Source organism: Mustela erminea, chromosome 3, assembly GCF_009829155.1.
Source record: "Mustela erminea isolate mMusErm1 chromosome 3, mMusErm1.Pri, whole genome shotgun sequence".
Lineage (NCBI taxonomy): Eukaryota > Metazoa > Chordata > Mammalia > Carnivora > Mustelidae > Mustela > Mustela erminea.
Window position 1 is genome coordinate 145,557,576 of NC_045616.1, and position 72,089 is coordinate 145,629,664.

At 35.0% G+C, this 72,089-nt stretch overlaps 1 long non-coding RNA gene across 1 annotated transcript; it reads right to left on the reverse strand.

The window, feature by feature from the left end:
* Positions 1-6,131: 6,131 nt before the first annotated feature.
* LOC116585664 lies at positions 6,132-16,643 on the reverse strand. Its single transcript, XR_004283754.1, has 3 exons — positions 16,566-16,643; positions 13,059-13,137; positions 6,132-6,164 (listed from the first exon to the last, which is right to left on the reverse strand). It is a non-coding gene; the product is annotated as an uncharacterized LOC116585664 (long non-coding RNA).
* Between the last annotated feature and the right edge of the window lie 55,446 nt (positions 16,644-72,089).

Genomic DNA, 72,089 nt, shown 5'->3' on the forward strand with positions numbered 1-72,089 from the left:
GGCTCCCTGCTGAGCAGAGAGCCCAATGCGGGGCTCGATCCCAGGACCCTGGCATCATGACCCGAGCCGAAGGCAGAGGCTTTAACCTACTGAGCCACCCAGGCGCCCCTCATAAAACATTTTAATTTTAGTTTCTGTTTTGTTTTTGCTCTTAATGTAGCATGAATGCCATTTCCCCAAAGTCAAGGTGAGAAGACTATTACTTCTCAAATAATATATGTAAACCCTTCAGAAGGAATGTATTCTGCTTAAAGTTCTGATCTACAAGTCACTTAGAAACTGTGCTCAGGGAAGCTAAATTTCATCTGTCTGATGCAATAAGAGTGTTATCTGAAACAATAGCACTCCTGAAATGTAAAGAAAATTGAAATTTTACAAGTCTGCATTTCTGACCCCTCTTTACAGGACTTGAAGAAGGGTATTGACTTGTTTTTATATACTTTTTATATTTAATTTTGGTGCTGTGAGAGAGAGGAAGAAAAAACAAAAGGGTAAAAAAAAAAAAAAGAAGAAGAAGAAGAAGAAAGAAACAGGGAGGGAGGGAAGAAGAGACCCATTACTTAATGGCTTAGCAATACACTCAAAATAAAGTAATCCCATAATTACATATAGCAAATAAGGAAATACCCGAGTTGTCCAAAAAGATAATATTGAATAAGGAATAAAGTAGCAAGGAATCTGAGAAGGGGTTTTGAATCTTATTTTCTTTCTCCTTCTGTATATATAAAGCCTTGTTTCAAAACTAGTGGTCCCAGAGAAAAATCTGGTTAGTTACTACAGCATATTAATTTTCAAAACTGTCATTAAAGCTATAGTCATATGCTGAGATAACCTCAATGATGTAGTTTTGAAGCATGAAGTTAGTTGCTATAAGCACATTATTGCACTATTTCCAGGGCATTTGAAGCAATCATCTTCTACTGTTATGTTTCCAGAATACAGCAGGGGGCTCTAGTAGTATTGGTCATAGAATTGAACGCCGTGTTAGTAAGAACGGAATACAGAAACAGACATTTATTAAGCACAATATTGGAAAAATCAAAATAAAATGAAAAGGACAATGGAAGTTGTCATTTGAATTGCTGAGTTTGTTCAATTGCAGTTCAGGATTTTGTTTTGTTTTCAAGAATTGCATTAAACCTGCTCGTTTTGTTTTGTTTTTAAGAATTGCATTAAACCTGCTTCTTTGCCAGTATTATTATATGAACATTATAGATCTTCAAAATAATGATGAGAAAGGCTACTGCTTCTTCATAAATCGTTTTAGCAATAAGACCATTACAACATCATTATTATCATAAAAATAATAAACAATCTTGCTTTTAAAGCAGATGGGATTATAGCTCATAAATAAAACACAATTATTGAAAAATTGATATGTATAAGGCACTGCACTGACCACTGAAGTGAGACAATTGTGAATAAAATACAGTGTCTTCTCTCACTGAGCTATAAATGATATAAAAAGATAAATAATTATGTAAGACAGGATCAAGCGAACATCACGAAAGAGGTAAAGCGAAGAAGGTGCTGACGTAGTTAAGTGAGAAGAGTCATGTCAGTCGCTCAGTATGTGGATGACGGGGAGAATGAGGGCAAGGAGTCTTGCAGGCAGAACACTGAGCTCTACCAGGCACAGCATTAGGGCAAACAGGGAGAATATCTGAGTCACAGATGTTCAGTTTGGTAGAAGAGTAGGGTTCACAAAGCTGGTAAGAAAGAGATAGACTCTGTGAGTTACAATGGACTGATTTCATCAAGAACGCTTAAATGCCTTCATGAGTAGTTTTACTTAAAATCAGGTAGGTTTCACTGTGGCCCCAACTAGAACTAGAAGAAGACTCAAAATTGTACAGAAGCCAACTATGTTAAAGGTGGATTCATAGATTCAAATACCCACATAATCTAATTAAATTCAATAAATAGAGAAAATTAATGTGTAAGAATCTCCACTGGAATAAACAGAAATTAGTTGTATTAGATTTTATAAAAGTTGACAATTTAAAAATATTTTTGCTTTGCTAGAGTTTCATAGTTTTATATAATAAACTTCACGTACATTCAAGAAGTTTCTATTATGCTTTTCCCTAAAACACATGATAGATTCCTGGTAGAGAAAGTAAAACAAATAACCTTCTATATATATAGTATTGGATATGTTTTGACAAGACAATCCCATGGGATCTTTACTCCATTTAAATTTATTATGATTACACATATATTTTATAAAATTAATTGCACTATAAAAGCATACAAAAACAAAACAAAACAAAAACAAACAAAAACTTAATTTCACTGTGCTTTCAGTCAATCAAGTTCATTACCTATCACTTGAAATGGGCTTTTCAAACTAGTGTCCCCAAATACCCATGGGACAGAATATCTTATATATTTTAAAGCCACACTTCTCAACCAATGTGTGTGTGTTTATTGTTTGTTTGTTTGTTTTGTAGCTTAGGGTTACTGTAGGGTTCTTATAAATGAACTACTGCCCCTATCCCAAATTGGGTCTCTAGGACTTCTGCCCAGTTTCTAAGATTCCAAAATGATTTGAATCTTTAATACTCCTTCCTGAGTGATAATAAAGGTCTCCTCCAGAGCTGATGTTAGTAACTGCGGTGTCCTTTTAAGGTATGAAGCAAGTCCCAGCCACTGAAGAGTCTTGGCATAATCTTTTATAAACTCTTAGAAAAGAAGATCCCTCTAGTGACCCTATTTGGTCTTTCTTATCCAGGAACAGCACTTTGGGTTGATTTAAGCCAAATATAGCTCCTAAATCTGGGAACAAACTTTGGGGCCAGTGTTGATTAAACCTTACTGTGTCCCCCATTATTGAATACAGCCTATTTACACAGTAAGCACTCCAGTTTTGGTGTTTTCTATGAACATTAATGTTTAGTGCTCCATGAAACTTTTTTTTTTTTTAAAGATTTTATTTATTTATTTGACAGAGAGAGATCACAAGTAGGCATAGAGGCAGGCAGAGAGAGAGAGAGAGGTGGAAGCAGGCTCCCTGCTGAGCAGAGAGCCCGATGCGGGACTCGATCCCAGGACCCCGAGATCATGACCTGAGCCGAAGGCAGCGGCTTAACCCACTGAGCCACCCAGGCGCCCCAATGCTCCATGAAACTTTTAATAGGGCACATTCTCTGATAAAAGCGGCTCATTCTGGACATTCTATAGGACTCCCCATTAGTGGCCTATATGAAATAGCGAGGATAATCGCCAATGATACTTGTCTGGTTTATTGTCGATATGCTCAGTCTCTTCAAGGTGATACAGGTCCCGTTATCTCTTTTCTTAAATGCATTATGTCCACATTCAGATTTAGTAGAGGTGGAAGACTGGGGCTGTCTCAAACTAGGCGGGTGGCTAAATCTGCTTCTCATCACTCAAAGTCATCTTGGCAATGTGTCATTTAATTCAGAGAGACAGAGTGGGCAGGTGCTCTGCTCTCCAACAAACTTTGCCTTGCATGGTTCAAAGGTAATGACAAGTCATGGAGTGGTGCTTAACACCTTAAATCCACACTATCCAGGTGGTGTCTTTAGGCAGACAATGCGAGTAAGCAGTGGTCCAATTTTCCTTTTCTGGGAAAAGGAATTTAGGCAGATTTTTTTTGTTGGTTGGGTGGTTAGTTTGTTGGCTGGTTGGTTTTGCTGTTGTTGTCGTTTTGTTTTTGGTTTTTTTGGCTTTGTTTTGTTTGTTTGTTTGTTTTTTGTTTTTCTTAGCATCAGCCATTTATCAGCACCAGACTTGAAAAAAAGTCATTTAGAAAGTTGTTCTCTTTCTCCATGAATGTCTTGTGCATGTTCTCATTTGCCACATTTCCATCATGTTCGATTTATTAAATTATTTGACCTATCCTAAGAGACCCACCTCGTTTGGCAGTACTGCTTACCCACAGAGAAGGGGAATAACACACCGACATGGTTTCTCTTTCACCTCCTCCCCTGGAAGATGTCACGAGATTTTACAAGTAAAGGATTGCACAACTGTCCTTCCACTTGCTAATATAGTCACAAGTAACTCCATTTTAACTACACAAGAGGACATTATGATCCACCCCAAGTTTTTGTTCAGGGTATACAAGCCAAATTTAATGGTACGGATTCATGTCTTCACTCATTCATGCGTGACATCTTCTCCAGCTGGCCCACTATAGTTGCTACCCATAGACAACCTAGATGTCCATCAACAGATGAATGGATCAAGAAGATGTGGTATATATACACAATGGAATACTATGCAGCCATCAAAAGAAATGAAATCTTGCCATTTGCGACAACATGGATGGAACTAGAGCGTATCATGCTTAGCGAAATAAGTCAAGCAGAGAAAGACAACTATCATATGATCTCCCTGATATGAGGAAGTGGTGATGCAACATGGGGGCTTAAGTGGGTAGGAGAAGAATCAATGAAACAAGATGGGATTGGGAGGGAGACAAACCATAAGTGACTTTTAATTTCACAAAACAAACTGAGGGTTGCTGGGGGGAGGGGTTTTGGGAGAAGGGGGTGGGATTATGGACATTGGGGAGGGTATGTGCTTTGGTGAGTGCTGTGAAGTGTGTAAACCTGGTGATTCACAGACCTGTACCCCTGGGGATAGAGTATTATGCCTCCATCAGAAAGGATGAATACCCAACTTTTGTAGCAACATGGACGGGACTGGAAGAGATTAAACAAAATAAAATTTTCTTGAGAAATTTTAAAAACAACAAAATTGACTAATTACATCATTCCCTAATTATTTCTACACTCTGATCCTTGAAATCTTTTCAATACTCTCTCCCTCTCTGTCTTCCCATATTCACTGGGAAAACATTTGCATTGTCTCATTCAAGACTTTCTCCCCTTCTGAATCAGACAATCTATGTTTTAATTGCTTGAGACCACTACATTCAGGGTGATAAGGAATACTGTGCCATGTAGTATGTTCCTTAGGCTATTTCTGTAAGTTGGTAGTAGATACATTTGTAGCCTGAGAGAAAAAATACATTTAGGTTGGCCAAACTGATAGATTATTCTCTGTTTTGGCAGTTTGTTCTCCTATAGGATAAGCAAAGCCTAGAATAGATAATTGTTAACTCCAACATACTCATGGGTACTGTCCTAGAACTTCTGATACTCCCTTAGAACTATAGGATGAGCAAAGCCTAGAATAGAATAATCGTTAATTTCAGCATACCCCTGGAAAATCCCCTAGAACTGTTTTTTCAACTGTATTCTACCGGCAAGCTCTTCAGATTCATGGTACTATTGAAATCGTTAAGTTAATAAAAATACTAGTTATATTGATCATGCCCAACTGATTTTTTATGTTTTACTGAGATATGATTGGCATATAGCATAATATTAGTTTTCGGTGTATAGCATAATGAATGAATATTTGTATGTATTGTGAAATGATCACCACAAGAAGTTTAGTTATAGTCTACCTATTTTAAAATATCATTCACTGCTAGGGGCACCTGGGTGGCTCAGTGGGTGAAGCTTTTGCTTTCAGCTCAGGTCATGATCTCAAGGTCTTGGGATTGTGCTCTGCATTGGGTTCTCTGCTCAGCAGGGGCCTGCTTCCCCGCCACCGCCCCCCCCCCCCGCCTGCCTCTCTGCCTACTTGTGATCCCTCCGTCAAATAAATAAATAATGTCTTTAAAAAATATATCATTCACTGCAATAAGCTTTCCTGGAATAAGAGATGGACTGCCATTCTAATGAGCCACATGGGCAAAATGATAATATTATTGAGTTGTTGTTCCATGAGGTTAATCATTCATAGCTGTGTGATCGAAGTATATTGTTTTAAATCAACTGTTAAACTATTTTTTGTATAAACTAGTAACAAGTAAGTGACAAGGCTTCTGACAGCATGTCGTACAGGCTGCTTGGTCTTTCCAATCACCTCTGAGCTATCTCATACTACTCCACCCATTTTGAAAATGAGAAAACATTTTGAAAATGAGAGAGGCATCTCACTCATGGTCACTATATTGGAAATTTGAAGAGTTGACATCTAAATGTAGGTAGCCTCGCTCGATTACCTGCTGGAATTGTATAGTATGCCATTTTAGTTTTACTCATGTAGAACAAGGAAGCAGCAATTTCAGTCATGGGTGGGATATTTTGCCAATACTCCCATTTTCATCCTTCTCACATCACCTACAATTTTTAAATACAAATATTTTGATTAATATTCTTCAAATTATTATTTATACCTTATAATGGTGCTATTGACAAGGAAAACAACTACCGTGTAAGATACTGGTTAACAACATAAGATTTTTGATACTACCTTCTGAAGAAAAATAATATAAGACAAGAATAACCCAAACTGCATTTAAGATGAGATGTGATTTACTAAATATGAAGTTTTCCTAATGACTGCTTAAGTTTCAAGATCAGAGTCATAGTGATAAACTCACTAACGTTTTCAATAATTTGATTGAATTATATTTCTCAACCCAAAATATTTAAGATGTGCAGAGGAAAAGAAAGGGAGATAAACAGCTAGCCTTGGAATTTTCCACGCTTATTTCTTTGTTCCACTTTTAAAATGATTTAGAAACAACTGTGCAAGGATTTGTGGTCTGTGAATATACTTTATGACAGATGAATAAGCATAGATTTTGTAGTTGGCATGACTGCTACTTTAATAAGCTTTCTCAGTGACAGGGTTTTATAACCTTGGGTGAGGTAAAACATTGCAAGGTTCGGTCTCACGCAGTGCATTAAAACCTATAATAAGGTTCTATCATTAGGGGAGGTGATACTGACTGATGAAATATAGTAAGATCAATTTGTAGTGGCCATGAAAATTTGCCACTTACATCTTCACATAACTGACTGATGGCCCTACCTGTGGGCTATGTAGGTCCCCACTATGCTCTGCACACTCTCCTGAAGATGCTACTCTGGTCGGGGGGGAAATACATATTCTTCCTGGGACTCTGGCAATCAAGAGATACAAACAGTAGAACAGAGTTACATGATAGCAATAAAGTTAGAAAATTATTAAGAAGAGGAAGCAGATTCTTAAAAGTTAATGCATACTTATAGGAAGTATATACCTTTCTTGGATTCAAATTTTTTTAAAAAAAATTACAGGAGACTACACATTTGTGTGTTTTTTTTATAATTAATTTTACTAACATATAATGTGTTATTTGCTTCAGGGGTACAGGTCTGTGAATCATCATATTACACAATTCACAGCACTTACCATAGCCCATACCTTCCCCAATGTCCATAACCCAACCACCCTATCCCTACCCCCAATCCCCAGCAACCCTCAGTTTATTCTGTGCAATTAAGAATCTCTTACTGTTTGTCTCCATTCCTATTGGTGGGAATGCAAGTTGGTGCAGCCACTCTGGAAAACAGCATGGAGGTTCCTCAAAAATAGAGCTGCCCTACAATCCAACAATCACACTACTGGATATTTACCCTAAAGATACAAATGTAGGGGGCGCCTGGGTGGCTCAGTGGGTTAAGCCGCTGCCTTCGGCTCAGGTCATGATCTCAGGGTCCTGGGATCGAGTCCCGCATCGGGCTCTCTGCTCAGCAGGGAGCCTGCTTCCTTCTCTCTCTCTCTCTGCCTGCCTCTCTGCCTACTTGTGATCTCTCTGTGTCAAATGAATAAATAAAATCTTTAAAAAAAAAAAAAAAAAAAAAAGATACAAATGTAGGGATCCAAAGGGGCACGTGCACCTGAATATTTATAGCAGCAATGTCCACAATAGTCAAACTATGGAAAGAGCCCAGATGTCTATCAACACATGAATGGATAAAGAAGATGTGATACACACACACACACACACACACACACACACACACACACACACAATGGAATACTATGCAGCCATCAAAAGAAGTGAAATCTTGCCATTTGCAATGAGGTGGATGGAACTAGGAGGTATTAAGCTGAGGGAAATAAGTCAGTCAGAGAAAGACAATTATCATATGATCTCTCTGATATAAGGAAATGATACACATTTGTTCTTCTAAAATTCAGTGATGATTAAGACAAAATAACAAAACATCTTGAATTTGTAAAGAGTTCTAAATAAAATGAAAAAAAAAGTTATTCTGTATACAGAAGTTTTCAAAGATTACTAATGAATAGAGGTAAACAGAATCATTACAAATTAACACTTTTCATTATCAGCTACAAAATAAACACCACCAAGAAACTTGTTTTTCTAAATCAAATATGTACCATATGATGTCAAGATGACTAAAACTGGATACATTTCCTAGATAGATCACATACATGGGGCTTGAGTCTCCTAAGCATAGACAGAAGGGATCAGCAGGTCCCAGAATAGTCACCAATGAACACCACCTGCTTTGCTCTCATCACATATGTCACTGGAGGAGGCTTCAGCCTCCTACCAGCCCTCCTGCCTGGAAGAGGACCATACAGACCACTGCCTCCCACAAAGTCTAGAGAATAAGTTTTCTATGTATGTTTTCCCAGAGGTTTCCCTGAGCCCTGATGAATTATGCATCCATTTTGACAGAATTGAGAGGAAGTCAAAAATAGAAAAATATCAATACCTTTCTCTTTTCATATATTTTTGCACTTAAATTATCCCATCTTTGGCCTCCTTTTTGTCCTGGGATCATATTAAAGTCTCTGGTGATAAAGTGAGGAGAGAGGCCTCAATCTCCCAAAATATTAGAGCATGAAAAGAAAGAAACATAATCTATGATAATTACAGATAAATTTAGTACACTAATCCTAGTTTCATTCTTTGGGACAAAACAGCAACAACAAAAAAGTTTGCCTTTAGAATTTAAACATCCTAATGCCATTAATAAGTATGTTTACTTTTATTTGGTTTGTTCTGAATATGTAACTCTTTTATACATTTTAAACAACTAAACAATTACAATGTATACATTGAAAGTTTCTCATCTATTTGTTTCAACCCTCTCCACTGTCTAATATTGCTTTACAGACAACCACTGCCTTTAGTCTTAACTTTTTTTTTAATTTTAGATATAATCAGGCATACATACATAAAATTATGTGTCTATGTAATTTTGTACATTTTGATTATGAAAGGTAATAAAAATATAACAGAGTATATGGTGTCCTGGCTGATAATCCCTAGAGAACATGCTGCCACCGTGTGATTAAAAGTTTAACATAGGGAGTGTTTTAGAGGACTGTTAGTTGGGTTCTACAGAGAAACAGAACCGATAGCTATATAGAAATTGTGTGTAAGAGAAAATTTATTGTAGGAATTGACTTCCAAGGTTATGGAGGCCGAGGAGTCCCATGGTCCATGGTCTGAAGGCAGGAGAAGTGAACCAGGAAAGTACATTATGTAATTCAGCCCAATCTGGAAGGCCTAAGAGGGGGGATGGGGATGCCAATGGTGTTAGCCTTGACCTTAGTTCAAGAACCCGGAGTATCAATATCTGAGGGCAGGAGAAAAGGGATGTCTCAGTTCAAGCGGGAGGTTGGGGGATGGGAGAGAAAGAAAGAGAGAGAGAAAGAGAGAAAATTTGCCCTCCCTCTGCTTTTTGTTCTATCTAGGCCCTTTATGGATTAGATGAAGCCTTTCTGTATTAATGAGGGTAGATCTTCATTCAGCACACTGTTTCAAATGCTATTTCTTCCCAAAACCCTCACAGGCATAACCAGAAATAATACAGCACCAGCTATCTGGCATCCATTATCCTGGTCAGACGGACATAAAATTAATCACCACACAGGTATTGACAGGATTAAGAGGAACCATAGGGAAGGAGAAATACCTAAAGCAAGAAATACTAGCAAATTGTTACCACTGTTCAGTCTCAGGGGCTAAGAGGAGAAAATAGTTTCTAGAACCCAAGTGTAGAAACCCTAGAGTTTGGTAGGAACCCAGGCACTGGGAAATATGGACCCAGAAAAGAGGGTTTCAGGATAGTATGTTTTTCTACTTCCCTTTCCTGCCACTGCTCAATAGTCTTCATGTACTTCCAATGAGACAAACAGAGAGAGAAGTTAAAGGACAAAAGACCAAATTTAGAATCTGTTCATCTGAAAACAAACTTGTAAGATTGTATCATTGACTAACCTTTCATAGCATGAATTTCAGTAGCTGTAGACTGGCACAGGTGGTCAATTTTGGAGACAGAAAAATCTTCAAATCTCAGCTCTCTCACTTATAAATTATGTGATTTGGAACAGGTTATTTAATCTCTGTAATATTTGACATTCTCTAATGAAAATAAGATGTATCTACTTTCCGGTTGTTTTAGTGAAAATGTTAGATGAAGTTCAGATATTAGTCTGGAATATGTAAGTTGCAAGAAACATCTAGATGATTATAAAAATGACTCTCTGGGTGCCTGGGTGACTCAGCTGTTAAGCGTCTGTCTTTGGCTCGAGTCATGATCCCGGGGTTCTGGGATCAAGCCCTGCATTGGGGTCTGGGAGGGAACCTGCTTCTCCCTCTTCCTCTGCCTGCTACTCCCCCCGCGCTTGTGCTCTTTCTCTCTCTTTCTCTCTGTTGAATAAAGAAACATTTTTTGAAAAGTGACTCTCTCTATGGGTGTGTACATATACCTATAGTATTTACATATACATGTCTTCACATAATACGGGAAGTTAAGAGGTACAATCTGCTCATTTGCTGATATGGGTTTTGTAACTTGACCATAGGGCCTATTTAATATCTCTGTGATTCCCTTGACCTTTCCCTCATGGTCTCAAGGTGGCTGACACAACTCTTGCTGTCACAAATACACTCAATTCAGGAAAAGAATGCAGGAGAAAAGGGGTGGCTACAGCAGATTCTGGCTTTCTCCCACTGTCTGGAACTGCATCATAAGGACTATTCTGCTATCTAGGAGTTCTTGGAAAAAGCAGCATTCCAGCTACTTTCGGGTCTATAGTAGGGGCAAAGAAGGTAGTACAAAGTCACAAATGGAAGTTGGGTGAGCAAAACTCAGTGTATATATATGTATATTTAAAGATTTTATTTATTTATTTGACAGAGAGAGATCACAAGAAGGCAGAGAAGCAGACAGAGAGAGGAGGAAGCAGGCTCCCCACCTAGCAGAGAGCCCCATGCGGAACTCGATCCCAGGACCCTGAGATCGTGACCTGAGCCGAAGGCAGCAGCTTAACCCACTGAGCCACCCAGGCGCCCCAGTGTATATTTAAGTATAAAATCGATTAACTCACTGTATAATGTATAGCTGGGCATGGTATTTACCAGCTAATACTATTATCATTATTATCTTACACGAATACCTCATAATTAATAAATTTTAGTAACATTCTACTATTTTTAATTCTAAAAATACCTCACAGATTAAAAAATGTACATTGTAAGTACTTAGGTTTAATTCATTAGAACAAATCCTTAGAAGTAAAAAGTAAAACAATCTGGGATCTATGTATAGATATCTAGATATCTACATCTCTTTATATACAGGTAGATATCTATCTATGTATTTTTATATATCTGTTTATATGTGTGTACACATACATACACACACACACAAAAACAGTTGTAGGAAGCATAGCATTTGGTAGGAACCCAGGCATTGGGAAACATGAATGCAGAAGAGAAGGAATCAAGAATATATATTTTGGGGCGCCTGGGTGGCTCAGTGGGTTAAGCCACTGCCTTCGGCTCAGGTCATGGTCCCAGGGTCCTGGGATCGAGTCCCGCATCGGGCTCTCTGCTCAGCAGGGAGCCTGCTTCCCTCTCTCTCTCTGCCTGCCTCTCTGCCTACTTGTGATTTCTGTCAAATAAATAAATAAAATCTTTAAAAAAAAAAAGAATATATATTTTAACTGTACACCTACTGCTGAATTTATATACATAAATATTTATCTCTTGGAAATATTATCCATAATATAAATATATATGTGTCAATAAATATATTATTTTCTCTCATTAAATAAAATTTATCTCTGCAATCTGATTTTGTTTTATTCCAAGTTATTCCAACTTCTATTTATTTCTTCAGACTGTTTTTATTTTCTTTTGTGTTATTTGAACTTCTATTTTAATTCTGTGCAAGTCTTCCTACTCTATCCAATTGCTGAGAATAAGTGCATGTATTTGATGTAAGATTAAAACATCTTAAACAGAGGCTTACAGTAATCCAAATGTATGTAATAATTCCTCACCTCTTTCTACCTGTCTCTAAGGATAAGGAAAACTTAAATAGGTTCCATCTAATGTTATAAGTATATGCAAAGTCATCAACCTGGTTGGATTAATGTTCAAAAACTAATGCCTATGTCACCCCAAATGAAACACATGAAAATTCAATTTTTAATTAGATTCAAGAGAAGTTCCAGTTTGAAGCAAAGTTTTCTACTGGTGAACCTAAATTCCTCTTGAGAATAATTTCATCTTTGGATTGAGAGAAAGTTTCGATTTCTTTTTAGTATCTCAGCATTGGCTAAGGAAACTAATTTTACATATCCAATTTTTTTGGTCAGAAATTGGTGTCTAAGTTCTGAGAGACTACTTTTCTACCTTTTTTGGCCCCAGAATGTATAGAAAATTGTAACACATTACAGCATGTTTTGGAAATAATCTGGGTGGTGTAGGAGAAACCAAAAGGAGTTTGGTAAAATTTACTTTTTTGTATTATCTATTATGGAAACAAAAGTAAAATACAGTATTAACAGATATACTAAATATTGAATGTGAATAGGATTTGAATTAGTAATAGTTTTAAAATAGCTTGCTTCCACTGAAACACATTTTTCATATTTTTATGCTGAAAATAGCTAGATGTAATTTATTGACATGAATTTTAGTAACGGTCTCTTCAAATTTTAGATAGACACAATTCTATCATTTTACATAAATAAATTAAAAATGTTAAGTCTGTTCTTTAACCATATTTTCAAAATTGATAATAGATGTAATTAAAAGATTTAATACTTCACTTTTTCTATGAACCACAGAATTTTAATTTACTTGAACATCAAAAAGAATTTGAATCCATTCAATGCATTCATTAAATTAATTTGAATGTATTAATGTAAAATAATGTCAAAATAACTAGAAGCCCCAATTCTCAGTATACCTGTCTTGGCAGAGTAGTAACACTGGAAGTTTGAAGACAATTAAAAGTCGCTTCAGTTACAAAAAGACAGGAGGGCTGCCTGAAATTGAACCAGAGAGGAGACCCCACCAGCGGCCACATTTCTTGGACAAGGAGTTATTCTCCCTGGCCCTTGGAAGATAAACCCATCTGTTAACTCCAGGGGCCATTTGTTTAAAATATTCTTGAAATAAATGGTCTGGGGGTGGAAGTGTCTTTGGCTATAATCAGTATATATTGACAAAGTCTTGAGTGCCAAATCTAGCTCACATGCTTTCTAGTTTCTGGGTTAATGAGACACATCGTCAGACCATACTCTGATGGCGCGAAGATCAAGGATTCTCCACAAGATTGCTTGTATCCGAAAGCATCATACCTAGAAAATACCTGTTACCCCAAAGCCTGCCAGGCTTTCTGAGACAGCATGGATGTAATCTATGTAACATATTGTCATATTAGTAAAATATTTTTATCGAATAATTGTTGCTATCTTGAAGAGACAAAATAACATTTTTACAAGTATACCTCTTGCTTGGAATTATGATGTTATATTTTAATAAAATTTTATTTAATGTCCTCATAAATTACTATAGATTGGGTATTTGTATTAGCTCTGCTTTACAAAGTGTGAAATTGAGGCACAGAAAACGTGAGAAACTTGCCCAAAACAACAGAGTTAGGAAATATCTCACAGACTCATGGAGTCTTAATTCTACTTCCTCTTTATTTTAACCAAAAAGCAAAGGGAGAAAATCTGTTTAAGAAGAGCTGAAGGAATCCAGATACCCCACAATGACAGGAAGGGAAATATATACCACACATTTCTGGCACTAAACACAGCCCAATCCCACCCTGAGTTTCATAAGCAGTATACATAGTAGGAAATATTCACAATTTGCCTTATTTCCTTAAAAATACTTATCATCATTCTCTCATCTCGCCTTGCCCAAATCTTTGTTATCCTACTGCCAAACCAGGTTTGCTCCTTTCCCAACGTCAGCTGGCAGTACAGTTATGGCACTTTTAATCTAATTATGTCTGCAAGCTTTGATCAACCTCTTTGAGTTCTTACACTACGCATCACCCACAGAGTCATACTGAACAGAGACTGAATGAACCATTAGCAAGGAGTTCTTTACCTTTCCCGTACGACATAACAAAGAAGTGCAGGTCTACAACTGATTATCCACAGCCATATGTTAATAACTCACTGCATGATCCATCTGTAGTTTCTTCCCCATTTTTCATTATTACCAGGAGTTTAGTGATTTAGTTCAAAAAGTTTTAAAGTTGACAAGTTAAGTAAATGACATATTAAAGGAAACTTTCTTATAGCTCAAATGATCTGCTAAATGTGCAAACACACAGTGTTTCCTAGACTAGGTATTAATCCTACTTAATCTCTCAAAATTACATGTTTAGCATTCTGTTCTGATTTACTGTCTCTTTTCTAACAAGGAGATTAAAGATTCTTCTTATGCTGTCTATTGAATAATGTCATAGTTATAAATGGGAAGAACATCCCTGCCTTCTGGATTCTTATTTCACTTGCAAGATAACATCAGAAAGATATATTGATTATCTAAGAAACTTCCCTCAAAAATGTAAGCAGATTACATGAGTGGATGTAATTATTCCTTAATTTTAATCTCAAAATTTAAAAAAAAAGGCTCCCCACTTAGTGAGATGTATATGTTACCATGTCAGGAATGAAACAAAAATTTAAATTTAAATTTCAGAGATATAGTGTAAAATGAGATTATGAGATATTACCAAATACCCAATACCTAATACATATGTATTGCTTAAATATCAGTTTCTTGAATACATTATAGAAAACAGTTAAAAAAATCAAACTACTGATGAAAAAAATAGTTATTCTCATCTTCATTAACATGAAATAGTAATCACTATGAATGGAAACTAAATTTATCATTCTAATGATAAGTCAACAATCTAGAAAATATAAAGTGAGCAGATACATTATGTAAGAGTCAAGTACTTTTTTTTTTTTAAAGATTTTATTTATTTATTTGACAGAGAGAAATCACAAGCAGGCAGAGAGGCAGACAGAGAGAGAGAGGGAAGCAGGCTCCCCGCTGAGCAGAGAGCACAATGCGGGACTTGATCCCAGGACCCTGAGATCATGACCTGAGCCGAAGGCAGTGGCTTAACCCACTGAGGCACCCAGGTGCCCCAAGTACTTTTTTTATTAATTGTGGTAAGAATACATAACATGAGATTTGCCTTCTAACAATTTTTCAGGGCACAATATAGTATTGTTAACTATAGGCATAAGGTCACATAGCAGATCCCTAGAACTTTTCATCTTGCACTACTGAAACATTACACACTTTGAAGGGCAGCTCCCCATTTCCCCTCACGTTGTTCCCTGGCAACCACCATTCTTGTCTTTGCTTCTATGAGTCTGACTCTCTCAAATGTCTTGAAAAAGTGGAATCATGTAGTATTATTTGTCTTGCAACTAATTTTTTAAATTTAATCTAATGTCCTCCAGGTTCATCCAAGTTGCCACACATGTAACAGGATTTCCTTTGCTTTTTTTTTTTTTTTAAGTCGTCTGAATAATATTCCATTGAATATATGTTTTTTTAAGACTTTATTTATTTGTCAGAGAGAGGGAGAAAGAGAACTAGTACCAGCAGGGGGAACAGCAGGCAGGAGAAGAAGTAGGCTCCCTGCTGAGCAAGGAGCCGGATGTGGGACTTGATCCCAGAACTCTGGGATCATGACCTGATCCCAAAGCAGATGTGTAACCAACTGAGCCACCCGGGCATTCCCCCAAAGCGTATTTTAAAGGAGGCTTACAGAATTGAGATATAATGGAATGTAGAAGCACTGATATAGAAATATTTCCTATTTTGTTTTTATCATTAGTATTTTGTTTTGGATGCAGTTGGATACATATGACGTATCTTCAAATAAATGGATTTGAAATCTGGTGTCTGCACTAAGCAGAATTACGAGCCCTCTTGTGACCATGGTCATGTATTCACATTAGATCAGTCAGCCCTTCTGTGTTTGTGTGTGTGTGTGTGTGTGTGTGTGTGTGCGCGCACGCACGTGTGCTTGCACACACATGCAGGTGTGTCTTGTGTGTTTCCTCTAGCCACTTTCAGCTGAAGGGGTGCTAGAAAAAGAGTTGGATTTAATTAGTGTTAAGGCCTTTCTGAGAAATAGTAATAAAAACAAGTAATGGGAAGAGTTGACAGAATATTAAAGGGAGAGATCCTATAGTTTCCATGATATTTGATCTCAAAAGAATAGAAGTCAATACGTAAGGGAAAGATTATAAAAAGGAGTTGAAAGCAGAGAGGAGAAAGAGTGCAACCTGCTCACAAATCAAATGTGAAGCCTTCCCTGGGCAACCAATAGGAAATTGAAATCCATTCCCAGAAATCTTTATTCTGCCCCCTGATTTATTTTTCTCCATAGCATTTGCCAGTTTAATAGAGTAATAATACCTACTTGTCATGAACTCTATACAGATGGATATATCCCCTCACTCTCAAGAAATAGAAGAAAGAGAAGTGAGATTTTCATCCCCTAGTAAAAATTTTATCCATGAGTTCCAAGAATATAATACTGTACTATAATCACTGTACCTGTCACAATATTAGCCCAGAGATGCAATAGTTACATTGTGTTCTAGAACCTAAAGATAAGCAACAAGCAGAGAAGTTATGATTTGGATTGTTCAGGGTATTAAACTGAAAATAGAATGTGAATTCCTTCTCCTCTCTAACTCTGGAGAGGCAGGCATTTCTTCAGAGTTATGGCGAAGGGTGAGGTTAAAAGCACAAAGGGGACAATTGACACCCGCTGTCAAGATGGTTAAATTCCTTTGGAAATCAGGACATGAACATTTTTGTCACTGGAGACATATCCTAATTATATTTAAAAATAATGTATGTACCCTTTTTCAAAGCTCCTTCCAGAGGAGAAAAATCCCTGAATAAGAACAGCAAAATAGACATAATTATTTTCCTGAGCATTTATTCTTAGCTTTATTATCTTGCCTTTATTTTCATTTAGTTGGAATCAAATTATTACCTCATAAAAGAGGACAATGATACTATTACTGCTCCTATTTTATGGTTTGCAGCATAGTCTATGTTATCAGACTCTGAATTTCAGGCTATAAAGTCAGGAACACATATTTTTAAATTGAGGGGTGGAGTAGAAGAACAAATGTTAAGTAATACAGACAACGCTTTGACATCACCTCCACTTCATTATATTTTAATAGAAAAATAAACACCTCAAACTTGGATTGCTATGATTAGTTCTGGATGTTCAAAAGGGTGTAAATATAATTCAATAACCGGATTCATATTACACTATCAGAATAGTTACGGGAATCTCCTGGCATTCAGTTTTCCATTACCTTAAATCTAGAAAGTGAATATCATTAGTAACAAAACTAATTTTTTCTTGCACTGCCCTATTGGTAGGCATTAGAAGCTGAGTCACACACATCTGGCTATTATGTGATTATTTCAAAGCAAATCTGGATTAAAATTCATTAAATTCGTGACACAGATGAAGTTTCCTAAAGTATTATTTCACATTTCTGGAATTTGAAAATGACTATACATTCAACAATGTTGATGTGTAACCAGTAAGTTCCTAGAGTTTTTGTATCATATTGTAGATGTATTGGCAAAGGAATTTAATGAAATATGCATAGCCACACTCAAATTATCTTAAGCGTGAGCAAATGTTATCTTCAAACCTTTCTCATAAGTGTTTTATGTACATATGCAAATAGTGTAGAAAACTATTTTAATATGTGAATTATTTACTAGAATAGCAATCTTTTGGGTATTTAAAGAGTATATATTAGCAGCTTCTATGGATTTATTGTGATTTACAGTGGAAGCTTGCAGACAGCATATGAAAGATGTTTTTATGTGTGTTTTTTTTTTCCCACCACATTTCAATTTAAGAACTTCAATAATGTTTGCATAATTTTGTACTGTTTCTTCATGTATCTGATTGTTCATGCTGTTATCACTAGCCTAAACGATATACTTAAGACACAGAATAACATAAATGCCTGCCTTAGTCATTTTGGGTTGTCATAACAAAATATCACAGTCGGGGTGGCTTAAACAACAAAAAAGTATTTTTTCACAATTCTTGAGGGTGAAAACCTGAGATCAGGGTGCCAGGATGGTCATTTTCTGTTGAGGGCTCTCTTCCTGGTGTGCAGATGGCCACATTCTTGCTGTGTCCTTACATGGCCTTTCCTTGGAGAGCCTAAGCTCCCTGGTATCTCTTACTATGAGGACCCTAATCCTATCACATCAGGCCCCTTCTTATGTCCTAATTAACTCTTTGTTACTTCCATAGACATGCCACCACAAACACAGCCAAACTGATGATTAGGACTTCAACATATGAATTTGTGAGGAGTAAAGGGACATAAACATTCAGTCCATAACAATGCTAGAGCATATCATTTTAATTATGATATTAAGTGCACAAGAGAAAAACTCTGGTCATATGTGAACTTATAGAGTAGATATTATACCAGGGATTTTTTTGACAATTTCAGGGAAATTTTAACTACGATGATGGACTGTCATTATATATTATATCTGATATCTAATATGACTGACTCCATTTTCTATTTGGATTACTGCCACAGTCACCTAAAATATATTTACTACATTTAAATAATTTTGCTCTATAATAATCTTCTAGCATTAAAAATCATCAAAATTATATTTATCTTTGTATAAGTATAATTAGCTCCAAAATTAAAACATTTTTACATAAAAATTTAAAATTATTTCAAAGCTTGCCAGCTTTTACATATCTCTATAATTTATATTTGCTTGCCTTTGTTTTATTACTGAACAGTGTTAATTAGGTATTTAATACCAATCCCCTGTTTCTGCATAATTACTTTCAAATCACAATGCTTTCCAAATTTCTAGCTCTCTTTCTACTCCTGATTTCTGTCTGCAGGCAATTAATGTCTGTCTGTCTTCTTTTCACTTCTTCATTCCAGAAGTCTCAATACTGTTTTCTAGAAATTTGGTAACTACCTATAAATTTTTTAGTAGATGTTTTTGGTGGTTTTACTTTGGTACATTTCTGCTTGCTAAAAATTTGCACATTAAACATATTGGATGGTGAAGATATAGATATTCTGTAGTCATGATGGAGAAGTATTTTAAAAAGAAATCCCTGTGTAGGAAAGAAGGACTCCCTGTCTGAGGGATTATTCATGAATGGATAGCTTAAGAAGTAGGTGAAGATGATTAACAAAGACCTATAGCAGTCAGTCAGTCATTCATTTCTTTCAATGTCCACTACTTTCCAATGGACTATGGAGAAAAAAACTTTACCTCCTTTCAAAAAAGAACAGGAACTTGTAGATTTCAGTAAATTTAGGTAAAAAGAAAATAATTGTAAATTTTCATTTTGGATAGGTGGCTAAACACTGTTCCTAGGAAGCATAGGAAGTAATATAGTTCTTATCACCTGAAAAAAGACAAATTGGCTAAAGAAAAGTTAAACCATTTCCTTAGTAAAAACATAAGAAATATTATCTTAAGGGAAAGTAGTTTTATTTAAATTTTTAGCAAATTCTAGCTGTCTTCTGTGTCTTGTTATTTTCAATAAAAACCTTACTGTGGAAAATAACTGATTTTTAAAGTAATTTTGCATTTTATTTCTAAGTGAACTTTCCATTCTCACAGATTTTCCTTGACTGCTTCTTTTATTAACAAAAATATTTCCTGAATATATAATTAATGACAGAAAATTTGACAAATACATACAAATAGAAATGAAACATATGAGGAAATACACAGGAGTTCTGTGTCTTCATGCAAGAAATAGTAAACTGGAGGGAATATAAAGATTTGAATGTAGAGATAGAAATGTAGATTTTTTTTAATTTATTTTTTATTTATTTTTTAAAGATTTTATTTATTTATTTGACAGAGAGAGATCACAAGTAGGCAGAGAGGCAGGCAGAGAGAAGGAGGAAGCAGGCTCCCTGCTGAGCAGAGAGCCCGATGCGGGGCTCGATCCCAGGGCCCTGAGATCGTGACCTGAGCCGAAGGCAGCGGCTTAACCCACTGAGCCACCCAGGTGCCCCGAAATGTAGATATTTTAAATGAAAAATCATGTCAGAGGGCACCCAATATGTATTAATCATCATATTTGTTGTAAAACAGCAGATCCAACTAATTTAATCCGGAAAATAATTCATTGGAAGAATATATTTAAAGACAATCCGTGCTCTCTAAGAAAATGACAGAAAACAGGACTGATCAACAATGGCAGAGACATAGGGAGGGGACCTGACACAGACACCAGGAAGCCACTGAGGAGGTGGTAAGACCACCGCCCTGGTCCCCCACCCTCGGGGCACCATGCATCTTCTGCTCTCTCAACCTCACTTCTGCCCTTTGTCTATATCCCCCTGCTTCATTCCCACAGAACAATAATAATAATTTCCAGTATTAAGGCTGCCCTTCTTCAGCTTCAGGGATGCAGAGAAAGAATTTTTTTCTAATACTGGGTAGCAAAACATAATATAAGTACATGTTTTCTTCAGTATGTAAATGGAATTAGTGCTACAAAAAAATCTGATACTATGCAGGGGTTATCTTGAGTAATGTTTGTTGGTTCGTTTGTTTTTTAGGAACATAGAAGAAAAAGAAGGGTATGTTAAAAAGTGATATAGATATGCAAAGATAGATGCAGAGGGTTAAATCCAAATCAGATAACAGAAGATTTTAGAAGTTGAAATTTTAAAAAGAGCAAAAGAAGCAATAATTAAAAAAAAAGTGGAATACTTTCTCAATTGCCCAATGACTTGACTCAGTTATATTTTAAAAATAAACATTTTACTTGAAAAAAATATCAAATATAATAAAGGGAAAAATGGTTTTTGCCCAGGGAACAAAAAGTAGTTTGACCTTGATCTTTATTACAAATCTCATTGCCTACCAGAAAATAAATGAAATATTTAAACATATTAAAAATAACTTAAAAACTTAGAATAAAACTCAAGGTAAAATTATCTTGTGTCAAAATGGGAAAAAGCAACAGAAATGTTATCATATGTTATTTTTTAATAGTTGCATTAGCCTTACTACATTAAGGTGTCCTAAATCTTAAGACTTTCTACTTTGACCTTGTATGCATATTTTAATCAGAAAAACACTGGGTGCCTGGGTGGCTCAGTTGGTTAAGCATCAACGTTAGGCTCAAAACCCACACTGGGCTCCCTGCTCAGCCTGCATTCCTCTCTCCCTCTTCCACTCCCATTGTTTGTGCTCCCTCTCTTTCTCTCTCCAATTAATAGTTAAAATCTTTTAAAAAAGAAAAAAATAATTAGGAAAAGTATTAAATTAAAAGTTTATAAAGGTATAAAATTAAATAATAAAGGTAGGTATTTCCATGGAAAATTTGATATTATTTTATAAGAAAATAAATCCAGATCAATCTTGGGGCATTCTTTTTTTTTCTTTTTTTTTTAAGATTTTATTTATTTGACAGAGAAAGAGAGATCACAGGTAGGCCACGAGGCAGGCAGAGAGGGAGGGGGATGCAGGCTCGCTGCTGAGCAGAGAGCCGGATGCAGGGCTCAATCCCAGGACCCTGAGATCATCACCTGAGCTGAAGGCAGCGGCTTAACCCACTGAGCCACCCAGGTGCCCCGGGACATTCTTCATCTATTTTTACTGAGGGATGAGTATTATAGAACATATGACATAGAATTTAAAAACATAAACAAATAGAGGTCATATCAATAAAAAAAGGAAATTGACATTTTGGAAAGAAGTGATTAATATAATAAACCCAATCACTGTTCTCAAAGCATTGCTTCACAAAACACAAAACAGTGGGTTTTCACAAAAATGTGGGTTACTTATTTTTGCCACTTAGACATTTTTCATAAGAACATGTTATGTTTATTATTCAGATTATTAATCAAATCAAGTTCTTATAAGTATTTTTATATTTGTATTCACCAAACTCTATCAAATGCTTGGACATTCGCTATGCTGTAAAACTTCCTACAGTGATGGAAAAGACGTCCATCTGTACAGTCCAATGTAGTAACCACCAGCACTTTGCAGCTTCTTGAATTGTGGCTGCAATGACTGAGAACTATGTTACTTTTCTTTCACTTTAATTCATTTAAATTTAAATTTATAATAATCACATATGGGTAATGGCTACTGTTTCACCCAATACAAGTCCAGACACTGGTATTCAGGAAAATCAGGTGTAAATGTTTCACGTATGATTTTCATATATAATATCATAACCAGCAGCCAACAGTGCTGGTTATACATTAAGATACATTCTAAAAGTCTTGTTTCATCGTCGTTTCCTGAATTAATTCCTGAACTAGTGTTCAAAATCAGTTTTATCATCTATAAAATGGTCAACTGAATATAACTATTCACTAAGGCAATATCTCTAAAAATCTATAATTGCATGATAGATCAGTGAATATGTAATAATAAAAAAGTTTATAGTTCTGGAATCCAAAAATGGGTATAATGATCTGGACATTGCACCTGTAACACTGGCTGATATACTCATTTCATAAACAGAGAAAATAATAAGTTTCTCATAGGTAGTAGATATTAATCTAACATAGTTCCTGGCACATAGTAAAACGTTAGTGATTTTAGGGTGTCTGGGTGGTTCACGTTGGTTAACAGCCTCCCTTTGGCTCAGGTCATGATCCTGAAGTCCTAGGGTTGAGTCGGTTGAGTCCCGCACTGAGCTCCCTGCTCAGCGGGGATCCTTTTTCTCCCTCTGCCTGCTACTCCCTCTGCTTGTGCTCTCTGTCTCTCTAACAAATAAATAAATAAAATCTTTTAAAAAAAGTGATTTTTTGATATGTGCTATTATTTTTCAATATATGCTAATTTTCCATGGAAGTTCTTCATTATAACTGCTGAGTTCTAGCAAGCACATTTCTTAGCTTGATTTGTAAATAGGCATGGCTTTATGACTAATTATGGCCAATGGGCAGGGTAAAGAAATGATATTCATAGATTATAGGTCACATCCTTAGAAAGAAGATTGCCTTTTATATTCTATCCTACAAGCTGGAAGGTAGAAATAGTGAGCCCATTGGCAATGCAAACTAGGGTAACATCTTAGGGATTGTCTTACAAAATAGGACTCCCCAAGAACTTCAATGTTCTTGTGGAGCAGAACTTCCTACCAACTCTGAACCATCAAATATTCTTTACACTATTACATAAGAAAGATGAAATATTCGTCTTGAGTTGGATTCTGTTAGGCTTAACTTACACTTCATGGATAAGTAAAATTGATACTTGGAAATATAATGCCGTCATTAAAAAAAATCTAAAATACATGACTTTGGCTTAGTAGCCGGCATGCAGACAGACTATATAATACAGGAGAGAAAGTTTATCTTCAGGGGTGCCCGGGTGGCTCAGTCAGTTAAGTCTGCCTTCAGCTCAGGTCATGGTCCTGGGGTCCTGGAATTGAACCCCACATTGGGCTCCCTGTTCAGCAGAGAGCCTGCTTTTCCCTCTCCCTGCTTGTGCTCTCTCACTCTGGCCCTTTCTCAAGTAAATAAATAAATAAAAACTAAATAAATAAATACAAAGTTTATCTTTGCCTTGGCAATACAGGTGGTCATATGATCACAAACGATTGTTTAGAAGACATAACATGTGCTTATAGAACTTGCAGATCTATAAAAGTGATTGGAAACACTAAAATTATTGGTACTTCTTTTTGTTTCTGGAAGATACTAAGAAGTGAGATTCAGGCAAAAATCAGTTAATTTGCAAGTAGAAATGGAAGGGAATTCAGTTCTGCCATAGAAAAATTTCTATGCATATGGCCTACAATTTAAATTGATTGAAATTTTGGTAATTTTGGTCCTCAGAGTTGGAAAAGCCAAAGGCTTCTGAAGGCCAAGCAGCAGGAGAGAGGGTTGTCATTCAGTCTCTTTTTCAAGAGCCTCTAGTAAAATGCCAGACAGTGGAAGCCAGCTCAGCTGCAAAGAAGAGATTAATGGCACTGCTCGCCCAGCTCACTCCAAGCCTGCTGTTTCAGCTGGCCTCTCAAGAATTGTGACCAGATGTGATCTGCGACTGTTGAAATCATGGGAAGCAAATAAACCAAAAGCCTCTGAGGGGATCTATGTCCCCAAAGATAACATAAACCTGCAATCACTCGGTTTAAAAAAAGGCTGTTCATGCTATAGACATCAATGCCCACTTCAAATGGGGCCAAAGAGAATAATGAACTAGAGAGATCCTTCTACAGGGGAAAGCCAGGGTCCATGCAGGATAATGAAAAAGAGGATTCCTAAAGGACAGAGCTAAAGTTGCCAGACGGGTAATCATGAGAATTTCTCCATGCAGAGCGGGGAGTTTTCACAATTTCTGCCAACTGAGGTTGAAAACTTCTATAATTTACTGACTGAATATGCTTTCCACTCTTCTCTTCCAACCTACATTTATTTTTCCAGTATCTTGCTCCTCCTCCACCAATTTACGCTGTTGGAGTAGATAATTTGTCTTTTTATGTATCAATCACCAGGAAAAGAAGAGCCATATCTTGATTGGCTACAAAGTACAGTGCCTCGCCAAGAACGTGAATGATGAGCTACACTCAGTAACTAGTCAGTTCTTTGGAAAGTCATTGACACGGACATATATAGAAGCTTGAGTACACTGAAGCAGTTTTTTTAAGTAACAGAATCCCTAAATCACAATCTCAAACGAGCACATGGCCACACAGTACTGGTCCAATTCTGGTCTTCTTTGTATCTAGCAACTGTATAGCAATATCATGGTCACTAGGATACAGAAATGAGATATGCAATTTCTGTGAGTCATATCCATCAGAGAGAGCGGCTAGCCTTCTATTTTCTTTCCCTCCTCTAGTAAGTTGCAACAGTAACACATTATCAATGATTCAGTTTTGACTATGTAAATGATTAAAACACCTTTAAGGCATGACAGAGCAACAAAATTAAAGAAACCCAAATTCCAGGGACGCCTGGGTGGTTAAGCAGCTGCCTTCGGCTCAGGTCATGATCCCAGCGTCCTGGGATTGAGTCCCACATCGGGCTCCTTGCTCAGCAGGGAGTCTGCTTCTCCCTCTGCCTCTGCCTGCCATTCTGTCTGCCTGTGTTCACGCTCTCTCTCTCTCTGACAAATAAATTAAAAAAAAAAAGAAAAAAGAAAAGAAACCCAAATTCCAGGACAACCTCAAGGAATAGAACTAGCTATTCACTCTGGTCTGTCCATATGTCTACCAGGTTCATTTCTAGATTTTTTTAAATATTTTTTTTTTTAACCAATGACTGTTTAGTTTGGAAAATTCTAACACGATTTTCTTGTTTTAATAGTGACATACCATTTCAACTACATACATAACAAATTATTTCCTTATTTTGAAGTGTAAGAAATTTATAAAGTCATGCTTAGAGGTTAATTTTTCTGTATTAGATTTTCCTGCAGCGTCATATGGAATTTCAATCAACAGAAACAAAGTTTTTTTTTTCTTGAATTTCTAAATGTATTACTATAGTACTATGCAAGTATGTGCTCACCAGTCAAGATTCTAATTTCAATCAACAGAAACAAAGTTTTTTTTTTCTTGAATTTCTAAATGTATTACTATAGTACTATGTAAGTATGTGCTCACCAGTCAAGATTCTAATATTCTTGTGAGTGTGTTGTTTTTTCATGGTATGTTGGTTTTCTGTTGTTTTCAGATAAATTTACCTGAATTTCCTGGGTTAAAACAACACAGAAGTATTACCTTATAGATAATGAATTATGTCAGAAGTCCACCACAAATCACACGGGGCTAAAATCATTGTGTTGGCAAGGTCGCAGTGCTTTCAGGAATCTCTAAACTTTTACAGATTCTAGAAGATCCCTGAATCTTCACGACTCAGGACTTCTTCTTCCATCTTCAAAGCAAGAGATTCTCTTAACTCTGATCTCTCCTCTGTCCTCACATTTCTCTCTCTAGCCATAGCCTGGAAAGACCCTCTGCATTTAAGGATTCTAGGCCCAATTGGTAACTGAGGAGATTTTTCCATCGCAAGATCCACCCTTAATCACATCTACAAAGTCCCTTTGCCATGTAACATGTCTATCCACAAACTCTGAGGATTGGGACATGAATAACTTTGCAGGGCTACTGTTGTGTCTAACACACAGGGTTTATTATTTCCTATTACTTGTTTCAAACATTTAAGGAGGAAATAAAAATGATTCTACCCAAACTCTTTCTGGAAATAGCAGAAACATAAACACTTCAAATTAATTTTATCCTTCCAGAACCTGAATAACAAAAGCAGACAAAAAATAGCAAATTACCACAATCCAGTATCCCTCACACACAGATGTGGAGTTCCTGGGGATACTTATGTTCCTTTGTATGGTCCAATAGTGTCTACTGAAAGAAGGCCTGAGCCAGGTTTGGTTGGATCAGGTTTTAACTGAACCAGGTTTTAATGTCTCCATATTTAGTATGTGAAAGCACTACTGGGAACTATATTCAGCTAGTGTGGACAGTGACTCTTGATTTCTGCTCGGGTCATGATTTGGGGTTGTGAGATCGAGCCCTGTGTCAGGCTCCATGCTGAGTGTGGAGATTGCTTAAGATTCTCTCTCTCCCTCTCTCCCTCTCCCTCTGCCCTCACTCTATTTTAAAAAGAAAAAGAGAGAGAGAGTTTTAAACATCTGGATGATAATCAGTGGCCGAGCAATAAAAAGCAAGAAAAAATAATAAATCATAAAAGACCAACATAATTGCCTCTTTTATATAATTCTAAAATTAGATGTTGATTTTAATACACTCATTAACTATACTATTGAATTTTCCCTTGTATACTTTAATTTGAATATGCATGATCACTTCCATATGGAATAAACAATTTTAGCTGTTAAAAATAATTAATTGCTATCAATGAACTATAGTTATATATGTTAGGATACAACTAAATTATCTAATACTGAGCGCAGGAATGAATGTTATGTGACAAGTTAGGATTTTTCCATAGCACTAGAAAACAATTCTAACTAATGGAGCTTAATTTATTGATAGATGCCTCTGTTCAGGTTAAAAATTCTGATAAAATAGCTCATCTTAGAACATATACCCACTGATATTCTGTGGAAGGTAAAATTTATTGGTAAAGAAAATAATGGTGGAAACAAAATTGTCAAACAAAAGTTATAATCATTACATTATGCTCTGAAATTTAAAGGATGATAAAAGCCCACAAGTAAAAAAAAAAAAAAAAAAGAAAGAAAGAAAGAAAGAAAGAAAGAAATAGAAATGCAAATCCTAATTAAAAAAAAAAAAACAGTATCTTTAAAAGCAAAAAATGGTAACTGTGGAGTCATTCAAAACTATGCAAAATTTTGACCACAGCCTGCTTGAATAACTCTTTGTATGGTTCCCATCACAATAGTTCACCCGGTTTTCATCCTACTTCAGGAAGTTCATCTGAATAACTTAACGTCTCATCTTCCTCCTCCTTATTTGGAAGAGAGGAGGTCTTTTTACCTCAATTCTAGGCTCTCAATGGCTTCTCTTAAGTCACTTGTCTTGATGCTTCTAAGTTCATATAACCAATGCAAACCTTTCCTATAAAGTATATTTCCATATACCTAATACAATATCTACTTGAATAGTTTAAAATCATCCCCTATACAAAGGTTTTGATTGATTGATTTTTTTTTTTTTTTTTTTTTTTTGCTTAAGGGATAGAATATTTCTGTCATCCAAGAAGTTTGGATCTTATTTAAAAAATGATGGATGCTTTTCCCAGAAGAAGAATGACAGGAAATTATTTTCCATATGGAAACAATATGTACATTCTGTGACAATATCAAGTGTTAAATTTTATAATTAACACTTTTATATATGAATCTTCTATATAATGCCATCTATATATCTATCTATCTATCCTTTAAGTAGACTCCATGCCCAGCATGGTGCTCAAAGCAGGGCTTAAACTCACAACCTGAGCTGAGATCAAGAGTGGGACGCTTAACCAATTGACATACAGGTGCCCCTCTACTAAATTCTTGTACACAAACATGTTTACTTTTCCGCTATCTATTAACATTGTTTCCTAATTGTGTGTGTGTGTGTGTGTGTGTGTTATGATTCCATGTCAGACATTATGTGTAAAAGAAAAGTAGATGCTAAGATAAACAATATTTGCTTCCAGAAGTAGGCATGTCCCTTCTCACACCATTCTGTTCATGATGGGATTGAGTTAATCTGATTTGTAGTTGTGCTGGATCTAGGTTTTGATTTTTCATCCCCTGTCAAATACTGAAGCCTTCATATTTCTCTGTTAGTTGATTTAACTGTCATTTTTTAAATTTGAGATGTAGAGTACTAGAGGATTTCTCCCTACTTTCAGATTTTACATTAACAGGTGTTGCACACCAGTCCGGCATAAACCGTTTCATTCTACACTGTTCTTTCCACAACAGTTGACTGTCTAGTCTCAAGCTGGGACAGTCCTAGTATTCTTGTTCTTTCAAATAAGTGATACCTTCTTTCTTCCTCTTATTCAGTGCAATGTCCAGAGCACAGGCATGCTTCAGCCCTACTCCCAGTAACTGAAGTTCTCCGCTTTGTATCAGAAGCTTGTGGTACAGCAGCTGATGGACTCTTCCTTCTATTAGTGGAGGATGAAGGCTAGTTTTTTCGCTGCCCCTCCTCCAGTGAGGTCCAACCGGTGTCGAATATCAGCGCAGAGTTTGTTTTCTTTTGTTTTAGTATAAATCTACATTAAAAGTATCCAACACTCACTGTCACTTTGTCGATGTTCCTTCAATTTTTGTTTGAATAAAACTTATCTTCAATGTTAGTGATTTTCAAACGTTAGCATGCATTAAAATAACCTGGAGGTTTTGTGCCACATATTACTAAATACTTCCTCTAAAGTTTCAGATTAGGTAGGTTTGAGAGAGAATGTGAGAGCTTTGTATTTCTGTTAAGTTTGTATGCATTATAGATGATTGTTGATCTGAGGATCACACACTGAAAATCACTGTTTTAGATCAAAATAGCAAACTATATATCCAAATCCCATAGGTCTTCTGTTTTAGGAAATAAAGGTTTATTGTAACAGAGCCATGATGATGCATTGACCAATTTTCTATGGCTGCTTTCATGTTTTAACAGAAGAACTGAGTAAAGGAGACAAAGGTCATATGATCTGCAAAACCTAAAATATGTACTATCTGCCCTCCACCAAACAAAAACGAGAAGACTCCAAAACATTTGTTCTAGATGGTACCTCAGAATTTCAGAAGGAAATTTTCCCTGAGTTGCTGAAGTTGTAATTTATTTTCCTACTACTTAAATATTTAAGGAAAATAATTTCAGATAAAATTCTTTTTTTTTTTAAGATTTTACTTATTTATTTGACAGACAGAGATCACAAGTAGGCAGAGAGGCAGGCAGAGAGGGAGGGGAGGAAGCAGGTCCCCTGCTGAGCAGAGAGCCCGATACAGGACTCGATCCCAGGACCCTGGGATCATGATCTGAGCCGAAGGCAGTGGCCTAACCCACTGAGCCACCCAGGCGCCCCAGATAAAATTCTTTGACTGAGACTGCCTTTGCTGATCTCTTAATACCATTAGTGTTATTTTGCATTATTTTATTAGACTGATTTTCTATCTTTAATAAGTAACTTGGTATTTTGACCTTGAAGTTCAGGATTTTTTTTTTTTACTTTAAAATCTAATAAATTTTCCAGAGTACTCATCAGAGTTAAACATTGAGGATAAGAATTCTCAAACCTATCTGTAGATTCCAAACAAACCAATAAATATCCAACAAGATAGTTTGTGTTATTTGTGGAAATTAACAGGCTGATTCTAATAGCTATATAAAAGTGGATATGATTTAAAATAGTAAGAAAAGTTTTAATGGGGGAAAAATGTTACTCTAAAGCTACAGTAACCAAGAGTATGGTCATAAGTGACGCTTAATCTCACAAAACAAACTGAGGGTTGCTGGGGGGAGGGGGGTCAGGAGTGGGGGTTGGGGATATGGACATTGGGGAGGGTATGTGCTATGGTGAGTGCTGTGAAGTGTGTAAACCTGGCAATTCACAGACCTGTACCTCTGGGGATAAAAATACATTACATGTTTAAAAAAATTAAAAAAAGAATATGGTATTGTCAAATGAATGCCCTTAAACTACTGAATACAAAGTAAAATATCTACCATTTGCATCAACATGGATAGAACTGGAGGATATTATGCTAATTAAAATAAGTCAGAGAAACACAACTATCATATGGTTTCCCTTATATGCAGAACATAAGGAGTAGTGCAGAGGACAATATCCGTGGAGGGGGTAACTGAATGAGAAGAAATCAGAGCGGGAAACAAACCACAAGACTCTTGACTCTGGGAAACAAAGTTAGGGGTGCTAGAGGGGAGGCAAGTGGGGAGATGGGCATTAAGGGGTCACGTGATGTGATGAGCACTGGGTGCTATACAGAACTGATGAATTACTGAACATTAAATCAAAAACCAATGATGTACTATACCTTGGCTAATTGAATTTAAATAAAAAATAAATAAAATATTTTCTGCTTTAAAAAAAAAGAAAAAAAGAAATCTGTTGCATGTCTATACACCAATAATGAAGCAGCAGAAAATCAAATCAAAGAATTGATCCCATTTGCAATCACACCAAAACCAATAAGATACTTAGGAATAAATAGAAATAAAGAGGGAAAAGATCTGAAAACTATAGAACACTTATGAAAGAAAAGAACGAATATTGTTAAAATGTCTACACTACCAAAAGTAATCTACATATTTAATGCAATTCCTTTCAAAATACCACCAGCATTTTTCACAGAACTAGAACAACCAATCCTGAAATTTGTATAGAACTACATAAGATTTCAAATATCCAAAACATTTTGAAAAAGAAAAAAACGGGGCATCACGGTTCCAGATTTCAAGTTATATTACAAAGTTGTAATATTCAAATATCCATCAAATGTAGAATGGATAAAGAAAATATATATATATATAAATAATGGAATATTACTCAACCACCAAAAAGAATGAAAGCTTGACATTTGCAATAACATGCACAGAGCCAGAATGTATTATGCTTAAGCATAATAAGTAAATCAGAGGAAGAAAAATGCCATATGATTTCTCTCATATGTGGAATTTAAGAAACAAAACAGATGAACGCATGGGAAGGGGATAAAAAGAAAGAGAGAAACAAGCAGTAAGAGAATCTTAACAGTACAGAACAAACTGAGTGGTGATGGAGGGAGGTGAATGAGGGATGGACTAGATGGGTGATGGGCATTAAGGAGGGTCCTTGTTTGGTTAGCACTGGGTGTTGTGTATAAGTGATGAATTACTGAATTATATTCCTAAAAATAATATTGCACTGTATATTAACTCACTAGAATTTATATAAAAAATTAAAAAAATAAGAATAAATAAAATACAGAAATAGATCACTTACATAGTCAGATTTTTTTTGGCAATAATGATGGAGCAAGTTTATGCGGAAAGGATATTCTTTTAATTAAATAGTAATAGGACAACTGAATATTTATATTAAAAATAAAAGAACATCAATCATTTTCTCATAGCATAGACTAGACTTTATTTGAATTTGGACAAGAGATTTTAAGACAAAAACTAAAATCGTAAAATTCCTAGTTGAATATATTAGTGGTTTTGGAGTTGGCATGGTTTTCTTAGATAAGACATCAACAGCTAAGTGATAAAAGTCATATATACTATATGATTCAATGTATATGAAATTCTACAAAAGAAAAAATTATAGTGACAGAAAGCAGAAGTCTTGTCAGGGTCCAGGGGTAGAAGGTAAGACTACAGATGGACATGAGGAAACATTTAAAAATAAGGAATTTTTCATATCTTGTTTATGGTAAAGGTAATATGACTGTAAAAAAGAACAAAAGTTATTAAATAGTACATCTAAAGTGAGTGAATTTAAGGTATGAATATTATACCTCAATAAAGCTGGTGAGGGAGAGGTATATATTCCGTGAAAGCATAAGTAGAACTTCATTTATTAGATGATTTGATAGAATGTGTATAAAGTTAAATACACACACACACACACACACACACACACAGTCTATGACCTAGAAATGTCAATCCTAGATATACACCAAAGAGAAATGAAAATACATGAGTACAAGTAGATTTTCAAAGATGCTGGTAGTATTTTTAGTCATGAATGACAAAAACTAGAAAAAAAAGAATCTCTAAAAAAAGGTAAAGCAATACACACATTGTGATACACTCCTACAACAGAGTATCACTCAGCTGTAAAAAAGTACAGAGAACTGATATATGTAACATCATGGACATCTCAAAAGTATGTTGTTCAGCAAAAGAATCAAGGCTTTAAGTAGTATACAGTATCTTCCTAACTACATGAATTTCTAAATCTGTAAGTTAGGAACAACTAGCCTATAAAGACAAACCAGAATACTATCCTCCCTTAGGAAGATGGACTGGGAAGGCACAAAGGGTATTTCTCGAGTGAGAAATACTCTATAGTTTGATAGTTTTGTGTCAACCATACACATTGTCAAAGGTCATAGGACTGTGCAATTAAGATTTATACTTTTTACTATATGTAAGTTATATCTCAATAAAATATTTGCAAGTTATCCCTAAATAAAAATATATTTGGTGATATAAACAGTATTAGCTTGTATTTTAAATATTTGTATGAGTATTTTGTTTTTTTAACTATTTTCTTTATCTGGAGGCACATATAGACTATCTCTTCACATTACAATTAATAAAGCATATGAAATTCTTTCTAAACATTGCATTTAAAATATGCTACTAAGTATGATATCTGCTTGTAGAAAAAATAATATTCCATTTTCTTTCTGTAGTCTAATGTCTCACCTACCTTTTTATATCTCACTTGTTTTGTTTGAACTTATGACCATATGTGAATCTTAACACCTTAATTTGGATTTTAACATCAGTATTTTATATTCAGTAGCCAATTCTTAAGACTTCTGAGAGTGTTTTTTACGACAAGAAAAAGATGCATTGTTGATTGAGTACTCAAAAGATTTTAAAAAAAGGATGCATTAACTTTCTTCTTGAATAAAAATTTTTGTGTAAAATATATGTGTGTGTATAATTTATTTCACTAATTACTTTTACTCATCAATTTATCTTTATAATTGTTAGTATAATTTCAAAAAAAAATATAGAGAAGATTAAAGCAGATGTTTGTCACCAGACCCTCAATAATTCAACAATCCATGTAAGAGATTCTAAACAATGGAAAGTCTATTAAAAAGTCTGTATGGCTCTAGCAAGCTGGGATGCAAGGTTAATGACCTACAAAAACATTTTCTGTGTCTTCCTTAAGCATAGATTATAAGCAGATTTTGATGGACATTCTGGAAGCCAAATTACTGATTTTAAAAAGTAATGGATAGCACAAAAAAGTGAAACTACTCACTCAATGAATCCTTTTACTTGATTAATTCAAAGCTATTTTGTTAAAAAAAATTGCATTCATATGATTTCAGTATGAACTATCATGTTTTCTGAGAAATCAGTGATTGATGGAAAGTCTCAAGCAAATACTTCTTCATTCTGCACTACTTTATTCAGTAACAAAAAAGGAAGAAAATAATACTATGAAATAATATCCATTTGACTGTCTAATTGCAAATAATAAGTAAAACCACTTTTACTATTATAACTGCATATAAATACTGTCTCTGATATGTGTTTACACTATAACATCCTCAAATCAGTTTAAGTTCTGAAAAAGAAAATAGAATTATCTATTAAAAATGAAAATGTTCATGTTCATTCTTGCTTTAAAAAAAATACAAGCGTGAAAATAAAATTGAACTGTCAGTTTCACTGAAAATCTATTCCAAGCCACGTGATCTCTCTTTTGACATGTTTTCTACAGAAACGTGGACTCATTCAGTCATCATTTTAGAGTATTGAGTTTACCTTTATATCTATTTGAAAGTTATCAAGTAAAGTGTAAATTATATTTTCATTAACAAAACTACATTTAAAGTATCAGAGAAAAAATTGGTGCCAGAGTAATTTTATTTTAATGAACAACAGTAGAGCATTAATTATTTTACATAGTATTTAAAAACATTCTTAAGCATTTTGCAAGGTAATAAATTGGCTGATTGAATAGGAATGTGCAGTATTTTAATGAACTATATCCAATTTTAAGCATTTTTTATCTGCCTTCAGAGTAGCATATCTCCATTTCCCAAAAGTAGGCTCTGATACTCACCCTGTCAATTGGTGCTGTTCATGTCAGGAACTTTCCCTGTGATATATCACCATACTGGATTTGGACACAACAATGAAAGTATTAAGTAATCACAGAGTAGATATTCTTCCCTAGAATAATTAAATGTGATCAATGTCTTAAAAACACACAAAGGGAAAAAGTGATTTGTATAAACTACATTTATATTTTAAAATGTGTGGCAAAAATAACTTACTTATCAATCACTTTAAATATTCAGGACATGCCCACACTTGTAGCACAGTACCATTTTCTTTTATTTTCTAGAGTCTGGTACCTGAATACCAGAAGAGAATAATTATATTTGTTTTCTGCTGCTGTCACAGCTAAAAACCACAAATTCAGTGGCTGAAAATACCACAAGTTCAGTGTCTCATAGTTTTGCAGGTCAGAAGTTCTGGTTGGCTCTGCTGATTTCTCTGCTCTGGATTTCACAAAGCCAAAGTCAAGGTATCAGCCAACTGGACTCTTCTCAGGAGACTCTGGGAAAAATTTGCTTCCAAGTTCATTCAAGCTGTTGGCAGAATTCAGGTCCTTATAGTCCTAGGACTGAGATTCCATTTCCTGCTGCCTGTCAGCTGGCAGATGCCCCTAGCTCTTGGAGGTTTTTCTCTGGTTTCTGCACATGGGATTCGATATCCCAAAGCCAGCAATGAATCCTGCTCATGCTTGCAGTTTCTGACTCACCTTCTGCCACATCTCTTTTGCCAGAGAAAATTCTGTAGGTTTAAGGGTTCATGTCATTATTGGATATACTCATCCAGATAATCTAGGATAATCTTCTTATTTTAAGGTCCATGAGTTTAATTTCATGTGAAAACTCATTTATGCCACATAATATAATACATTCACACCTTCTGGGAATTTGGGCAATGACATCTTAGGTGGGGGGATTTATTCTGTTTACCACAATAACAAACCACTTCAATATCATAAAGGTGAGAAGCTCTAGAATCAGAATTTAAGTGTGAGGTTATTTTAAATACACCCTCATCGAATGCCTCATGGACATGAATGTCAGCCCTCAGGTAGTACAACAAAGCTTGTGTATTTCAAATAGACACGAAGACATTCAACTACACGATCTAGTGTGATAGGAAAATTAGAATTCTAATTCATATTTGAAAAAATATTTTCAAAAATTATATGAATAACTTTTAATATGTTAATATTAAATTATCTTTATATTGTTATTATATTATGTTATATTATATATAATATATAATAATATGTTATATTATATTACACTAAAATAGGTCGATATGTTAATAACTTTTAATCATGTCTCCCTTTGTGTATATACAGATATGGTCGTATATATGAGCAGGATTTGGGAGAAAGGTGGATAGTGATGTGAAGATTTATATCATCTACAGTGTGTGTATGTCTGTGTGTGAGAGAGAGAGAGTGTGTGTGTGTCAGTGCTTATTGGATTACATCTGAGAAAACAGTAAAGGTTTGAGGAGGTTAACCTGAGAGGTAGATTCTGTGAAAAATACAAGGCAGTCTGATTAGCAAGGTAAGTCTTCTTTCCTCGCTCTTCTTGCTCTTTTGGTAAGTCACGAGGTAGTTGCAATTCTTTTTTATAGCTCTGCGACAGGGCACATGCTATATATCTTTTCCTGAAGGCCAAAATGTAGTAAGGATATGGAATATATGAAAAACACGATTACAGTTTTGATCTATCCCCACTATTAAGGAAACCACATTTGTCATGAGAACAAAGGGACTGGATTACATGCAGAAAATGATTTAAGTACACGACAAAAGCACATCTCCATGACAGGCTGTGGACACTGAGAAACAATCTGAGGGTTGGGGAGGGGAGGGGAGTGGAGGGTAGGGTGAGCCTGGTGGTGGGTATTGTGGAGGGCATGTACTGCATGGAGCACTGGGTGTGGTGCACAAACAATGAATGCTGAAACACTGAAAATAAATAAAATTGAAAAAATTGAAAAAAAAAACACATCTCCATGTATCTCCCTTATGGTAGCAGATCAGGTTTATTTTTAACACAACTCCATTATTTGTTAATTAAACTTTGAAAACATTACGCTAAGTGAAATAAGCCAGACATAATAAGACAAACATCGCATGATTCCACTTATATGAGGTACCTAGACTAGCAAATTCATAGAGACAGAAGGTAAAACAGACATTGCCAGGGGGTGGGGTGGGGAATGGAGAGTTATTTACTAGCCACAGACATCTGGTAGGGTTGATGAAAAAGTTCTGGAAATAGTAATAATGGTGAGATAGCATATTTAATGTACTTAGTACCACTGAATTTTTCACTTAAAATGGTTAAAATTATAACTTTTATATTATACACATTTTACCATGATAAAAAATGCTTGAAAAATTACACCAACCCTTGGAAATCACACACACACACACACACACACACACACACACACACACACACACACACACACACACACACACACACACACGCTTTCATTATTTTATGGTTCAAAGAGAAATTAAACAAGCATTTGACCTAATAACAGTAAAAGGACCACTTTTGAAAATGTTTATACACCATCAATCTGTACGTACGGGTGAATTTTCACACAACTGTTTTATAAATTAAAAAAAAAAAAAAAAAAACACCAAACAAACAAAAAACAAGAATAATAGGTTATATAGTTTTTTGGGGAAAACAACAAAATTTAACCAAATAAAGTAGAAAGAAAGAGAAATATACATGAACATAAATATATGAAACAGAGTGTGTTAGCAAACATAAATATTGATCAGTTGAAAGGGTAATAACAGATAATTCCTGGGGCCTCTGGGTGGATCAACTGGTTAAGCATCTGCCTTTGGCTCAGGTCATGATCTCAGGGTGCTGGAATGGAGCCCCACACTGGGCTCCCTGCTCAGCACGGAGTCTGCTTCTCCCGTCTCTCTGCCCTTTCCCCCACTCATGCTTGCTCTCTCTCTCTCTCTCTCTCTCTCAAATAAATAAAATGTTAAAAAATAATAATAGAAATAATTCCTTGGTAAAAGTACAAAGAAAGGACTGAAGTTACAAATAAGTAGTAAAAGTAATAAAGGGACAAATTATGTGCCTAATTTTTTTCTGCCTTTCTCATTAAAACATACTTTCCTGAAAGTAAATAGTTTCCTTATTTTATGTACTGTTTATGATTGGCAAAATAATGGTCTCCCAAAATGCCCATATCCTAGTCTGAGGAACTCTATTGTCCCTTATTTGCAAAAGGATTTGCAAATGTGATTAAGGATCTTGAGATATAGAGAGCATCCAGGTTGACCCAAGTGAGTCTAGTGAAATCATGTCTGCCCTTCTAAGTGAAAGATGAGAGAATAAAGGTCAGCCTCAGTAAAAGATTTGAAGACATTATGCTTCTGGCTTTGAAAATGGAGAAAGGGACATCAAGACAAGGTGTGTAGGTGGCCTTTAGAAGCTGGAAAAGGTAAAGGAATAGAGGCTCCACTAGAGGTCCCAAGAAGGCTCTCTGATTTGGGACCAGTGAAACTCATTTTGGACTTCTAACATTCAGCACTATAAGGCAAATCTGTCTTGTTCTAAACCATTACATTATAGACAGTTTGCTATCGCAACAATAGGTAACCAAAGCACTGCTGTATTCTGAGCAGGCAGAATAGTCTCTGGCTCAAATCAGCCAATGAATAAGTATTCGTTGTTCTTCTTCTTTTTTTTTTTTTTAGATTTTATTTATTTGTTTGAGAGAAAGACAGTGAGAGAGAGCATGAGCGAGGAGAAGGTCAGAGGGAGAAGCAGACTCTCCATGGAGCTGGGAGCCCGATGCGGGACTCGATCCCAGGACTCCAGCCACCCAGGTGTCCCAGTATTTGTTGTTCTTAAACAAATGAATGGGAACAGAAAATATTAAACCTGGAGATACACAGACATTTATATACAGTATTTACATATGTATTCCCCATGAAATGGATCATAGTTATATGGATTTCTGGTATTAACCTTTAAATTTTTTTGTCCACTAAACATTTTAATTACAGAAAACAATGTTATGTACTTCAATATTTATTTTGGTCATGTGAATTCTATCCTTATACAACTCAATCTAGGAGTTGCAGAATTGTCCAGTTTAATACACAATAAAATTAAAATTAAATTAAATCTCAAATTTTTGACTTGGGAGGAACCCTAAGTAAAAAGTAGTTTTCAACCTCACTAGTTTCCACTTAATATCAGGAATATCCACACAAACATACCACGGAGGCTACATGAGGATTTACATAATCTATAGAGATCACAAATGAGTCTTTAAAATATTACTGATCACATTCAATGTTTAACAAACCTGAATCAGAATCAGTTTTACATATCCTTACCCTGAAGATTTCATTCACTGCAATCTAATTTGGGAAAGAGCAGAGAATAACACTAATTAAAATAAGATATTATTACAAAATAGTATAATGGACAATATGATAAACCTACAGCAGTAAGATTATGTTCCTTTTCATAAAATCCCCTTGACCAAGAAATTGAATGAGCATTTTAATGATCAATAAAGCTTTGAACCATTGTGATGCATGTAAAAATCCAACTGTCCTTTATAAAGGATAGGGGATGATTTTATATCACAGACATGTAAGTTGTTTTAAAGAGCTAAGTAATGAAATTAGTTAATCTCATTTTAAAATCCAGAACCACGGAGGTACTGCAAATCTAAGTGTGTGGCCCATACTCCAGGAAGAGAAAGGTATGCAAACAAGATTTTGGGCAATAGAGAAAGCTGAAACTTTGAAATGAAGTACTACTTTTCTGATATAAGGAAAAATATTGTTTCTTTATTATTTTACTTATTAAAATATGGGGGGGATTCGCTGTACTATGTGTTTTTGTCCTTATGTGTGAAAACCTTAAATTTGCTACAAAGATCTTTGCAAAGAGCTTACTGAATTGTAGATTGAACGTCCACATATCACAGGCTAATTGATATTTCATAACTGGTTATAACAAAGGTTTAAATCTACTATATTAATGTTAGTGTATTAACAGCAACTCTGTCTCAAATGAGCACTGGATACTGAAATGCACATCTAAACAAAGGAGAGGAACTCAGAAGTGGAAATATTAGATGGCTCAGATCACAGATTTCACAGAAATATAATAGGATTGGGTTGGGTAATTTCTAAATTCCTTTTCAAGCATGACATTACTGTAACAAAAGGTCGAGAAAAAATTAATTTGTCATACATGGCATTTTCAGCATTATTACCTGTTTCACAAGAGAAGTTACTCAAATTAAAACTTATAAATCCATATAAGAAATAATTCCCAGTGTCTGAAGATAATTAGCAATAGAAGATTTTCAGGAATGAAGCAAAACAAAGCAAAAACTGGCTTTTATTTTAAGACTAAATATTTTACAAGGGTCTTTTTTTTTTTGCAACAGCTATGTAGTTTCAGCATTTTAAAACTTCATGGGGTGCTATACACTATGTCACTCATTCATCCATTGATTAAACAATTAATTCATTAACCTATCAAAAATTAATTGAATGCCTAAAATAGGTCTAGTGTTTGAGTTCTATAGAAAAATAAAAGATAATTCTTGAGATGGCAGAGGCCATCAGTGCTGAGATCATTAGAATGGACCTCACCTATGAAGATATAAGTCCATCACAATTTCATTCGATTGACTAAATCCTGGCAAAGTCAGCAGATAATCTAGAAGAACTATGTCCGTTCAACTTCAGTTGGTCACAAAAAGGTTATCACTATGATAACAGCCACTAAATCTTTTGGAACATTCTAAGATTAAAAAAAATAATAATATGAAGTAAGAAAAATTTATCAAAATGTTTTTTTTTTCTAATAGAGGGTACATTTAAAGATTTTATAATGACAAGGCACTTATACTGAATTTGATTTACTCCTTCTATTAAAAGTTATTGAAAGGTAAGGCAAACCCTCATCACTCCACAAACAGGCAGTTAATTCTACATTTCTTATTTCCTGATATTTCCTTAAGAATTTAAGACAGTTCCACATCATAGCATAAACTACCAAATAATCTTGAAAAAAAAAAAAAAATCAGCTTGAAATAGAAACTTGTTTTCCGAGAAACATTTGAAACATTTAAATCTTTAGACCTCAACCAATGCAAAATGAAAAGTGACTTGACATAATTCCTTGCTGTGAAAGTTATTCTATGATCCCATCAAAAGATTAGCTATAAAGGTACAAAGATACGTTTCATGTGAAAATCTCAGTTATAAGAAAGGACAGAAGATGATATGTAAGCATATTTTTATAAAATATAATAATGTTCAAAGTTTCTGATTAGATGTCAACATTTCTTCAAAAAGAAAGTAGATTAGTATTTCTAAACTAAACTTTAATTCAGCTCTTTGCTTCCTTTTATTAGGTGAACATTCTAAACTACAATTTCTGCTTATGCCTGCAGTTGACCTCATTGTATTAAAAAGATGATTGTTCATACATATTTTCTTATAAAGTTTTCTGGTTAAATTTTATCTCAAGTTTTAAGTCCTATTTCCCTGTACATCACCCAAACCCAGACTGAACACTGTGTTGTATCAGGAGTAAAAATGTGCAGACGGTAGAGGAACCATTGGATGAAGCCATACAGTTACAGTCTAGTGGGAAGATTAATGTTCTGATTCATTGCAGAATTATTTTTAAATGTCAAAAAATATTGTTATAAATTTCCTGTTTTGAACTCACCTTTTAGTACTATGTCAGTTTAGATACTCTGGAACTACTTTCCTAGGAATTCCCTTCTCTGCCTGGTTCCCATTTACAGTTTAAAAAAATGAAAGAAAGTCGAATGAACTTTGGAGGGCAGAAGTAAAGCAGCATACACTAGTTTCTGAAGGTCACTGTGATTAGATGAGCCAAGAGAAAAATTCGGACATACTGATGGTTTTCCATTTATCTTTGCTCTACTTCTTGTTAGAACTAATAAGTAATACCAACAGGCTCCTATTTGCTGTTCTCACCCACTCTGAATCCAGTTCTTTCTCCCAACTGCTGGCTGGGTGGATTATCAATTACCTCAGGCCTACTACCAAGCACAGAAACAAAGTCATTGTACCATCCTGTTCAACCCTGACTGAAACAGTTATTGATGCCAGAAATAATTCTAGAGGAACTAAAAATTAAATATGAGAATCTCTCCGTGGTACTCTTAACTGATTTGACTTAAAGGTCTTAATACTGTACTCTGTTAAAGGAGACATCAGAAGGTCACGTGAGTGGGGAATTACTTAAATTATCACCTGTAGACACCTGTATTCAGGTGCATACTGAAAGTATAGTTTTAATTTATCAAGTAGGTTCTAGCATATTTGAATATCTCACTGAGAATAAGGAGTATAAGGGAGTTGGGAGAGGGGTGCTTCTAAGTACACCAAGAAACTTGGAGAAAGAAATTTATCAAATCCAGGCACATTCCCAAGTTAAGGCCCACATTAGAAGCCAGAAAGCTACTATGACTGCCTTGAAAGAGACCTTCATTTTTTATAGCCACATCACTGAAATTTCTAAAACCAAACCGAAACATTAAAATGTGGCCTGAATACAATGTAAATTGAATTTATTACCATGAGTATCTATAATGTTAAGTTTAAGCATGATTAGGAGGTTGTGGAACCTTGAAAATTGGGAAGGGTTCTTCTGAGCAGGTTATGGTGGCCCTTTGGATCTTGAAATACATCTTCCTTTTAAATGATATGCATATATACTGCCACTATAATTTATCAACCTTTTAGACTGGTTTCATACAAATACTTATAAGACAAAGTGGAGTAGGGTATTATCTGGTTCTGGTATAAAACAAGGGAACCCACAGTTAAAATTAAGGTACACTTAAAATCCCATGTTCCATGAAAACAACTATTAATTGAATCCTAACAGCTTCCCCTAGAGCTTATTAAAATGCCTCATAGTCATCTAGCATTCTACAACATTCCTTCTGCTGTCCATATAAAATTTTTGAAGAGGGAATTGCAGAGTTAATGCCAAGAAATGTGTCTTGTCTTTGCTTATTTGGGGGTAGAATTCAAAGAATCACTCACAGAAATTAAAATGCTTACAGTGGGACTGAAATCCCATCTTCCAGTTGGGTATCAAATTGGGCAACAGACTGGTTGATATATATTCATACCTCACTCAGCAAAGAAGCAGGGGACTCTAAGATTTGTCAAAGTCAAGAGGGGATTAAAAAAAGCGTAGCTGGCTGGGGCTGTATTTGCGTCCATTGGTCAACAGCACATGGGTTTCCTAGTGGTCAAGGGAAGAATGTGGAAGGCTGGAATGAAGCCAACTGTCAGAAACCAGATTCAAAAGGGCTAAAAGCGATTGTTTGGGGAGCAACATGCATCATTCTTAATGGTATCAAGAATTAACAGAAACTGGGGGGATAAAAAGGTCAAGCCTGGGCCACAAAGCTATAAAGAGAGGCGGTCCCAAGGGGTCCTCAGAAAATTCAGTGATTTGACATTGGAGGTCTGCTATACAGAGGTAACAAGTAAAGGGAGGTGAACAGGACATTGTAGAACAATCTTGGTGGAGAAAGAGTGGAGGAAAGCTGCATCAAATACACGTTTTGTCTGGAATTTGAAAACCATGGAGATAGAGTGGGCTGGACTTGACTTAATTTGGACCCCCAATAAGTCATGCCAGTTTATAATCCCCCTGCCTTGAGTGTGAATGGATATTGTGACCTGCTTCTAGGAAACAGAATGTGGAAAAGGTAAAGGGATGTTACAGATGTAATTTAAATGCCAACACATTTGATTTAAGGTTAATACAAAAAGAAATTATCTAGAGTGGGTTTAACTTAATCAAATGAAAATGCTTAAAAGAGGGACATCAGTGTTCAGAGACTTTCTCTCCTACTGGCCCTGAAGAAGCAGGTTATAGATCATCAAGGAGATTAATTCTACAACAACCAAGGGAAGTGGGAAGAGGACCCAGGGCCTCAAGTGAAACCCTGGCTGACACCTTGATTACAGGCTAGTGAGGTACTGAGCAGAGGCCCCAGTGCAGTTATGCCTGAACTCCTGACCCAAGAAAACTGCGAGATTATAAATAGGTTTTGTATTGGCTTCTTGTAGTAATGGGTTACGCATCAGTCGAGAACTAACTCAGTGTGTTTTCTTCAATCACATAGGGTCATTTCATAAAACTAGGCAAAACATCTAGGAAGGCAACAGAACAAACCTCTGAATTTTGTCATCAAAAAAAATTCCTGACAGGGAGGAGTCACAGCTTCACATTCTGTAAACAGCAAAAATGTTGTAGGTTCCATAGCAGGTTTACAGGACTGACAGGAAGGTGGAAGAGAGCTAGAAGGAAAATCTAGCAGGTTGGCAACTTAGAAGTCCTCAATATAGGCATTCCCATTATCTCCATTAACCTCCACTCTAATCAGCAATACAGAAATTACCAAAAAAAAAAAAAAAAAAAAAAAAAAAAAAGCAGAAGCCAAAAAAAGTATTCATCTTCTTTCTCTATACCTATTCCCACTTTTTTTTAAATTTATTTTTTATTTATTTTCGGCATAACAGTATTCATTATTTTTTCACCACACCCAGTGCTCCATGCAATCCGTGCCCTCTATAATACCCACCACCTGGTACCCCAACCTCCCTCCCACCCACCAATTCAAACCCCTCAGATTGTTTTTTAGAGTCCATACTTCCTGAGGAAAGTATGGACTCCAAAAAGAGAAGAATTAAGAACATTTAATATTGGGAAAAATCCTCACAGGATCTCATTTGTAGGTGAATGCATGGATAAAATAAGTTTTTAAGAAAAGAAAACAAAAATCGTGGAGAGATTCATTAACAAAGTATGGGAGAATCAAAGAGGGTTGAGAACAAAAATTATTTGGAAATTGAAAAATCACAACCACATCACACAGAATAGACAAGAATATATTCCAGAGGTATCAGACATGTGAATGTAAAAAAAAAAAAATGAAACTATATAAGTACTGAGGAAAATGTGAACAAACTGCACTGTAGATTAGCAATGTAAGATAATCATTTCATAGACATGATACAAAATATAGAAACAATAGAAGTATGTTAAATTAGACTACATGAGAATGTTTTTTATGCCAAACAACACCACAAAGAAAAAAAAAGTACTTACATAATGAGCAAATATAGTTCAACATCAATTCAACACTATAAAGATAAATGATGCAATTTAAAAACGGGCAAATTTTTGAATAAACAGTTTATGAAAAAGATACACAAATGGCCAATAAGCACATGAAAAGATGTTCAACATCATTAGTCACTAGAGAGATACAATTCAAAACCGCAGGGATGCATGAAATCAAGTCACTAAGATGGAAAAAAAAAATAAAAAGACAGATAACAAGTATAATGATGCAGAGAAATTAGAATTTCATCTATTTCTGGTGGCAGTATAAAATATATGTATCAAATAATTCTATTATAGTGTTTAGCGATCTTTTTTCAAAGTTGATTTTTTATAACATGGTTATATATTATTTTACAACATCATAAACATAGGTGAAGATTTATAGAATCTTAGCGACAAGACACCTTTTTCTTAGAGTAACCCATAATCAAGAATCTTTAAAGAAAATATTACTGAATTTTGTTACCTAAAAATTAAAGTCTTAAAAGAGGAATTTGAGAGGCAAAGTGGGGCGTTTGAGGGGTAGGGAAGGAAAAAGTGAAACAAGTTGTAATCAGGAGGGAGACAAACCACAAGAGACTCTTAATCTCACAAAAACAAACTAAGGGTTGCCGGTGTGGGGCGGGGGTAGGGAGAGGGTGGCTGGGTTATGGACATTGGGAAGGGTATGTGCTATCGTGGGTGCTGTGAAGTGTGTAAGCCTGATGATTCACAGACCTGTACCCTGGGACAAATAATACATTATGTGTTAATTAAAAAATTAAAATAAAGTCTTCCATACAGGAACAAAAAGAAATCATCAGCTGTCAAATACAAGCAAAAATTCAAATTGGGAACACATAGAAAATAAAGAAAGAAGAAGTACATTCTCAAAGAACAAATATTAACATTGCACAGCTTTTGAAAATAAATATAATGTCAAAATTTTTATAACAAAATCAGATAGTATAGAATCCAGATTATGAAACTCCATATACTATGTACATAACCATCAAAAGAAAAAATAACTAACTTTAGTCTCACAAAAATTAACTACACAATGAGATTAAAACAAAGATAAGTAATTTCACCTAACATATTGGCTGAGATTAACAGTGCTTATAGGGGCACCTGGGTGGCTCAGTGGGTTAAGTCTCTGCCTTCGGCTCAGGTCATGATCATAGGATCCTGGGATTGAGCCCCACATTGGGCCCCCTGCTCAGTGGGGAGTCTGTTTTCCCCCCCTCTCTGTCTGCCTCTCTGCCTACTTGTGATCTCTCTCTCTATCTGTCAAATAAATAAATAAAATATTACAAAACAATGACAACAACAAAAATAATATTTGTAGTTTGTGTCAGTCTGTAGAGTTATCATTGATGGAAGTGTAAATTGGAATAACCTTTCTGGATATCACTTTTGTGATCACTTATTAAAATCCTTAAAATTGGGTGCCTGGGTGGCTCAGTGGGTTAAGCCGCTGCCTTCGGCTCAGGTCATGATCTCGATCCTGGGATCGAGTCCCGCACTGGGCTCTCTGCTCGGCAGGGAGCCTGCTTCCTCCTCTCTCTCTCTGCCTGCCTCTCTGCCTACTTGTGATCTCTGTCAAGTAAATAAATAAAATCTTAAAAAAAAAAAAAAGCCTTAAATACATGTTCCTATAATTTTGAGATTCTACTTTTGGGGGTTATGTCAAATAATGAGGCAAATATGTAGTAATATGAAATACTGCTAATGTCTGACGTATAGTAGTGACAATGAACCTAAAATAGAGGCTTGTTTAATTGGATTAAACAAAATTATAAACGTTATTAATGTTGAAAAAGGTGGAAACTTGTTTGGAAACTCATTTATTTTACAGTAAATTTTCAATAAAAAGTATAACACAGCCTATTTTAGTGCACACAGAGATATGGCTTTTACTGCCCAAAATCAGAAGAGCAACTAGATACCAGCTAGCATTGATCGTCACACTTCCCACGTGTTTCATTCTCATCCCCTTGGTTATTTTCTTCCCTCACTGCTGCTTTGGATCTACATTGTTAGTAGTGATACCTGTTTTCTAAGCAGGATACTCCCATGACATTCTCTCACCCTTGACAATCACTAAAGATGGGATCAATTCTTCAGACATTAAAAAAAAAAAAAAAAAAAAAAAAAGGACCAGTCATACCAAAACTAAGGGACTGCTGGGATTCTCGGTTATGTAAGAGTATCCCAACAGATTATACAATATATGAAACATGTTTCAAACTCAACAAAAATACAGAAGTTAATTTGTTGTCTTTGTTGAATTTTCCAAATATATGATTAAATGCCAGCGCAGAGCCTTTTTTAGATTAATTTGCACCAAAACAAAGCCAAAAGAGTTGTTTTTGTTTAACTGCAGACAGTATTTCTCTGGACAACATTCTGATCAGTGAAACGGTGTAGGTCAAGATTATCTGGTTCACAAAAGAAAAAAGGCATATTCCTTCTCTTTAAGGTAAAAATTAACTGGAAGGGAAGTGCCAATAAACTGAAAAATGGTCATTCTAGAGTTAGTGTAACCTATGAAATGCTACTGAGATTTAAAACCAGACCTTTCCAAATCTGCACAAAAATGATACATTGTACCCAACTAAACAATGATGCACTTGAACTGTTTTCACACCATACAATCTAAACTAAGATCAAACCAAACAATAATTTCATAAGGATTTAAATGTTTGAAGAAGACTACTAAAATTTCCAGTAACTCCCGTTTACAAATTCTGACCAATCTCTACCAAGACCTTCATATGACTAATTCCAGTCTCTGAAAACTTAAAGGAGCTTCTCTAATTCCTACTTTTGGAGATAATCCATATGTGCCTTGGTGTTTTCTCACTTGCTGAAGCAAGTCAAGAGACCTCAGCTTGTTTGAACACAATGTGTTCTTGGTGGTATTTTGGCACTGATATTGAGCTAAGTAAATAAAAGGGGGTTTCTGTTAAGCAATTGCATTCAATTATTTGAAAAATTTCCCAAATATATTCCAAAAATCAATAAGGATTTGTCATCAAAAATATATTTACATGTTCTTTCTACTGACAACATATTTAGATTCCTTTTACTTTTAGCATAAAATAACTAGAAACCAATAGGTATTTTTTAATCTAACCACTTACTTTTTCAATTCAGGTGGCAAAAGTTTTTATTCAGGGATATGTACGGGATTTGTGTCAGATAAATTAAGAGATTTCTTTGTGAAGATAGAAAAAAGGTCCTTAACATATGGTAAGCATGTAGAATCTGCCTGTTTTTCTGGGAACAGGCATGTTTTTAGGCTGTGTATGGATGGAAGTTGTGAAGTGAAAATAAATTTGTTTGAATCTCTCTTTGCACCTGTAACAGAATTACACATAATATGAAGAAGATTCCCCAGCCCTAGACGACCAGAATTGGATAATAACTATAATGCTAAAACTCCTAAACTGAATCCAAATTCAGTAGTGAGGTATATATGGAATTTGGGGATAAATTTTAATACAGTCTAAGTTATTGTTAATCATATATTTTCCTTTGCCCCTTTTTAAGATAAGATTCTCTAGTTTGTGTTAATGTACCTATTAGAATTTTTAAAACCCAGAATTCAAATCATCCTTTGATGTGCCCTGGGTGTTATGTACAACTGATGGATTATCGAACACTACATCAAAAACTAATGATTTACTATATGTTGGCTAATTGAAAAGAAAAAAAAATAATCCTCAGACATCTTCATAAATACTAATTTTTAAGCAATGACAATGGTGAAGAAATCTGGAAAAGAAATAAGAACGTTTACCAAAAAATCTACAAAAAGATAAAGATTTTCAATAAAATAATGAAGAAAACAATGAATTAAAATTATGGTTTAAGGATAATAACTAAAACCTTACTTCATTTCTCCAGGTCCAGGGACAAAGAAAAAAGATTATTGGTAGAAAATAAAACTACCAATGATAATGAGACTAGAGTGACTTGAGATGGAAGGAACATAAAAGAAATGGAGAGATGATGGCATAATTAAGCCTCCTAGCTAAAGCTCAATGAAACACACATGACACAATCTGAGGCTAGCTGTGATAATTATTTTATATGTGTCTTAGAAACATATGGCACCCTGAAAAGAAGTGTCCACATATGTTGTTGTGTAATGAGTTTTCTTACTGTGCCTATGCAGATTAGTTATTCAAGTGTAGCACAGAGCATGATACCACCTGTCATTTTTCTAGCTGTGACACAGACTGTAAAATTAGTGTACTGCACATTTAACGCAGGGAAGGTGGTGATTACTAACACTGAACATTTTACACTGGGAATGGCATCCTATTAACTCATGCATAATCAACTCTCACTTGTTGGTAGTTCTAGAAGAGCATACAAAACCCAAAAATAGAAAATATGGTTTTGTGTGTGTGTGTGTGAGTGTGTTTGAGATGAGGGTGAGGAGAAGGCACTTAGCTTCTGAATAGAACACTGATACAAGAAGATCTGGAAGAATGGTTTGTGATCGCTTCCTTTATTTCTTAATAACTTGATGCACCAAAATGCCACCACCTATTGACCTGTAACAATCTGAATTTTTCTCTATCATAATATTCTTGGGAAAGAAAATTTCAATGTTTGCTCTAGAGTATGCAGCAATTATTAAAATCTAAAGACTTATGTATAATAAATGACCTTTGTAACAATGAATGGCTGAAAAAAACAAAGCATGGTTGTATTTGAATCACTATATTTATATTAATATTTTTAAATGAAATTCTAGAGGAGAATTAATTGACTATTCTCTATGAGGAATGGGATAATCTCGCTTTATTTTCTACTTTATACCTACAACAGACATAATATTAAGGGCAATTGTATATTACACATGAACTTTAAGGCAGAAGGAAAGCTTTTCTTGATGAAGGACAGATTACTACTTCAAAAAGTATAAATTACTGGTTCTTACTTCTTTCTAAAAAGTTAAAAACACATTGTCATGTTTTAAAAATCAAACAAATCAGAAAGTCTGATACTCTTAATAGTGGAATTAAAAAAAAACAAGTCTACTCTGTCTTTCAAAATGATTAATGTGTAATATATTAAGGGTTTGTATGTATCGTGATAATTTTCTAAGGCTTTGTATCTCATACACACACACACACACAAATGACTTCATAATTCATTTCATTTTACTTAATTGGGATCAGCCTGATTATATAATTTTCAGAAAAGCTCTCTTTCTTAATCCTTATTCATATTGTTACTATTATTCTTTTTTTTTAAAGATTTCTGGGGCACCTGGGTGGCTCAGTGGGTTAAGGCCTCTGCCTTCAGCTCAGGTCATGATCCCAGGGTCCTGGGATAGAGCCCCCTCTCTCACTGCCTGCCTCTCTGCCTACTTATGATCTCTGTCTGTCACATAAATAGATAAAATCTTAAAAAAAAAAAAGATTTTATTTATTTATTTGAAAGAAAGAGCATACGAGAGAGCACAAGTGAGGGGGGAGGGGCTGAGGAGAGGGAGAAGCAGACTCCTCGCTGAGCAGAGAACCAGATGTTGAGCTCCATCCCAGGAATCTGGGATTATGACCTGAGCTGAAGACAGACACTTAATGGATTGAGTCATCCAGGCACCTCTGTTACTATTATTCTTATAAAACTGTCTTATTTTATCAGATGTCTTCTTAGTGTGGTACTATAAATCAACGTTAAACTTCCATGGAAAACAGAGTATGAGCTCTACCTGCAGGATATATATTGTGGTGCTTTGACAGGAATATCTTGGAAATGTTGGAAAAGTGGGATTGAGAATAGAAAGAAGTTGAATGGTGATGCTATCACAATAGAGGTCTCAGTCTTTCCAGTTTGATGCAACCGAGGAACGGCCTTCCACATCAAACATTTCCCAGCCACAGCATCCAGGCTGTTCCTGGGGATGAGTTCTGCTCTTGAGTGAAGCGGCTCTTGTTAGCTAAAAGCAATTCTCAGAGATAAACTTAGCTGAGACTCTTTATTCCCAGAAGCCAGGGGAATGAGAGACTCAGCCCTCGGGGAGGTCTGAACACCACACTACAGAATTCACTACAATCCATTATATTTTATTCATTGCGCTGCTTGGAACCACCTATTTTTTAAGATATACATAGTTAAGGTAGATAATCCCCTTAAATTTTGTTCTCTTTTCTGGGAGAAACAGATATGAATAAGGCACTGGGACAAACGATTTCCAGTCTATAACTGATGCTGTATTTGTCAGGGTTTTCCAGAGAAAAAGAACTGGGAGGATATTTTATATTGATATTGATATTATTTATATTTATATTTGTATTTATATTTGTAAACATATTTATATGTAGAATTTATATACCTATCCTATTTATATCTATCTCATTCATATGTGTCATATAAAAATCTGTATTCCCATATCAACTATTATCCTCATAATATAGTACATATATATGAAACTATTTATAATGAAGAATTAGCTCATGTGTTCTTGGAGTCTGAGAAGTTCCACAGTCTACCTTCCACAAGCTGGAGACCCAGGATAGCCAGTGATATAATTCAGTCTGAGTCCAAAGGCTTGAGAACCAGGGAGCTGACGGTGTAATTTTCCAGTCCAAGGGCGGAAGAAGATGACTAGATGTCCCAGCTCAATTGGTGAGACAGAAAAGGGGGATAAAGTTAGCCTTCCTGCACCTTTAGTTCAATTCATGCCCTCATTGAATTGGATGATACCCAGTCATGTCACATGGGAGAAAGCAATTTATTTTACTAAATCCAACAATTCAAATGCTAATCTCATCTGGAAATGCTCTCACAGACACATTCAGAAGTGATGCCTAATCAGGGTACCCTGCGTCCAGTCAAACTGACACACAAGAATCATCATCACCGATATCCAGCACAGTCCTTTTCTAACAGTCCTTTCTTTCCCATCCACCTCTGCTCATCTCTATGACTTATCGAACAGGATCAATACCCCCTCATCTAAGAGGCCTCTAAGGCATCATGACTTAATGTCTCAGGCCTTGCTTCTGCATTTGTCTCAGGACCAGGTGGAGGATTTGGGAGCAACGCTTCAGTGAATCATCTGGATACAAAAAGCATTTGCCTCTGACCCTACTGTGTAACATCAGCCCGATCTGATGCTAGTGATCAGTTTTAATCACATGTCCCCAACATCCAGGACAGTGGCACAGCTCTTACTTAAAAAAAATAGACACCGCTGTCTATAGAGCACCCACATGCTCTTTCTGAAATTTGACAAATTCCCATCATGAAGTGAAGTCTACTACATTTCCAGTTGAGCTTGCAGGCTTATGACCATTTCACCCAAGAGGATAGGGTAGAAAAGATGATGTGTGATTGCTGATGTTAGGTTTTCCTCTTTGTGGGATGCTTGAAGCTCTGGAAAAAACAGTCACCATGTTTTGATGACATCTTAACTAACCTGGTACATACATGGAAAAGTCAACATAGAGAAAACCCGAGAAACCCCAGCTTTAAGCCAGTATCAATCACCAGACATGAAAACAAATAGTCCCTCAAATATTTCTAATCTAAAACTTGAGTCTTCCTGCTGAGAATTCTCGTATCCTGGAGGAGCCACTCCCACTATGTTCTGTCTAAATTTCTGACCTACAAAATCCAATATTTGTTTCATGCTTTGAAGTTGTGGGGTAAATAGTTACACAGCAACAACTACAGCAACAAAACAAACAAAGAAAACAGAAAGATAACTCCTTTGAAGCTAATCTCTTGGCACAAGGGGCCCAAGGTGATGGGGCAAATATAAAGTATAACGGAACTCTCCTTGTGGCTCCTGAGGTAAGCATTTCCATTCTGGAAACCACCACCAGTAGATGCACTGAGCCTTGATTTGTGGGGAAAGAAAGTCTGTATTTCTAAGTGGGTTACTCAGTGAAACCACTCTTGCCTCCATCCTTTCTTTCCCACATCACACATTCTGCCTATGTTGGACAAAGTCTCATAAAATAATTTACACTATATCCTAGGGGATGGAGCCCAATTCTCAAGAGAGCATCACCTCCAAGCTGTTGTGTCAACCGTGCTTTCAAAAGTCACTCTATCATTCTGAGATGAGTAGTTTCTGAGTGGTATGACCTATGATGTGGTCAGTGGCTATCATGGTTATATGCATCCTGCTAAAATTGCTTTCTGTAAGCTAAGTTATTTGATTGAATGTGATGTTATGCAAAATCCTATGTCAATATATCAAACATTATGGAAGTCTCCAGATAATGGACCTGGCTAAGTTTCTTTGGTCAGAAAGTCAAACTCGTACACAGAATATATGTCAATTACAGGGAAAGCAATCATTCCCCTTCCTTACTGGAAAACATTATAATATAATTCGCTTGTTACTGAGTGGCCAGTTAGACTTCTCAAGTGATCTTGACATCTTAGTATTTGTCTCAGTTGCTAGTAGGATATATATTAGACATTCTTTGTAGCTAACAGAGCACTGGTGAGTTAAGAGATCATCCTGGTGGGTCCATCCATAAAGCGATACTTGCCACCATATGTACAACATTCATAAGTCTGTTGTGCAGATATTTAGGTGGTCAGTAATAGGGACTAACTGATAATTCACTGGCTGACAGCAGTTGGCCCAGCTGGCTGGGTCATTTTGTCCAATTAGTTGTTTAGTTATTCTTCCATGGTGAATAGTCTCTAAAGAATGTTAACATGTGATACAAATAATCTCGTTATTTCATGAACACTTTCATAGGTCTGTCCATATGTTCCTCTTCCTAAACATACTTCCCAATAATCCTTCATTCTTTCTTTTATCAGACCTGACCAAATGGCCAAGGCATTTGCAACCGCCCATCTAACATATATATTCTAATCACAGGTCACATCTCTTGACACAGTTTATCAGCAAATGCACTTGAATATCTTTATTTGGGAGGATAGTTCCTTGCCTCTGTCATTCAGGACCATCCCTAAATAGAGCTATACTACAGTCATGCATCATTTCCATCTTGAATTCATATTCTATGTCGACCTATTCATGGCCATGCACCAAGCTTGGCCTTTTTAAATCTCCATCAGATTGTTGCAGGAAACTTCTTTGCAGTCATAGTTGAGAGTTAACAGAGAGACATGGTCCAATAATGGTGGGTTTCATAGACTGAGGCACTTTCTTGTGTGTCTTTTATATTATCTGAAAAAACTATGGTGTACAGTCCATGTACAATTTATGATATATTAATGCTATATTTGAATAGATTTCTAATGGTTCTGACCTATCTTCTGATTCTATAAGCCTAATAGCAGCAAGCTCTGGACACATGGTCACTTCATCTAAACCTTCTTCATAATTGGGTCCAGGGGCACACTAGAAACCATCTTTTCAAATAGTCCACAGTTCTTTTGGCAGAAACATGGCCTTTTCCAGAAGCCACTTAAGACTTCATTTTTTCCCTTTTAATGAAGCTTGCCATATGCTTTTCTTAAATTCATGAATTGTCTTCTACTAGAGAGATTTCTAAGTCTATAGAGTCTTTTTAATCATGTAGCTTAAAGGATAGATAGGACTCTTTATTTTTTTAAATATTTACTTGATTAACTGATTTGAGAGAGGGAGAGCACTTGTGCACAAGTGGGGAGAAGGCCAAAGAAGGGAGTGGGAGAGAACCTCAAGCAGATTCCACATAGACTGGAAAGCCCAGTGGAGGGCTCCATATCATGGCCCTGAGGGCTCCATTTCACTGCTCCATTTCATGACCTGAGCTGAAACCAACAGTTGGTCACTCAACTGACTGAGCCATCCAGGTGCCCCTAGATAAGACTGTTTTATACATAATATGTACTTGTTTCAGAACCTGTTCTTACACTAGACCCTACTCAAACCTGGTAGACTTCTCATTTTGTAAATGTGTTGGTCATTTCAAAGTACTGAATATGATGTTTCCGTAATTTAAAAAGACTTATTAGGTATGTGTTCTTAGTGGTGGTCGGTGCAAAATGCAATGATAATGCATGTGTGTGTGTGTTTCTTTTTTTCTTTAAAGGGCTTTTTTATTTCACAGTCAATTCCTGTGGACTACTAATCATTTCAGTGATGTGTTGGGCCCCTTGGTCATTGCTGCATTCTTTCCAACTACTGGTATTCTTTAAAGTAAGATTTTCAATGTACTACTTACCTGGGTTTCTTTTCCAATGTGGCCAATAGTGGTGTAGATGATTGTTAGAAGAGAGATCAGGAACACCTTCTTAGATTTACACACTGGATTACAGAAGTCTGAGACATAATTATGTCTAGATACAAATAAACCAAATATTTAACAGAACTCATTATTGAGAGGCAACATTATAAGTGGATTTTATTTAATATTTTCCATTAGTTTCCTATGCTTTTCAAGTTATATTCTAAAGTATATATTTTGCAATAAGAAAAGTATCTAATGCTACAAAAAACAATAAAAGGTTATGTGTAAAATTAAATACATTTTTATGACCTCTAATTATACACAGAAACACTAGGGGTAACTCTCCTCCCGATTAACATAAAGTAACATAATCATTGTTACAATATGATCCTCTACATCTTATGTGATTCCAGAATTATAAGCCCTAGAAGGCATTGCAAATATAGTACTATCTACCTTACAAGTAGTAAAATGTTCATTTTCTCATTCAGAAGGGTGAAAAGGCATGTAAGTGAGATACTATTCTCTTAAAACATCATTTTTTGTTGTTTAGGTTTAGTTAGAAAAAAACATTAAGTGGAATTCACTTGACTTGAGCAAATAAAATGGCTTTTCAAAAATTATTCAAGTGAAGTGCTCTCCGGGGTTGGTAATCATAATATGGAGTGGCACATTAGGGAGTGCTGACCATGAAGTAAAAAATGAAGGGAATCGTTATCAATTAAAAAATAGTTTACAATTATTTTAAAACATTAATGAAATATTCCCAAAGAAATATGGTAATCAGAAAAATGCAAACTACTGATTACACTTCAGTTAGCAGTGAATTTGCAGCATATGGTGTAATTAAATCTTTATGGATCAATGAAAACTTAACGAAGGTGCTTTCCAAAGTCAGTGTTGAGATCACTCATGAAGTTGGAGAAACATGAAGGTCTTTCAAGTTATGGGAACTTTATAAATCCACTGAAAAATGATTCCTTTTTTAAAATGGCATAATTTAATTTCTCTATTAATTTTCTTTTTTTAATTTTTTTATATTTTATTTATTTATTTAACAGACAGAGATCACAAGCAGAGGGGGGGGGAAGCAGGCTCCCCAATGAACAGAGAGCCTGATGTGGGGCTGGATCCCAGGACCCTGGGATCATGACCTGAGCTGAAGGCAGAGGCTTTAACCCACTGAGCCACCCAGGTGCCCCCTCTATTAAATTTCTTACAAATCATTTTTAATTCATACATTGATAAAATCTAAAAAAATTAGAATAGTGGTTAAGTTTCTGAAAAAAATCATAACTAGAATAAAAGAAAAATTTAACGTTTCAGAAACCACCCCAACTACAATAGTTTCCTTTATATGTCAGTTCATTCTGTATTATGTAATTTACCAGAAAATAATATTATATGCAAATCTAAATGAATGAAATCAAGTGAAAAAAATATGAGCTACTATAATGTTATTTACACCCAACTAGAGCATTTGATAGTTCTCTAAGAACTGTGTGCCTTGAAAAACTATGCCTTTATTACATTTTGTTTTATATGTTTTTCAGTTTCTTAAGAACTGAGACATAAAGAATATTTTGAAGCTAAACAGTACAAGTGATGGCATTATAAAGATAGCCATTTCTACTAAATGATTTCTTCAAATAAATGTTCATATTAACTAAATTTTAGAAAGAGCATAAACTGGAAATATTATATTGAATTTTTACTATCACTGTTATATGCAAGAGAAAATAGACACTTCTGTGCAGTTAATATCATTGCAATATAAAGACACTAGATCAATAATTTTAATTAAAATGGAAAATTGCTAACATCATTTTTAAGACTAATTTAAATTATATGGAGATGATATTTTAAAGAAAGAAATTTTTAACTTTATAAAAGTTCATTAATTCTTTAGATAACTAGGTAAAATTAGAAAATTTATTAAATGTCCTTTGGAATCTTATACATAAAATTTCAACTATGAATTTATTCATGAAGTTAAAAATTTTAACACTTCCTAAACACACATACACAAACACATGCACACACACACACACACACACATATCCACTTATATTTTCATATGCTCTATAATTTGGAATACTAATGTTTAAAAGGACCCCAAAATATTTAAGGGAAACAAAAGCATAAATATTTTCAAAGCATCATTTGAAGGAAGAAATTAAATGATAAAAATGCCTCTTTACTTTCAGCACAGGTTTTATAGTGAACAGACAATATATTGACAAACATATTTTCTTAATAGTGAATTTGAATAATTGAAAGATATGAAATTAGTGCATTGTGCTATGTAATATTATATAAATAATATATTGTTATATAGTACGTATATGCCACATTATTATACCCTATAGTGTGCATATATATGCACACACATTGTGTAGATTATAATATAGTATATATATATTTACTACATATCATATTATGTATGAATGCCACATATATATAGTTAATATTTACTTTGCAGTTAATGTTGAGAGGTAATCTGTTTTGAAAATTTGTGTTAGTTACTATATAGTTAATATTGAGAGGTAATCTACTTTGAAAATTCATGTTAAATTTGACAAAACTAAGGTATGACTCTTTTGGTGTGTTTTCAGTATTCCCGCCTTTTGTTACATATCACATTCATTACTAACTTAGGCTTCATGCAATTTCAATGATTTTGAGATTGTATTGTTTTAACAACGAAATTAGGAAGCCTATTCAAAAGTCTATGAAAAACAATGGAATATGTCAAGTGAAATCTTTGCATATTACCTAAAAATGTGTCAATGCAAAAGAATCTAATTCATATCACAGAATAAATTTTGGTGCACTTTTTACAGAATGAAAGGATTCAAGATTATTATTATTGTTCTGAAATTGTTTGGCTGAGACCAAATGATTGTAGCTGATATTTCTTAAGGCCAGCATATACTTAATTCTGGAATATTGTATGCCTGTATATTTAAGGACATATAGCAAAATTGGCTCTTTTCATCAATGAATATATCTATCCATATGTATTTAGAAAACTAAGGTCCATTGCTCAAATTCCATACTTTTGCATAAAACAATTTTTCTGTAAATTATTCCATTTTATAAAATTCATATTGCTAATTATATTTTGTATTTTTTTTCTGAAATTTGGTAAGTGGTCCTAAAATACTTCAAGTTTTTTTTTCTTCTAGTTGACAGAACCCAAAAGATTTTGATGCTACAAATGTTAGATATTTTTGTTAAAATCTCACATATTCCAGAAGCTCTATTTTGGGGGTGTTTTTTTTTTTTTTACTTTGTTTCCAGTACATTAGTCTCTTATGCTAAGATTAAGTATTTTCTGTCCTCAAGTTCACTAATACTTTACTCAGTCCTTTCAATTCTGCTGTTGTACCCATCCACTGAGTTGTGTTTTGTTTTATTTTGTTTTGTTTTTTAAACTATGACAATCTTTAATTCATTGTTTCTTGACAGCTACAAAACTTCATTAAGCTGTGAATATACTATACTTCACCCCATCATTATCCTGATGATAGGTATTTTTTTTTCTTTCTCTCCACTCTGAACAATGTTGCCGTGAATATCCTTGTACATAATTTTTTATCCTTTGCATTTTAGATAGTTTCTTCAGGAGTCAAGTTGTACAATGTGGGGGCTAGAGCAAGTGCTTTTAGACAAATCCACTTGAATCTGAGGCCTCACTCCACTTCTTAGCAGCTGTGTGAACTCAAACAACAGACTTCACTTCTCCACCTCATGGTGTTATGAAGAGAAAATAAGATAATGTTTGCAAATACCTTTGCTTGGTGCCTGAAACACTGAGATTTTTATTTTAGTTGCTGTATTTTTTAGTTCTAAAATTTTCATTTGTCTCTTCTTTATACCTTCATTTCCTTTAGAGTCTCCTCTTTTGCTTTATATAAGTCTTTACATCAATTCATTTGCCTCAAGCATGTTCATAATTGTTCATGAAGCATCTTTATGATGCTGTTTTAAAATCCTTGTCAGAGAATTCCAACATCTGTGTCATCTCAGGGTTGTCATCTGCTGACTATCTTTTCTCAATTTTAGATTTTCCTGCTTCTAGGTATGATGAGTGATTTTTATTAAAACCTGGACATTTTTGATATTAAAGGAAATTGAATTTTACTTGGTGAAGGGGGCATGCTGACTCTTGACTGCCAGGGTTTTTGTTTTGTTTTGTTTGTTGTTTTGTTGTTTGTTGGCAGAGCTTTCTTAAATTAGCTCTTAGTCTCTTCCTCGAAGTAAAGCAGTAGTTCAACTGTGTCTCTGAATCCCTTGGAGGGCTTGTTAAAACACAGGCTGCTGCACTCCGCACTCAGTTTTTGATTCAGGAGGTCTGCATTGGCATTCAAGGATCTGCATTACTCACAAAGTTCCTAGGTGATCCTGATGATTTTGTTCTGAGGTTAGAGAATCTAGGTATTGGACAAGGGGAAATATTCGAGACTGTTGATTGACATTATAAATAACCAAAGATGAAGATGGTTGTGAGTAGGAGGTAAGAAGGGACAGTCCAGTACAACTGCGGAGAGCAGAAAGAGAGGAAAATGCAAATAGTTCCTCAAGTGTTGTCAAGGCAAGTTTAGAATTTCTTTGAAACTACTTCTGATGAGTACTATGTGTCTCTTTGAATAGTACATCCAGTTTATGCTGGCCCTGGTCAGGTGATTCGGGCTGCGTGAATTTGCTCTGAGTTGAGGTAACTATATGTGGGACTTCCTTTCTCTTGGGGACCTACCTTCTGCTTATCTCCAGTGTGCATCCCATTTTCCCAGCCCTCACAGGTTAGGTAAGTCTGTGACTTTTTTCTCTGTGTGTCTTTGTCCTGTCCAGGCTGATAGCTTCTGCAGGAGAAGAAGCATTTGCTTATCTGGGTTCTCTTCTCTAACAGGCCCACTGCCCCCAGAGCCTAGCTTCAGGTATGCACACCTCTGTCTACCCCTGTCTCTTCCTCAAACTGGAGAAGAACCTTATGGCTTGGAGGACTCCTTACATCTCAAGGGAAAGCCCTCTAAGTCTCAATGTTCCCAGATGAGACATCCATATCAGCCAGTTTCCATTAAATAAGATTCAGCTTTTCAGCCTTTCCATACACCTTTTAAGGACACTTCCAAAATAAGCCCTGAGTTGGAACAGACTCATCAGGCAGCACTGTTAATGAAATTTCTTCCTGTTAATTTGAGCTTACAAAATCAATGACTCCTGACAATCTGGCATCACTGTGATGGAGCGCATCTCCCAGGAAGGCCAGGTTCTCCCCTTAGCCTCCACTGACACGGAGGAAGGAGGGGTTCCTTGTTTCTAGGTAGATTTTAGCATTCATGGTCTTTGCGAATCCTCCACTGATACCAAACTGGATGCAAAAGGGAATAAGTTCTGTTTACTGCTACTGTTGAGTGGTGGAAAAAGTCCTGACTTTCTATGGGGCCTCCTCTGACACCCCCCAGGGAGGAGGGCCCTCATTGCCACCAGGTGGGGTGTAACTTCAGGTTCCCTAGGCTGTTTCCCTGGCATGGGGAGAGGGGCAACTGCCTCTCTGATGGAGATGGTCAAGACCCAGCTACAACAGCCTTGTATTCTCTCCTACACGGAGACTAAATGATGACATGAAGGGGACTGGGGCAGTGAAACAAATTCCTAAATAGCATATTTTACTCACGTAACTTTTTTGATACAGAGGATACGGTTTACCTAAGTAACCCATTTATTTTAACTAAAGTTTAAAATTTTAATAAAAGCTAGACTTTTTTTTTCATTCCAAGTATTCTACTGCAACATTAATTTTTTATGTAATATATATGTATATGTATACATTATATATATGTTTTGTCTAACTGGTAGCGCAGGTATGTGATACTGGAAGAAGAATGAGAGGAGTTTCTAAAATAATCCCTGGCCTTCCACAACTAAGGAAAATCAAATCCTTAGAAGTGAAGTGTTTTAGACCAAGGTAACACAGCTTTAACAACATATTTGTAGTGTGCAATGAAATTTAATTTCCTTCACAGTGATTCTGTCGAAGAAACCCATACCTGTGGTCAATACACAATCTGATTTTGCTTCATATCATGTTTGCTATAATCACATGACAATGCTTCATTTCCTTTGATTGTGTACAACATGATTTGTGCATGCGCGTGCTTTTAAGAGTGAAACTGGTAAGCTTTGATCTTATTCTACCTACAATAAAAATTGTTCCAAAAATAACTCTATAGCTCTTTCCAGGGATTTCAGATTATGTGAAATAAAGGTGCAAAATGCAGCTTTGTTTCCTTAGTAAGTGGCGTTTAGCAGGACGGCAAGTATAAAACTTGGGATGACTGGTACCATAAATGTAAAAAAAAGTAATCCATTTATTTCATGAAAGTCCATAAAACTGATGAGAGCATCTATTCAAATTATCTGCATTATGCAATAATGTGAGGTAGCTTAATGTTATCCACACATTTTTTAAAGGATTTGTAAAATGTAATTAAATAAATTTATACATTATATCAGATAAATCTCATTTTATTATTTTGCACTAAAACATTCGGGATATATTACTTTAAGACACTTTGTTAACTGTTAAGACACAATGTTAACTGAATCACTTGGAATATCTTCTCTAAATCATTTTTCATTCTAATTTCCTGAAAAAGATTATTTCACCAGACATTAGATACTTTCCTAACACTATGGAATAAAATGATTAAACTAATTGCAGAAATTTTAATTTTACATATGTTTAAAATAATTAAGAATCAATTAGTAAATGTGATAAAAAAAATATTGTAGATTTGAGGGTCTAACTCCCTGGGACTCCAAATTAGTATGTCTTATTTTGCAGAGGAAGGAATCTGCTTCCCAGTGTCATTAAAAATATTGATGAAAGAGGTCCACAAATTACATTTTGAGAGGATATTTTCCACTTTATAAGACATGAGAATTAGGATCAAATTATTTGGCTTTCCAATCTAAACATATTTCAAATGGCGTGTCAGCTAATAGGTCTTACATTTTTATACTTTTAAAAACATATTTTAAAATTTTTAAAAACATATTTTAAAAACATTTAAAAAATTAAAAACATATTTTAAAAACATATTTTAAAAACTTTTACAAGGAATTCTATGAGCTACATAGCTTTACGTTATATAAAAACCATCTATAATAGGTATATAAATCAGACATGGATCCTGTCAGCATTTTAAATCAAAATGTTCAGATCAAAGTGAGAATTTAGATATCCAAAGTCAGATACTTAGCTTCTTTCTTGTCCTGTGTGGACCTTGAATTGCTTCCACGATACACAGTTTCTAAGAAAATGCTTCTGCCTTGTAAGTTCTAATCAGATTACAAACAAATTTAACTCAGCCCTCAGTAAACAATGCATAGTTTATTAAGATAAAAAATAAAATTACAATGCCCAAGCCTAACTAGTTATTTAGCAATCCACCAACATTATAATTATCATTGGCCCTTCCTTCTTCTCAGTGATTATCACTGGCCTCTAATTAGTTCCATAATTTTGCATATGCAAATCCAGTATACAAGCAAACATATCCAGGAACAGGTTTAGAAAATATTTCATGTTTGAAAGCCTTTCTTATTTTGAATTAGTAGACTCCGTCACGATTGGCTATTTTTTCACTCTTGGAATATATCTGATGATGATTTAATAATACTTGACAAATTCATACTTCTAGTTCTCTCTGGTAATTGTTCTGCAAAACCATTTATAAGTGAGATCTGACATTTCTTCTACTTTAAAAGAGATGCTAAAATTATTTTTTATTGCCTTTAGAACCTTATGACAATGAAATCACATAGTTTGAATCTTTGTAGAAACTTCTCTGAGATGATTTGTGTGTATATGTACTGTCTGTTTCTTAAATGTTTTTAATACTTCTGATATTTATTTTAAACTCTGGTTTTTAATTTATCTAGAGCCAATATAAATAATTCACATTATTTCTACAGCAATTGATTTTTCATTTATACAGCTCAATATTTTAGAGAAGTTTATATTCCTTTTATTTGTTCTCTCAATTATATACTGGATAATTATGTTTTTTCTCTTTTCTCATTACTATGCCATTTTTTTTACCATGTTTGAATTTTGCCTTCTTTCAATTTCATATTTACATACTTATTCATTTTCTTATTTATTATATTGCATTCAGTAGTGTCTGTACACTTTTTCCTATAAGTAACCCTTAAATGCTTTATAGACTTGGTTATTCTATATTTATTTTGATTACCAAAAAAATTGACAAATCTACTGTTTTGAGGGTATTTTTTGTGTTCAAGCTTTTTATTTACCCCATCCTTATTTCTGTTTGATCAATAAAATTTACAATGTTTCCACTCCTTTTATTCAAAATACTTTAAAATAGAAAATTTTTTAGGGGTTATGGAAAAATTTAATACATATGATTGAGTTGTTTGAATGTATTCCACATTTTCTATCCTTCTTTGGTACAATATAAAGATTGTAGCATTATTTAAGCTCCCACAGAAAAAAATGTTTCTTGCTTCCCATTCTTTCTTTTTGTTGCTTACAAAATCTTTTTAAAATTTTTAATCAAGATGTAAACTGTGAAAAATATTATAGTTTGTGTACTTAAAAATAGTTATATTTGACTCTCTTTTTTGACTGAAAGTTTAATTTAACAAGTAGCCTAAGTTGACATCCATCTAATATAAATAACTATTCCAGGTTCTTTGGTCCTTATTTTTACTTAAAGAAAGCATGTTATTCTAATGCTGCTTGTTCATGGGAAATTTCTCCCTTCCTTCTGGAAACTTCTAACATTTGAATTTTGTCATTTAGGTTCAGCAGTTTCAACATCATATTTCCGTTGTAGATTTATATTTATTATCTTCATACTTCCCCATTCTTCTACTGATGAAACATCTTTCTTAAATAACTGACACAGAATTTGCTTTTATTTTCCCATCTCTTTGAATGTCTGTAATTTATTTGGGGAGATTTAAACATATATATCTTGTTTTTACTTTTTTTTTTGGAAGTACATTTTTTTTTTTCATAAAATGAATACCCGAGTAACCACCACACATACATACATTGTTATACACACAGAAAACACTGGTGCCCTAAGTGAATTATTTGGATTAATAATAAATCAACATTTAAAAGTCAAGGACACCTGGGTGGCACAGTTGGTTAAGCATCTGACACTTAGTTTTGGCTAGGGTGATGATCTCAGGGTCATGGGATCCAGCCCTGCAGTGGGCTCCATGCCCAGTGTGGAGTCTGCTTAAAATTCTCTCTTCCTCTCCCCCTCCCCCACTCAAATAAGTATTTTTTTTAAAGTCAATAGCATATCCTTAAAAAAGCAACAATCTAAGATTATGTGAAGTCAATGAACTAAGATAATATAAAATTAAAATAATTCCATATAAAATAACATCAGAACCACAAAATACCTACAAATAAATCAAATTCCATTTGGTTACTTTTGCAGATTCTCTGAAGTTCATTACTTCTCTTGTACAATCAATATTTTAAAGTTCTGTTTCATAATGCCTTTGGATTTTCAGATAGCCTGTTTCCTTTTGTTTTGTTTTTGCTTTTCTCTTCAGTTTGATTTTGGTTTGTTATGACTTTTTTTTTTTGCCAAACTTTGTGTTTTAAAACTGACAGAAACTCCAGAGGATAAAATATTGAGAAAGTTAAGGTCCCCTCCTCCTTGATAGCAACATGAGTACTAGCAATTAACTTTAATCACCCAGAGGGTTCGCTTTAGGGATCCATAAGGTTGGTGGCCTTTTTCAGTTCTGCCTTCATCACATGATGTGATGCTTTGGGATTAATGAGTGAAACTCTGAGTGGTTTACCAGAGCCAGTATTTCTAAACTCAAATTAAAATGAAGCTCATTCCTGCCAGCATCTTGAAGTTGCTGAGACCACTGCATAATTCTTTAAGTTTCCAAAGGTTGCTTTCTGCTGGACTTCTTCATACTTATCCTCTGTAGGCACAGTTTGGGATTTGGCAAATGACTCCCATTAAGAGATGATATGGATTCTTTTGCTGACTTCTCTGAAGTTCCCTTCATTCCAGTGTTTTCTCTTGAGTTACAGCCATTCAGGCAGACCTAAATCTTTCTTCTATTTCATACCCCAGTGGCACTGATGGTTCTTGCTAGGACCCCACAGCCTTTTTGTCCAGGTGTCCTCAGAATGCTGGCTCCCTCTTACCCTAAAGACTGAGTACCTTGTCTCATCAGCTTCTGAAGTCTTTACCCAGCATGCCATGCCCATCCAGTATCTTCAAAAACTGCTTTCAATGAGTGAATTAGTATAATTCAGAACCCTTACTTTTTTTTTTTTAATTTTATTTATTTATTTGACAGAGAGAGAGAGAGAGATCACAAGTAGGCAGAGAGGCAGGCAGAGGGGGGAGGGAAGCAGATTCCCCACTTAGCAGAGAGCCTGATGCGGGGCTTGATCCCATGACCCTGAGATCATGACCTGAGCTGAAGGCAGAGGCTTAACCCACTGAGCCACCCGGGCGCCCCCCTCACTCTTTTAGCCATTACCAAAATCATTTCTGGTAATATTTTTAACATAATTACTCTAAGTCTTTGGGAATGTTCTATTTCTTTCACTTTAAATGGCCCAACTAGTTTCTTTATGGAAACTCACTCATGCCAGTATGGTTTGGGGTATTTTTTGGGAGTAGGGGTGGTTATAAGAGCTAATTTTCAGTAGAAGTTATTTCCTGTGAAAATATGCCCATCTCTCCTGGAAGATGTCTATAGCAAAATCCCCACTTTAGATGTCTGATTCAATTTTTATATTTGTGTGTATTTGAGTGTATTTGCTGTTTTAAATACATACATAGTGCATATTGGGATCCATTTCCCATACTTTGTAAGGCATAGGATGTCCAGAACTTTCTGCCCCCTGACACTAACTTTCAGCCAGATCAGAATCATTAAAGTCCCTATCTTCTTCTGCTACGCATAGGCTATTTTGTAATCAATGCCTACCTCCCAACCTTCCTTTAAGTTTCCTTTCTGTTCCAGACATCTAGAAATTTTCCTTTTGGTTATAGATTCAGTAATATATGGAAACAGTATACTTTTATATTTCATTTGGTCAATTTATTATTGTAAAACAGTATCAAGCTGGAACACTATATATGTTCAGTAAACTAGATTAACCAGAATTTCCTATAAGAAATAAGATTGAAGTGCCAGCTTCTAACTATGTTTCTTTATAAAGGATTGGCATACAAAATTAAAGTAGTTACCTATTCCCTATCTTTTATTCTCAAAACATATATTTAGAGACAGGGATTTATTAATGCAATGATTACTCTAATACTTAACATATAAAGCCAAAGACTCACTGTTGCTTATTATTGTATTTGTCTTTAAAGGTGAGAAGAACCAGTAAACATTTACTGAGTAGCATCAGTAATATTTTGACTTTGGAATTTCTTGAAGTTCTACACTGAATGCGTTGAGAGACAGATTATCACTATTTTTTTGTCAACAAACATTCATTATTTCCTAGCTCCATGCTTATAATATACCAGTTTAAAAAAAGAAATATGGTTCTACATATAAAGGTTATATTAAACCAAGAAAAACAGAAAGTAGTGAAGAAAATAACCACATACATATAGAGTGTAAAATTACATTAATATAAGACTCTCAGTTTTGGTTAAGAAATACATGCTTAGTAGCTAAATAACAAGTGAGGGCAGCTAATTAGATGATGCTGAAAAGATAGTAAGAACAAACGCAAAACTCAAGTTGATAGATTAGAACCCTTCCTTGTATTTTTATATGTCAGAACTCATGAGGGGAGGGAGCTTCCTTTTAAAATGGGATGGAAGGTTATTGGCAATCGGAAAGACAGGGAATAACACAGAAATAGAGTCAGGATCAGAAGGTGGGGGCTGATGGTTTTGCATCTCTGAATAAAATAGGCTTTGTAGAAAAATTCCAACCATTGACTTTTTTAACCAACTATTAAAATTTTATTTATATTAAATTATAAGATCAAATTATTTGATTTTTTAAATTAATAAATTTAATGTTAGAGCAGTTTTAGGCTTACAGGAAAAACTGAGTTAACAGTACAGAAAATCCTCAATTTCCTTTACAGCACCAACATCTTCAGTTCCCTCTATTTTTAACACCTTGCATTAGTATAGTGCATTTGTTATAATTTCATTTTATTTTAATGAGTGCTGCAATTTTTCTTTGTAGTACTATAAAATTTATTTGTTCATTTTTTCTTTTTTAAATCTGGAAATTATTTTATATGTCCATGATAGATAACACTGTAGTGTACATTCTATTTTTATCATTACATTTAAGGCAAATCTAATTGCAGGAGAGACTCTGGAATATAAGGATTGCTTTTATTAAGGGACTTTCTTCTGTTGGCAAGTGCAAATCTTTTCATTATGTGCCATAAGCATTATTAAGTCAGTTTTTAATTTAACCAAAAAAAAAAAAAAAAAGTCTGTGCATCTTTTTTTTTTTTTTTTTTTTTTTAAGAGCAGTTTTGGGTTTACAACAAAATTGAGAGGAAGGTACACAGATTTCCCATACCATATGCCCTCTGTCCCTACCCATGCATTGCTTCCCCCATTATCAGCATTACTCAGAATGTTGTTTTTTTTAAACAAGGATGAATCCACATTGGCACATAATCACTCCAAATCCATAGTTTAAGGTTCATTCTTGGCATTATATACTCTATGGCTTTGGATAAATGGACCACATACTGCCATTATTATACTATTATACAAAGTAATTGCACTGCCCTAAAAGTTGTATGTGCTCCACCTTTCATCTTCCCACCCTGAGTACCTGGAAGCTCCTGAACTTTTTTTTTTTTTTTTTTTTTTCCACAGTTTTGAGAAATATTTATTTATTTTTTTTTCCAGCATAACAGTATTCATTATTTTTGCACCACACCCTGTGCTCCATGCAATCCGTGCCCTCTATAATACCCACCACCTGGTACCCCAACCTCCCACCCCCCGTCCCTTCAAAACCCTCAGATTGTTTTTCAGAGTCCATAGTCTCTCATGGTTCACCTCCCCTTCCAATTTCCCCCAACTCCCTTCTCCACTCTAAGTCCCCATGTCCTCCATGCTATTTGTTATGCTCCACAAATAAGTGAAACCATATGATAATTGACTCTCTCTGCTTGACTTATTTCACTCAGCATATTGGCGAGGATGCGGAGAAAGGGGAACCCTCCTACACTGTTGGTGGGAATGCAAGCTGGTGCAGCCACTCTGGAAAACAGCATGGAGGTTCCTCAAAATGTTGAAAATAGAACTGCCCTATGACCCAGCAATTGCACTATTGGGTATTTATCCTAAGGATACAAACGTAGTGATCCAAAGGGGCACATGCACCCGAATGTTTATAGCAGCAATGTCCACAATAGCCAAACTATGGAAAGAACCTAGATGTCCATCAACAGATGAATGGATCAAGAAGATGTGGTATATATACACAATGGAATACTATGCAGCCATCAAAAGAAATGAAATCTTGCCATTTGCGACAACATGGATGGAACTAGAGCGTATCATGCTTAGCGAAATAAGTCAAGCAGAGAAAGACAACTATCATATGATCTCCTTGATATGAGGAAGTGGTGATGCTCCTGAACTTTTTAACTCTCTCCATAGTGTTGCCTTTTCTAGAATACCATATGGTTGTGATTATGCAATATGCAGTCTTTTCAGATTGGCCTCTATCACTCAATAATTTACATTTAAGTTGCCTCCATGTCTTCATGGCTTGATAACTCATTTCTTATAAGCCCCCAATAATATTCCACTGTCTAAATGTATAGTAGTTGTTTTTTTTTTTCTTTACTGAGGGACATCCTGGTTGTTTTCAAGTTTTAACAATTATGAATAAAGTTGCCAAATGTTATGCTGCTTTATGTGTGGACATAAGTTTTTAACCAATTTGGATACGTAACAAGGAACACAAATGCTGGATTATGGTAAGAGTAAGTTTAGCTTTGTCAGAAACCAGCAAACTATCTTGCGGGGTATCCACACCATTTCACACTCCTGTCAGCAGTGAATGAGAGTTCTGAATTATCTGAATTGTTCTGAATCTTTGGCATTATTCAGTTTTGTCAAGTGTTCCAGATTTTGGTCATTCTGATAGTTGTTTAGTGGTATCTCATTGTTACATTAACTTGTATTTCCCTGATACAAATTTGCCAGTTTGGAAATTTTTATTTTTAACCTGAAATAACCAAAGGAGGAACCTAGCATCATCTTTTAAGATTAATCTAAAATAGGAAGTACCAAAGACTTGAGGTAGCTCTTTCTTAAGGGACAAAATTTCTTACTTGGACAAATGAGTGACAGAAAATAGGAAGATGATATTCTAATGACATATTGAAATAAAGAGGCTAGAGTCTTTACTTTTTATCTTTTCCAGCCTTATTTTCTTAGTAAAATTAAAGGTAAATTGAGTCATAAACATTGCACATTTTGTAGATTTAGCATAACTAATCACATATCTTGGTAAGCGTATTAAGTAAGTTCTTTTCAAACACAACAAAATATCAGACTTTCTATAGAGGGTTTTGGAAATACAAGGGTCTTATATGAATTCTGTACAATCCCAGTAACAGAAATTCTAAAAGTAAAATCAGAACATAGACACACACACATTAGACAAAAAATACTATATCATAGTAAATATGCTTAATTAGTCATTGATCTGATTTTTCAACAAATTATTTTCATGACTTCATAAAAGCTTTTTCAATCATCTTGAATAAGGAAAGAAAACCGAACCAACAAACCTACACTAATACCAGAAGTCAATATTTTAGTTCTTTAATTCAGTGGAAGAGCTGACATATCTTTTAAAAAATGGTCTATTTGGGTAAATAATTCATTTTTGGGTTCTTTATTCCACATTCTTTAGGGCACATTCCCAATCACATAATGGACTTCTATAAATTAGTAACTATAGCATGCTTATTGTGAAAACAAAGAACACAAAAATAAGAAAATATTTGCATGTTTAATCAACTCTATATTTGAAGAACAAACAAACAAAAATATGTCATGGCAGTCAAGATAATACCAATTTCTCCAAACACTCACTTACCTTCCTTACTTTAAACATGTGGCTTCCTAAGATTGTCATGAAAATAAACAAGTGATGGGTGAGAATGTGTAAGAAAATACATCAACATATGTTAGTGGCTCAGTCAAGAACTGAGTAACTAGCACACCCCTGGAAAGAAGAGCTGTATTAACTACATGAAAGGTGGATGGAGAGGTTTGGAATGTTTCCTGTTCCTGGCTGCAAATTTCTTCTTCCTATTGTGGCTAGCATTAATTTCTGTTAAGGTTAAAGGCCAAGTCATGTTCTAGGGTAAACATGGGGCACGGTGGGGTGGGAGTTCTGGGAATGAAAGAGTAGCAGAACATTGTATTAAGGATATGCCATGATTCAATTATTTCTGATATTTAGTTAGGACAGGTACAGTGATTATTTCATTTCAGATTTCTTATATATTGCATTTAAGGGTATTGAGAGAAATTGTTTAAAGGAGCTGCTACGTCTCTAGAAAATTTATTCCATAATGATATTAATAATTTAATATGATGAATACATTTTTAAGGTCATAAAAGAAAACATTCCAGGGATGTCTGGGTGGCTCAGTAGGCTAAGCATCTGCCTTGGGCCCAGGTCATAATCTCAGGGTTCTAGGGTCTAGCCCACATCTGGCTCCCTGAGCAGCAGGGAGTCTGCTTCTCGCTCTCCATCTGCCCCTCCCCCATTCGAGTTCTCTCCCTTCCTCCTTCTCTCTCAAAATAAATAAAAATCTTTAAAAATAAAAAATAAAAAAAATAAAAAACATAAAAGAATAAGATAAAACATCCCAATGTCATCTACTTACAAAGATATTTTCCCTAAAAAAGAAAGAAATCTTGCCAATTGTGATAACACAGATGAATCTTGAGGGCATTAAGCTAAGTGAAATAAGTCAGACAGAGAAAGACATACAACATATGATCTTATGTACGTGCAGAATCTAAAAACAAACAAAAGCAAGCAAACTCAGATACAGAGGACAGACTGGTGGTTGCCAGAGGCAAGGCATGGGAGTGCGTGAAACGAGTGAAGGGGGTGGAAAGGTACAAAACTTCCAGTTATAAACTGAAGACCGGGTATATAATGGATAGCATGACTATAGTTAATAATACTTCACTGTGTATTGAAAGTTGCTGAAAGAGTAGATTTTCATCATAAGAAAGAAAATTATAACTGCATGTGGTTAAGGTTACCTAGGCTATTATGATGATCATTTCACAATGTATACATAAATATTGAGTAAGTGTGTTATACACTGAAATGAATATAATGTTATATATCACTTACATCTCAATAATAGATAATAAAAACTGTTTCTTATTTGAATAATGCATACACTGAAGAATAAGTCAAAATATCCAAATTAGCTGTAAAATAACTTCTTATATAAATCACACTGGGAAAAAATTTTTTTTATAAATATTTTATTAATTATTTGTCAGAGAGAGAGAGAGAGAGCACACAGGGGAGTGGCACACAGAGCAGGCAGAGGGAGAAGTAGGCTCCTTGCTGAGCAAGGAGTCCAATGTGGGACTTAATCCCAGGACTCTGGGATCATGACCTGAACCAATACAGACACTTAACCAACTGAGCCACCCAAGCATCCCAACACTGGAAAAATTTTAAAATATAAAATCAGTGCCTCAATTTTTAACTAACTGATGAATTTTTCAACCACACAAATTAAAAAATAAATTAATGATGTACTGTATGGTAACTAACATAATATAATTACAAAATAATTCCTGTCTCTGGGCTCTTTAATGTGAGATTTGACAAAGAATGTATGCATGAAGAATTATTGATTTCAATCATTTTTACATATATCTTCAAAGCTATTCATAAATCTTATAAGCATATGCACTGACATTTAAAAAACATTTTTAAAATATTCACATTAAGGAAAATTATTTAGTGTGAAACATAAAATCTGACTCCCACATGTCAGTGTTAATTTAAATCTTCTATTGCTAATGCTTTTTAAAATTCTGTGAAGAGTTTATAAAATGAGAATAGAAATGCAAAGATTTATAGTTCCACTTTCATACAATAATCACTGTGAAAATATTACTTTCGATATATCCTCTGCTCATGTGTATATGTCCCTGTGTGTATATATGTATGAATGTATGTGTATGTGTGTGTATGCTTTCTCTTATGAGTTAAAAGAAAGGGCC